Source organism: Lampetra planeri, chromosome 48, assembly GCF_965212315.1.
Source record: "Lampetra planeri chromosome 48, kcLamPlan1.2.h2, whole genome shotgun sequence".
Lineage (NCBI taxonomy): Eukaryota > Metazoa > Chordata > Hyperoartia > Petromyzontiformes > Petromyzontidae > Lampetra > Lampetra planeri.
This window is the reverse complement of record NC_136154.1, coordinates 5,710,813-5,778,897: the sequence shown is the minus strand read 5'-3', so window position 1 is coordinate 5,778,897 and position 68,085 is coordinate 5,710,813. Positions and strand designations below refer to the sequence as shown.

Genomic DNA, 68,085 nt, shown 5'->3' with positions numbered 1-68,085 from the left:
ATATCATGTTATTATATTATTTTATTATAGTATTATATTATTATATTATGTTAATATATTATAATACTATATTATTTTATTATACAATATTTATTTATTATTTTATTTTAATACATTTATGTTTTATTTTTATTATTTCCCTTCTACGTGACTCTACCGAAAGAACCAAGAAGATGAATCCCTGCAGTCACGAAAGCTTTAAATCGAAATTTTACATAGACTTTGATTGCTTCAACCAGAAAAACTGTAATAATAACCCTTAAAATGCTTCAATTGATCAAATTGAGATTCTTACTTTCATTTATACGATTTTTAGATATCGATTGAAGTTTGTTGTCGGCTGTTCTCTGTATGGATAATTGCCTTTGAACTTTCACATGGGGCATATTCTGCCCTGGAGGGGGGGTATGGTCTGGACCAGTCTAGTTTAAACCCCCGGGTATAGTTTAGCCTAGGACACTTTATCCCCCCGGGTATACTCTGGCCTGGGCCAAACTATACCCGCGGGTTTAATCGGGGCAGGGGTTATTTTTAAGTCCTTTATATTAAGTTCACTTGCTTGCTTGCTTGCGCGCTTACGACCGTGCAAATCTTTCGGTCGTTTTAACCCACTTCCCGTGATCCAATCGAGCTGACATTTTGCACACAGACTCGTTGTGCGTGACAATTTATTTTCGAGAAAATTTTTTTCCAAAATTCTCCACTTTTTAGGAAAAAATTTTTTTCACTAACACAATCATATATTTTTCCTAAACATAGAAAATTATTCAAGAAAACAACAAAAATGTACAATATAAACAATCATACAAAAACTGAAAACCTTATAATCCTTATATTCGACTTTCCTTATATTTCATTTAAAATACCAATGTGATAAAAGTGAAACTCTTACTCAAGAAAAACAGAAGTGAATAATAAAATAAAACCGATGCCACGCATATAAAGGATTTATAGTGAAAAACTTTGTTTTTACGGGTTAATTTTTATCCTGTTACACCGGTATCTCCAGGAGGTCGGAGCGACTTGCTCTGTGGTGACACTTTTCCGTGACAGAGGTTTGGTTTTTGTTGTTGTTGTTGGGTTAGAGATCTCGTAAACATCAACATTGTGTCGTTAACCCACCACCACCCACCACCATCGCCTGACACGGCCAATCAGTAAGGGTTTGTCACGTAAACGAAACGTGCCAATTGGTTACCAACTTCAGCACACACAGCGCTTGTGTGTCGGGGAGAGTGAACCCACAACAGCATTTACAATTCGAGTGCTGGTGACGTTTTACAAACAACGGCGACCGGTTTCATCGGGCGATGTGCCAGGATTGTGATCCAACGCCATCTAACCCAGCAGCAGCAGCAGCAACGACGACAACAAAAACCTTCATCACAGACACCGCTGGTCGCAAGAGACTGCGCGTGGCGCTTTGTGTTGCCGTTGCCACGAATCGTCGAAGCGCGTTCACGATCTGTTGTTCTCCTGTAACGCGGTGGTCATTTCGATTTAAAGCTTTCGTGACTGCAGGAATTCATCTTCTTGGTTCTGTCGGTAAAGTCACGTAGAATGGAAATAAAAAAATAATAAAAATACAACAATAAATGGCTGAATTTTTTTATTTTATTATTTAATAATAAAAATGTTATTTAATAATAAAATAAAAAAAATGTAAACAATAAAGTAAGTGTTTTATTTTTATTATTTAATAATAAAATTGTTATTTAATAATAAAATAATAAAAATAAAACAATAAATTAATTGGTCAAATTTTATTATTTACTAATAAAATAATAAAAATGCTATGTAATAATAAAATAAAAATACACCAATTATTTTATTGCTTTATTTTTATTATTTCCATTCTACGTGACTTTACCGAAAGAACCAAGAAGAGGTGGTGGTCGTTGTTGCGTTCCTGAAGAACACCACGTTGTGGAGAAATAATATAAACTATAGGGGGTGAAGCGTGGTCCGCGACAACGCGAGATGATGGGTAAGACAGAGGCCGGACTACGACTGAGGCGCGTGGGTAGCGTCTAGAAGCAGCATCCAGCAGCATCCCAATGCCTCCTCGCGTGATGCCGCTACGCCGAGGCAGCCGCACGGAGAACCGCTTGTTCCTACTCGCGTTGCGACGTAGTTCCGTTCGCTCGCTCGCGTTGCATCCAATCCGCATCCGCGTCACAAACAGCGTGTTCCCCTGCACATCATTCATGGCGTTATATCATCCAATCGGCGTTCAAACTAACACGCGGCGTTGTAGGAGAACCAGACTGTGCCGTTGTCTTCTGCTGTTTAACGCAGAGGCCGCATCGACCGTTCCCAATAGTCGCTGTAGCCACTGCGAGCCCCAAGCTGTCGGCTCCCGGCTCTTAAAACTCCCCCCACCCCCCCCCCCCCCTGGCGTTATCTGTAATCGTTACACACAGCAGCACCTGGTCACAACTGCTCGCTGCGAATCCTAACAACACCAATCCTAGTCGTCATCCCTGCACGTCAAGGATGGTAAAACTATGACCCAACAAAATTACACATCACACTGTCCTACAGAGTTCAATTCACACGCCCCTACAGATTTCAATTCACAAGACCCACAGAATGTTTGGTACTTTCGGTAAAGTCACGTAGGTAGAAATAAAATAAATCACGACGTTTCAAACGCAACACAAGCGCCCGTCTTCAGGCGTTTATCGCGATGTCCGCTCCATTGTGAAGAGAAGCTGTTACCAGCAAGAAGTTATTAAGTTTTGAGAGCATTAAACTACATATTCTAATCCTACACGCTAATCTGAGTTCTTATGCGCTACGGAAGCTCATTAACTTTGCGCTATAATGTACCATACTAATCGAAGTTAATTTCCTTTAACATGCCACACTATTTATCACTTTTACACTAAAATACCCCATTAACACCACTTCGGCTGCCTTTGTTCTCAAAACTTGTTAAACTTGCTGGCAACAGCTTCTCTTCACAAGGGAGCAGACATCGCGATTAACACCTGAAGACGGGCGCTTGTGTTGCGTTTGAAACGTGATTTATTTTTCTTCTTGGTTCTTTCGGTAAAGTCACGTAGAAGGGAAATAATAAAATAATACAAATATAACATAATAAACGAATTCTCACGATGTTTCGGCCACAACGCAAGCAGCCGTCCTCAGGTGAAGACCAGGTCTGTCGGGGAGACAGCGTCTGAATTGTGGCCGAAACGTCGTGAGAATTATTTAATTATGTTTTATTTTTATTATTTTATTATTTCCCTTCTACGTGACTTTACCGAAAGAACCAAGAAGATGAATCCCTGCAGTCACGAAAGCTTTAAATCGTGATTTGTTTTATTTTATTTCTACCTACGTGACTTTACCGAAAGAACCAAAGAGTATGGATTCCTGCAGTCACGAAAGCTTAAAATCAATAAAAACCCTACAGACTTCAATTCACATGACCCTACAGATGTGTCTTGGTCATGTGCCTACCTTTCCTATACTCTGCACTGCTACGGTGTTTATTGTGTTGTGTTTGTTGTTGTGGCGTTCTGACCACGTGCCCCTACTGGACATATGTGGACAATAAAGAGCTTCACAGCTCATCGGATTCCTCCAGAATAAAAATTTAAAACTTAAAAACTCTGATGACGTCACTGCGTGGTGACGTCACGCGTCTCGCCCCCCCCACACCCCCGTTACCCCCACCCCTCCCACCCCCCACTTCCCCCACCGCCCCCACCCCCGATTCCCCCTCCCCCCAACTCCCCACCACCACCACCAACCGCCGCCATTGGCCACTGAGTGACGGTGACGTCACCACGGCGCCTGTGCCAGGCTGGGTGCACTTCGAGGCTGCCGCGTGAAGTGTCGACGACGGCTCGACACTGAGGTGGTGACGTCACGCGAGCGTTGTGTTTAACGATTTAACCACGTGACATTATTACGATATTAGCGTAAAAATATGAACATTAGCTGAAGTGATGTGAATACGTTCGGATTACCTCAAGTAATGTTACATTTACCTGAGGTGACGTTACCTCCCGCGAGGTAAAGTTACCTCACTTGAGGTAAAGTTAACTAACGTGGGTTAAAGTTACCTCATTTGAGATAATGTTACCTTACCTGACGTAATTTTACCTCTGCCTGAGGTAATGTTATCTCGACCTAACGTTATATTACATCGCTTGAGGTAAAGTTACCTCACGTGAGGTAAAGTTACCTCGCCTTCCATTGAATTCCGATTACCTTACCCTGAGGTAATAATCACGCGATAATTGTGTTTAATGATTTAACTACGTGAGAATATTACGATATGGGCATTAGCTGAAGTGATGTGAATACGTTAGGATTACCTCAAGTAATGTTACATTTACCCGAGGTAAATTTTCCTCGCTTCAGGTCAAGTTACCTCTATCTGAGGTAAAGATACCTCACCTGAGGTGAAATTAACTAACCTGGGGTAATGTTTCCTCTCCCTGAGGTAAAGTTACTTTACCTCAGATAGTGTTACCTCGCCAAAGGTAAAATTACGTCACGAGGTAAATTTACCTCGCTTAAGGTAAAGTTACCTCACCCGAGGTGAATTAAACTAACGTGGGGTTCTGTGACCTCTGCCTAAGGTAAAGTTACTTCACCTGAAGTAATTTTACTTCACCTAAGGTAATCTTACCTCGCATGTGGTAAAGTTACCTCATTTGAGATAATGTTACCTCTAACTGAGGTAAATTTACTTCACCTTAGCAAAAGTTACCTCACCTGAAGTAATTTTACTTAGCCTAGGGTAATGTTGCTTCGCATGAGGTGAAGTTACCTCATTTGAGATAATGTTACCTTACCTGAGGTAATTTTACCTCTGCCTAAGGTAAAGTTACCTCACCTGAGATAAAGTTATATCACCTGAGGTAAAGTTATCATACCTGGAGAAATGTTATCTCTACCTCTACCTGAGGTGAAGTTAATTCACCTCAGAAAAGTTAACTCCCTTGAGGTAAAGTTACCTCACCTGAGGTAATGTTACCTCAGGTAAGGTTAAGTTACCTCTACCTGAGGTAAAGTTTCCTCACCTGAGGCAATGTTACCTCCCCTGAGGTAAAGTTACCTCTACCTGAGGTGAAGTTACCTCGCCTGAGGTGAAGTTACCTCATCTGAGGTAATGTTATCTCAGGTGAGGTAAAGTTTCCTCACCTGAGGTAAAGTTACCTCATCTGAGGTAAAGTTTCTTCACCTGAGGTAAAGTTACTTCACCTAAGGTAAAGTTACCTCTACCTGAGGTTAAGTTACCTCTATCTGAGGTAACGTTATCTCACCTGAGGCAATGTTACCTCACCTGAGGTAAAGTTATCTCATATGAGGTAAAGTTACCTCTACCTCAAATGTTACCTCAGCTGAGATGAAGTTATCTTACCTGAGGTGAGGTAAAGTTACCTCTATCTGAAGTAAAGTTATCTCATCTGAGGTAAAGTTACCTCACCTGAGGCAATGTTACCTCACCTGAGGTAAAGTAATCTCTCTCTGACATAAAGTTATATCACCTGAGGTAAAGTTACCATACCTGGGGAAATGTTACCTCTACCTGAAGTAAAGTTAATTCACCTCAGAAAAGTTACCTCATCTGAAGTAATTTTACTTCACCTAAGGTAATGTTGTTACCTCGAATGAGGTAAAGTTACCTCATTTGAGATAATGTTACCTTACCTGAGGCAATTTTACTTCTGCCTAAGGTAAAGTTATCTCGCCTAAGGTAAAGTTACCTCGCCTGAGGAAAAGCTACTTCTACCTGAGGTAAAGTTACCTCACTTGAGCAAACTTTTGCGACTCCGATAATTATAAAACCCCACCCACTCTCCCCACCCCCCACCACTCCGCGCCACTCCCCCCACCCTATCACTCACCACCCCCTCCTCCCCCCCACCCCTCTTCCCCCCCACCCCTCCTCCCCCCCACCCCTCCTCCCCCCCACTCCGCCTCCCCCCCACTCCCCCACCCCCCACTCTCCCACCCCCCATCGCTCCCCCCACCCCCACCTCACTCCCCGCCACTCCCCCCCACCCCTCCTCCCCCCCACCTCTCCTCCCCCCCACCCCTCCTCCCCCCCACTCCCCCAACCGCCATTCCGCCCCCACCCCCTCCTCCCCCCACCCCCCACTCCCCCCCACCACCACCAATCGCCGCTATTGGCCACTGAGTGACGGTGACGTCACCACGGCGCCTGTGCCAGGCTGGGTGCACTTCGAGGCTGCCGCGTGAAGTGTCGACGGCTCGACACTGAGGTGGTGACGTCACGCGAGCGTTGTGTTTAACGATTTAACCACGTGACGATATTACGATATTAGCGTAAAAATATGAACATTAGCTGAAGTGATGTGAATACGTTCGGATTACCTCAAGTAATGTTACATTTACCTGAGGTGATGTTACCTCCCGCGAGGTAAAGTTACCTCATTTGAGATAATGTTACCTTACCTGAGGCAATTTTACCTCTGCCTGAGGTAAAGTTACCTCGACCTAACGTTATATTACATCGCTTGAGGTAAAGTTACCTCAGCTGAGGTAAAGTTACCTCGCCTTCCATTGTATTCCGATTACCTTACCCTGAGGTAATAATCACGCGATAATTGTGTTTAATGATTTAACCACGTGAGAATATAACGATATGAGCATTAGCTGAAGTGATGTGAATACGTTAGGATTACCTCAAGTAATGTTACATTTACCTGAGGTAAATTTAACATTACTTAAGGTCAAGTTACCTCTATCTGAGGTAAAGATACCTCGCCTGAGGTGAAATTAACAAACCTGGGGTAATGTTTCCTCTCCCTGAGGTAAAGTTACTTCACCTCAGATAGTGTTACCTCGCCGAAGGTAAAATTACATCACCTGAGGTACATTTACCTCACTTAAGGTCAAGTTACCTCTATCTGAGGTCAAGATACCTCACCTGAGGTGACATTAACTAACCTGGGGTAATGTTTCCTCTCCCTGAGGTGAAGTTACTTTACCTTAGATAGTGTTACCTCGCCGAAGGTAAAATTACGTCACCCGAGGTAAATTTATCTCACTTAAGGTAAAGTTACCTCACCTGAGATAAATAAAACTAACGTGGGGTTCTGTGATCTCTGCCTAAGGTAAAGTTACTTCACCTGAAGTCATTTTACTTCAGCTAAGGTAATCTTACCTCGCATGTGGTAAAGTTACCCCATTTGAGATAATGTTACCTCTAACTGAGGTAAAGTTACTTTACCTCAGGAAAAGTTACCTCACCTGAAGTAATTTTACTTCACCTAAGGTAATGTTACCTCGCATGAAGTGAAGTTACCTCATCTGAGGTAAAGTTACCTCATCTGAGGTAAAGTTACCTCGCCTGAGATAACTTTATCGTTATTTTACATCACTTGAGGTAAAGTTACATCACCTGAAGTAAAGTTACCTCTACCTAATGTAATGTTACTTCACTTGAGGTAAAGTTACGTCACCTCAGGTAAATTTACATCACCTGAGGTAAAGTTACTTCGCCTGAGGTAAAGTTACCTCTACCTGAGGTAATGGTACCTCTATCTGAGGTAACGTTACCTCACCTGAGGTAAAGTAACCTCAGGTGAAGTAAAGTTACTTCTATCTGAGGTAAATTTACCTCACCTGAGGTAAAGTTATATCACCTGAGGTAATGTTACCTCGCCTGAGGTAAAGTTATCTCCATGTGAGGTAAAGTTATTTCACCTGATGTAGTTACCTCAGGTGAAGTAAAGTGACGTCTATCTGACGTAAGGTTACCTCACCTGAGGTAATGTTACTTTACCTCGGATAGAGGTAACTTTACCTCTACCTGAAGTAAAGTTACCTCCCCTGAGGTAATGTTACCTCATCTGAGGTAAAGTTACCTCACCTGAGGAAAAGCTACTTCACCTGAGGTAAAGTTACCTCTACCTGAGGTAATGTTACCTCACTTGAGCAAACTCTTTGCGACTCCGATAATTATAAACCCCCCCCCACTCCCCCCCCACCCCATCACCCCCCACCCCATCACTCACCCCCACCCCTCCCACTCCCCACTCCCCCCACCCCTCCCACCCCCCACTCCCCCCACCCCTCCCACCCCCCACTCCCCCCACCCCTCCCACCCTCAATTCCACCCTCCCACCACTCACCAACCGCCATTCTGCCCCCACTCACCCCCACCACCTCGACCCCCTCCTCCCCACACCCCCAACCGCCATTCCGCCCCCACTCCGTTTCCCCCCCATTCCCCCCCCTCCTCCCACTCCCCCGAACCGCCATTCCGCCCCACCCCCTCCTCCCCCCACCCCCCACTCCCCCCCACCACCACCAATCGCCGCCATTGGCCACTCAGTGACGGTGACGTCACCACGGCGCCTGTGCCAGGCTGGGTGCACTTCGAGGCTGCCGCGTGAAGTGTCGACGGCTCGACACTGAGGTGGTGACGTCACGCGAGCGTTGTGTTTAACGATTTAACCACGTGACGATATTACGATATTAGCGTAAAAATATGAGCATTAGCTGAAGTGATGTGAATACGTTCGGATTACCTCAGTAATGTTACATTTACCTGAGGTGATGTTACCTCCCGCGAGGTAAAGTTATCTCGCATGAGGTAAAGTTATCTCACCTGAAGTAATTTTACTTTACCTGACGTAATTTTACCTCTGCCTGAGGTAAAGTTACCTCGGCCTAACGCTATATTACATCGCTTGAGGTAAAGCTACTTCACCTGAGGTAAAGTTACCTCGCCTTCCATTGCATTTCGATTATGTAACTCTGAGGTAATAATCACACGATCATTGTGTTTAACGATTACGCTAATATTACGATATGAGAATACGTTAGGATAACCTCAAGTAATGTTACATTTACCTGAGGTAACATAACCTCACCTGAGGTAAGGTTACCTCGACCTGAGCTTACCTCAGGTCGAGGTAAAGCTGGAGCTCGTTCTTCACCTGAGGACGGCTGCTTGCGTTGTGGCCGAAACGTCGTGAGAATTATTTTATTATGTTTTATTTTTATTATTTTATTACTTCCCTTTTACCGAAGTACACACACTTTACCACAACGACAAACATCCCCCGTGTAGCCTCTAACAGGCTGTTAGTGGCACACGAGGGGGTGGGTGGCCAGCACCACGCCCGGCCGCCTTTGTCTCCCCAGTGGCGATGTTCACTACACACCGCTACACCAGGAACTCATTTGAGGCCGAGTCGACCTAGGGGATGAGGTCCAGGACCGGTTCAGATGATCGTCACTGCTGTTGGTGGTGGCCGTGAGCGGGAATGGAACTGGGGTCTCTGACCGGTGACGATCTTCTGAACCGGTCCTGGGCCTCATCCCCTAGGTCGACTCGGCCTCAAATGAGTTCCTGGTGTAGCGGTGTGTAGTGAACATCGCCACTGGGGAGACAAAGGCGGCCGGGCGTGGTGCTGGCCACCCACCCCCTCGTGTGTCGTTCCGGCCTTCATAGGCGCCGCTCGCTCACAGCGCTTGACCCGACAGTCTGTTAAGGCCACACGGGGGATCTTAGTCTCGTATCCCTGTGACTCCGTCTCCGTGACTGCGTCTGACCGTCGTCCACGTCTCGTCCCTCTGTGTCTCTGCGCCTCAGCAGCAGCAGGAGATGGGCGACTTCCGAGACATCAGAGGCTTCTTCACCAAGGCCGAGTGGAGCGATCTGGCCGAGTGCGAGAAGCGGCGCTACAGGAACATCAAGCAGAACCACGCCGTCCTGCTGAACCTCGGTGGGTACGGCAGGCCGAGCCTGTCATATATCTGGAGTCTGCGTGTGTCTCTCCCCGGTGAGATGTTAACTACCTCGCCTGGTCTACAGGAGGTCGTGGGTTCGATCCCGGTCCTCCGCGTTTTCGCTCCACATGTAGAATCAACATCACGCGTTTAACGTATTTGGCTGCTGCTATAAATGTGCACGTGGTAAGCCACTTGGTTGAGCCGTCATTTGTGGCAGCCAGGTCGCTTCTGAAGAAGAAGCCAATAGCTCAGTGGACTTCACCTGGTGAAGTAAAAATAGATTTAGTTTTAGTTTAATGATTTGTTTACCTTTCCTCTACTTTGCACGCCTATCGTGTTTGTGTTTTGTGTTGTTGTAACTTTCTGACCCCGTGCCCCCTATGGGACATCTATGAAAAAGAGCTTCATAGCTCATCCGATTCATAATTCTAGTCACGTAGGTAAAAAATAAAATTAAAATTAATAAAAGTTTTATTAATTTTAATTTTAAAATTTTAAAATTAATAAAAGTACTTTTATAAATTTTTATGAAAATTAATAAAAGTAGTTTTATTAATTTTAAAAAATAAATAAAAGTAGTTTTATTAATTGTCATTTTATTTTTTACCTACGGATTCATAATGTTGGAGAAGAAACCCACAACATTTACAAAAAAAAAAATTTTACTTAAAACTTTCGTGACTGCAGGAATTCATAATCTTTGGATCTTTCGGTAAAGTGGCGTAGATAGAAAAACTAAAATTAAAATGATGTGAATAAAAAAATATTTGAAATTAAAATAATATAAAACCAAAAAGCACTAATGTATAGTTCAAAATACATTAGTCTTCTTGGTTCTTTCGGTAAAGTCACGTAGAAGGGAAAAAATAAAAATACTCCTATCGTGTTTCTGTATTGTGTTGTTGTAACTTTATGACCCCGTGCCCCCTATGGGACATCATAGCTCATCGGATTCCTAATGTTGGAGAGTAAACCCACAACATTTACAAAAATAGTTTATTTATTGTGTGTGATTTGTTTACCTTTCCTATACTTTGCACTCCTATCATACTCTTAGGTTTTTTCGGTAAAGTCACGTAGGTAAAAATAAATGAAAAATAATATAAATAATATAAATACAAAATGTATTTCTATTATTATTTCTATTATTTTTCTTTTTTCTTTTTACCTACGTGACTTTACCGAAAAAACGTAAGCGTATGAATCCTTGCAGTCACGAAAGCTTCAAGTCTAGAATCACTCCTATCGTGTTTATAGAACCGGCCCTAGACCTTTGGGGGCCCTAAGCAAAATTTGGTTGGAGGCCCCTTTGATGTATGATTTTTTTCACTCACTCGCTCGCAGTGACTCTAGGGGGCCCTCTGCTGGCCACGGGGCCCTTTGCAATTGCAAGGGTCGCTTAGTGGCTAGGCCGGCTCTGCGTGTTTACTGTATTGTTTGGTGTTGTTGTAGCAGCCAAACAATATAAATGAACGTAGTGGCGGTACACCGTTGCGCTGTATTAAATAATCAGCACATTTTTGGCAAAATTTTTATTTTACTCACGATTCACGACCACGGTCAGAAGGATATTTCGGGGTGGTGGTGGTGGTGGTGGTGGTGCGTCAAAATCAGTTGTCGTGATGCCCAAGCGGTGAGAAGATGGAACGTTACATGAGCAGCACTGAACACGAAGCTTCGCAGTCTGTTGCCGTACAGCGGCGCCCAGTCTGATGACGATCGGCTGCTCCGTGCTCCAGTGGCAAGATTGGACTCCTCGTGCCCCTAGAGACTCGGTCGGACGGTGCCTCGATACGACTCGTGGTGTCGCCACCGCACGTTCGGAATGGGGGACGCGGCTGCTGAATCTGAGTGCAACTTCTGATGAAGAGTCCTGCAGCTCACTCAAGGGGCAACAGCGACATCGTCGGGACTATGAAAAAATTAACCCGTAAAAACAAATGTTTTTCACTATAAATCCTTTATATGCGTGGCGGCTAGAGTCCTCTCGTCCTCTGGCTTGAGATGGCTGCCACCTATGGGTCAGATGATTGCCTGCCACCATTAAGCAATTGGTAATTAAATATAATATTTTTTTTTCCTAAAAAGTGAAAAGTTATGGAAAAAAAATTTCACGAAAATAAATTGTCACGCACAACGAGTCTGTGTGCAAAATGTCAGCTCGATTGAATCACGGGAAGTGGGTTTAAAAACGACCGAAAGATTTGCACGGTCGTAAGCGAGCAAGCAAGCAAGTGAACTTAATATAAAGGATTTAAAAATAAGAATAGGTTTTACGCTTTATGGGAATGAAACAGGAGGTGTTTAGATGTTCAAACACCAGATAGATTATAGCTTTTGCAAGGAATCAGGTGACTGCATTAACCACTCGAACTTGTGCTGAACACGCAAACAAACACGCTCTGATAATAATTAATCATTGTCTTTGAAACTGATTGGTCTACCCCAGAGACAGCCTTCTTCATGGCCTAGTCTCACCAGTGTCAGACCAGAGAACAACACCAAAAGGCGACCAGCGCAAAGACAATGCAGTGTCAAGAGCATTTCTAGCTCGGGGTGAGCAGCTATATCATGGGAACTTTTTGCCAGTATCAAAGTATGAAAAATAAGAATCGATTTTACCCTTTCTGGCAATAAAACAGGAGGCGTTAAGATGTTCACACACCAAATAGATTATTCCTTTTGCAAGGAATCAAGTTACTGCATTAACCACGCGTACTTGTGGTGAACACGCAAACAAACACGCTCTGATAATAATCACATCGTCAGGACTGTGTTACGAGGACCCGGTGTGTTGCTATGCTGCACCGGTGTACCGCCAATACGTCCAAATAACAATGACCGACTGCCTCCTTCTTGCGCAGGGATGAACCCGGCCCAGCCCGAGTTCATGCGCGCACGCGGCAAGCGCAGGGCGAGGGGGAATGGAGCGGAGTGCGGGCGGTCGAGCGACTCCGACGAGGAGTGGACGGGGAGGAGGAAGAGGAAGGAGGTCGCGATGCACGGAGGACGAAGAGGCAGAGGCAAACGTAAAAGGGCGCTTGCAGACCGTGCAGAGACCCCCTGTAGACTCACACAGAGACCCCCTGTAGACTCACGCAGAGACACCTTGTAGACTCACACAGAGACCCCCTGTAGACTCACACAGAGACCCACTGTAGACTCACACAGAGACCCCCTGTAGACTCACATAGAGACCCCTGTAGACTCACGCAGAGACCCCCTGTAGACTCACACAGAGACCCCCTGTAGACTCACACAGAGACCCCCTGTAGACTCACACAGAGACCCCCTGTAGACTCACACAGAGACCCCCTGTAGACTCACACAGAGACCCCCTGTAGACTCACATAGAGACCCCTGTAGACTCACGCAGAGACCCCCTGTAGACTCACACAGAGACCCCCTGTAGACTCACACAGAGACTCCCTGTAGACTCACACAGAGACCCCATGTAGACTCACACAGAGACCCCCTGTAGACTCACACAGACCCCCTGTTGACTCACACAGAGACCCCCTGTAGACTCACGCAGAGACCCCCTGTAGACTTACACAGAGACCCCTGTAGACTCACACAGAGACCTCCTGTAGACTCACACAGAGACCCCTGTAGACTCACACAGAGACACCCTGTAGACTCACACAGAGACCCCTTGAAGACTCACACAGAGACACCCTGTAGACTCACACAGAGACACCCTGTAGACTCACATAGAGACACCCTGTAGACTCACGCAGAGACCCCCTGTAGACTCACAGAGACCCCCTGTAGACTCACGCAGAGACCCCCTGTAGACTCACACAGAGACCCCCATAGACTCACACAGAGACCCCCTGTAGACTCACGCAGAGACCCCCTGTAGAATCACACAGAGACCCCCTGTAGACCACACAGAGACCCCTGTAGACTCGCTTGATGAAGCTGGTTGTAATCACCAGCGAAACGTCACAGTACCATACTCGAATTGTGAATGTTGTGGGTTTACTGTCCAACACACAACTGGTTAGTGCTGAACTAGTAACTAATTGGCACGTTTTGTTTACCTGACAAACCTTACGGATTGGCTGCGTCGGGTGGTGACGGGTTTAACGACGCATTTATATTAACACCATATAACCCAAAAAAACCTTTATTAATAATATTGGTCGCGAAATCCTACATGTTAAACTGGTTAGCAGTCTGTGCTATGAACCTGGCGACCCGGTTCGATTCCTGCTCACGGTCAACACCAGTGACGATTATCTGAACCGGTCCTGGGCCTCCCCTAGGTCGACTCAGCCTAAAATGAGTACCTGGTGTGGTGTGTAAACATCGCCACTGGGGAGACAAAGGCGGTCGGGCGTGGTGCTGGCCACCCACCCCCTCGTGTGCCGTGCCGGCCTTCATCGGTGCTCACTAACTGCACTTGCCCCTACAGTCTGTAAAGGCTATACGGGAGATCTTTGTCTTTGCATATGTTCATGCGTGTCCGCGTGTGTTCACGTGTGTGCGTGTGTTCACGGGTATCCATGTGTTCACACACATGGACGCGTGCGTTCGTGTGTTCACGTGTGTGCGTGTGTTCACGTGCGTGTGTGTGTTCACGTGCGTGCGTGTGTTCACGCAGGAGGAGGCAAGGGGGCTGCTTCACGCTGGGCCACCGTGGGAGAGTCGCACGCGAGGGCAGCTCCCAGCAAGCGCAAGGTCTCTGTGCACAGCGCACGGCACTCCTCTCGTTACAGCTGCTGCTGTTGTTGTTGTCTTTAGTTTGTTGTCCTTCACCCGCACCTCCCATTAGCGAGGTTGGCTACGTACGGTGACGAAGAAATTCAACGTACATACATACTACTAGACACTGCTATACCAGGGACGTGCGGTCAGGGGAGGCAGGCGAGGCAGAGCCTCACCTGTCATATACTCCAATGAAAATAGCTGTTAGGGGCTGTCCATAAATGACGTCACGTGATTTTTGACGATTTCTGACCCCCCCCCCCCTCGTCACACGGCGTCACAAAAAGCCAGACCCCCCCCCTCAAATATGACGTCACAAAGCTTTGCCACCCCCCCCCCCCAAAACAAACAAAACTTGCTTCAAATCGCTTTAAACTATTGTCATTGTAGTGCGTATTTAATGTAGCGCTGCACTTTGATGTTGTAGGAGAAAACATTTATTGAAAAGTCTATTTAATTAAGTAGAACGTGTTGTCTATATTTATTTAAAGTTGTGCATTTTGATGTGACGTCACATTTCTCAAACCCCCCCCCCCCCTTATCACACATCGTCACAAATGTCTGACCCCCCCCCCCCCCCCAGGTGCGTGACGTCATTTATGGACGGTCCCTTACGAAAAGTAAAAACAAATTCCACTGATTTGTGTTATAAATGTAATATCTGTATAATTTCAATCATTACAGAGAGATAGTAACAGGCACGCGCTTATTGCCCGCGCTCCATCCAGTTTCTGAGGGGTTGCGCAATCAGAGGAGAGGCTGAGCTCGTCGCTGCCTCACCTCTCGTCTCCCTGTATTTGCAGCGGAGCTCCGCAAATTTGGCGATTTTGACTATCAAAATTATTGGAATCGTACAGAAATGACGTAACACAGATCAGTGGAAGAATCTTAATTTTCACTTTATTATTTTGTACTTTTCGTAACAGCTATTTCCATTGGAGTATAACAGGTGAGGCTGTGCCTCCTCTAACTCGCCTCACCACGGGGAGAGAGAAAAAAAATTAACCCGTAAAAACAAAGTTTTTCACTATAAATCCTTTATATGCGTGGCGGCTAGAGTCCTCTCGTCCTCTGGCTTGAGATGGCTGCCACCTATGGGTCAGATGATTGTCTGGCAGCATTAAGCAATTGGTAATTAAATATTAAAACAATTTTCCCTAAAAAGTGTAAAATTTTGGAAACATTTTTTCACGAAAATAAATTGTCACGCACAACGAGTCTGTGTGCAAAATGTCAGCTCGATTGGATCACGGGAAGTGGGTTAAAAAACGACCGAAAGATTTGCACGGTCATAAGCAAGCAAGCAAGCAAGTGAGCTTAATATAAAGGATTTTAAAAAGACGAAGACTTGAAATATACTCCAAATATACATCAGCAGGCGTCAGGATTAGGATAAAACCCATGACCTCCTGCATACCAGGAGAGGTTGTTAACATCTAGTCACCATGCCCCCCCTGCATGGCACTCTGGTACAACGTTTGGGCTTCTTGTTTATTAATTAGTTTAGTTGTGAAGAGGCTTGGCCTGCCATACCCACCGAGGTTCAGCATGACGGCATGGTTCTGCTTGATGTATGGAATCAGATTTACAGAATCAGAATATCAGAATCAGAATATGTATTGTACTGGAGGAATCCGATGAGGTGTCAGGGTCGAGATCGAACACGCGACCTCCTGCGTACCAGGCGAGGGAGTTAACATCTCCTAGCCACTGCTGGTCACCGCACCAACTCCACCCCCCACACCCCCTCCGCCCCCTCACCCCACCGCCCCCTCCGCTCAGACTAAAGCGGAAGCCCTGGAGTACGTGTGGAGCATCTTACAGGGCGTGGAGGATGAGGCGCAGCAGCAGGAGGAGGAGTTCAGGGGATTTGAGCTGAGGGAGGTGCACAAGGCCAGGATGGCGATGTTCAGGCTGGAGCGCAGAGCCACCACCTGCAAGGAGGCCCTGAGGGTGGCGCTCCAGAGGATACGTGGAGGTGCGTAGCCTGCAGCGGTGATTTCTTTTCTCACCGGAACTCCACACTCCCCTCTATTCTCACCGGAACTCCACACTCCCCTCTATTCTCACCAGAACTCCACACTCCCCTCTATTCTCACCGGAACTCCACACTCACCTCTATTCTCACCAGAACTCCACGCTCCCCTCTATTCCCACCAGAACTCCACACTCCCCTCTATTCCCACCAGAACTCCACACTCCCCTCTATTCTCACCGGAACTCCACACTCCCCTCTATTCTCACCAGAACTCCACACTCCCCTCTATTCCCACCAGAACTCCACACTCCCCTCTATTCCCACCAGAACTCCACACTCCCCTCTATTCTCACCAGAACTCCACACTCCCCTCTATTCTCACCAGAACTCCACACTCCCCTCTATTCCCACCAGAACTCCACACTCCCCTCTATTCCCACCGGAACTCCACACTCCCCTCTATTCTCACCAGAACTCCACACTCCCCTCTATTCTCACCAGAACTCCACACTCCCCTCTATTCCCACCAGAACTCCACACTCCCCTCTATTCCCACCGGAACTCCACACTCCCCTCTATTCTCACCAGAACTCCACACTCCCCTCTATTCTCACCAGAACTCCACTCTCCCCTCTATTCCCACCAGAACTCCACACTCCCCTCTATTCTCACCAGAACTCCACACTCCCCTCTATTTCCACCGGAACTCCACACTCCCCTCTATTCCCACCAGAACTCCACACTCCCCTCTATTCTCACTGGAACTCCACACTCCCCTCTATTCTCACCAGAACTCCACACTCCCCTCTATTCTCACCAGAACTCCACACTCCCCTCTATTCCCACCGGAACTCCACACTCCCCTCTATTCTCACCAGAACTCCACACTCCCCTCTATTCTCACCAGAACTCCACACTCCCCTCTATTCCCACCGGAACTCCACACTCCCCTCTATTCTCACCAGAACTCCACACTCCCCTCTATTCCCACCAGAACTCCACACTCCCCTCTATTCCCACCGGAACTCCACACTCCCCTCTATTCTCACCGGAACTCCACACTCCCCTCTATTCTCACCAGAACTCCACACTCCCCTCTATTCCCACCGGAACTCCACACTCCCCTCTATTCTCACCAGAACTCCACACTCCCCTCTATTCTCACCAGAACTCCACACTCCCCTCTATTCTCACCAGAACTCCACACTCCCCTCTATTCCCACCAGAACTCCACACTCCCCTCTATTCTCACCGGAACTCCGCAATCTGCTGTTGCTGCTGATGGAAGTCGCCACTGCTGTTGATGCTACTGCTACATGTGCTCCTGTCAGTGCTGCTGCTGGTACTGATGCAGCCTATGAACTAAACGATGTTTATTTTACCAGGGTAAGCCGCACTGAGCTGTGTAGCTGTTTCTCAGAAGCGACCTGGCTAACACAAATGAGAGCTCAACGAAGTGACTTGTCATCATCATGGTCATTACGTGGACATTTATAGCAGCCAAATACTCTCAACGCGTGACGTTGATTCTAAATGTCGAGGGAAAAAACCGGAGGACCCGGAGAAAAATCTACGCAATCACGGGGAGGTATTCGCCATGATGGTTTGCACAGACAAGGAATTTACTATGGCCGGAAGGTGCATACATTCAACATGTAGGAATAAGTGGTATACAGTCTAACTATACTAAAATTACAAAGTCTAACTAATACTAAGGGGCTAAAGTATGTAAAATTGTGAATAAATGTACAATATAAAATGTAAACTAGCCGTAATATACAATCTAAAAATACAAAAATACAAATAGGGTAACATGTTGTAAACTATACAGTCGGGATGGAACCCACGACCTCCTGTAGACCATGCGAGGGAGTTAACATCTCGCCACGGAGGAGAGAGAGACACGCAGACTCCAAATATACAGCACGCTTCGTCAGGGTCGGGATGGAACCCACGACCTCCCGTATACCAGGAGAGGTAGTCAACATCTCGCCGTGTTTGCTTGCAGGCTCCTCCGTGCCGCCGGCCTCCGCCCAGGCTGTGGCGGTGTCGCGCAGCGCTCGCTACGGCCTGCGCCCGCGCGAGAGGAAAGTCTACACAGAGGTGGAGGAGCCCCAGGACGACGACTTCTTCTGTGAGACCCACTGCTCCCTCTCACTCTCTCTCTCACTTTCTCACTCTCTCTCTCACACTGTCACTTTCTCACACTCTCTCTCACACTGTCACTTTCTCACTCTCTCTCACACTCTCTCTCTCACTTTCTCACACTGTCACTTTCTCTCACTCTCACACTGTCACTTTCTCACACTCTCTCTCACACTGTCACTTTCTCACACTCTCTCTCTCACTGTCACTTTCTCACTCTCTCACACTCTCTCTCTCTCACTTTCTCACACTCTCTCTCACACTGTCACTTTCTCACACTCTCTCTCTCACTGTCACTTTCTCACTCTCTCACACTCTCTCTCTCTCACTTTCTCACACTCTCTCTCACACTGTCACTTTCTCACACTCTCTTAGGGGCCGTCCATTAATGGCGTCACGCGATTTTGGACCCCCCTCCCCCCCATCACACGGCATCACAAAAAGTCAGACCCCCCCCTCAAATGTGACGTCACAAAGCTCATTTAATATGCTTAAAATCGCTTCAAACTATTGTCATTGTAGTGCATATTTAATGTGGCACTGCAGTCTGATGTTGTAGGAGAAAACATTTATTAAAAAGTATTTAATTAAGTAGAACGTGTTGTCTGTGGTTCCTCACACATCGTCACAAATGTCTGACCCCCCCACCCCCCCTAGGTGCATGACGTCATTTATGGACGGCCCCTTACTCTAACTTTCTCACACTCTCTCCTATCTCTCTATTGCTCCCGCGCTCTCACTCGATATATTCCACCTGCTCCCTCTCACTCTCTCTCCACTCTCACTTACCTCCCTGTCTTTTGCTCCCTCACTCAGGGATGCAGGGAGGGAGCAGGGAGGGTGACAGGGTTTACATCTCCGATGAGCGAGCTAAAGAAGTTCACAATGCAGAGAGGGAGGGAGGCATCTGTCTGGAGCGCTCCTCACCCTCTCACAGTGCCACTGCTGCTGCTGTTGTTGCTACTGCGGTTCGCCCTCCTCCCGCTGCTGCTGCTGTGGCTCTCAGTCTGCGAGCTGTGCAGGGATTTCTACTTGGGGGAGTGCTCCGTGCACGGCCCGCCAGAGTTCATCGCGGACGCGGCCGTGGCCCCGGGAGTGGCCAATAGGGCCCGGCTCAGCCTGCCCCAGGGCCTCACCGTCGGCGCCTCCTCCATTGCCGGCGCCGGCCTCGGGGTGTGGAGCAACAGGAAGAAGCTGCCCAAGGGGGTGATGTTTGGGCCGTACCAGGGAGAGGTGTCTGAGGAGAACCCCGTGAGCGAGTACTGCTGGCTGGTGAGCTGCTGCTGCTGCCACTGCCACTGCTGCAGCCTCCTCCTATTCCTACATCATCATCATGTGTGTGGAGAGGAGGCTCGTGAAGGAGATACAGAGAAACCCATAGCTTCACACAGTCACCCACAGACTCACACAGAGACCCAGAGACTGGCACAGAGAGACCCACAGACTCGCACAGAGACCCATAGCCTCACACAGTCACCCAGAGACTGGCACAGAGGAGACCCAGAGACTTTGCACAGAGACCCAGAGGCTCGCATAGAGAGACCCACAGACTTGCACAGAGACCTAGAGACTTGAACAGAGACCCAGAGACTCACAGTGGGACACACAGACTCACACAGAGACCCAGAGACTCGCACAGAGAGACCCAGATACTCACACAGAGGCTCAGAGAATCGCACAGAGAGACCCACAGACTCACAGAGAGACCCAGAGACTCGCACAGAGACCCAGAGAATCGCACAGAGACCCACAGTCTCACACAGAGCCTTAGAGACTCGCACAGAGACCCAGAGAATCGCACAGAGAGACCCACAGACTCACACAGAGACCCTAGAGACTTGCACAGAGACCCAGAGACTCGCACAGAAACCCAAAGAGACTCGCACAGAGACCCAGAGCCCCACACAGTCACCCACAGACTCGCACAGAGACCCCGAGACTCGCACAGAAACCCATAGACTCGTACAGAGACCTAGAGACTCACCCAAATAATTTCAGAGAGACCCCCAGAATCACAGAGTGACCCATAAATTAACGTAATTATAATTTAAACTTGTAACACACAGCAAAGACGGTGGTCACCGCATGGCGCGCGCTTTTAGATGCACTTCTGCGGCCGTCTGGAAGGCTCTTCCTTCCAATATTAGAAGCCACTGGGAGCTATGTACTTTTAAATCTTGTAGATTGAAAACGCATTTCTTTAGAACTGCTTTTAGTGTTTAGTTTGTTGTCCTTCCCCCGCACCTCCGAACAGCACGGTTGACTACGTAGGGCACGAAAGAAGTTCAACTCACAGTCCAACTCACATTAATTATCCGTGAATCTGCTCGTGTGCGTGTGTGTTTCAGATTTACAAAAACAAAAAGGATCGTGAATATGTTGATGCTCAGGATGAATCTAAATCAAACTGGATGAGGTGATTCTTGCCTCAAGGACCACTACACAGAGATCGGAACCACTACACACAGAGACCAGAACCACTACCCAGAGACCAGAACCACTACACAGTGACCAGAACCACCACACACAGAGACCAGAACCACTTCACACAGAGACCAGAACCACTACACACAGAGACCAGAACCACTACACACAGAGACCAGAACCACTTCACACAGAGACCAGAACCACTACACACAGAGACCAGAACCACTACACACAGAGACCAGAACCACTACACACAGTGACCAGAACCACTACACACAGAGACCAGATCCACTACACAGTGACCAGAACCACCACACACAGAGGCCAGAACCACTACACACAGAGACCAGAACCACTACACACAGAGACCAGAACCACTACACACAGAGACCAGACCCACTACAGAGACCAGAACCACCACACACAGAGACCAGAACCACCACACACAGAGACCAGATCCACTACACAGTGACCAGAATCACCACACACAGAGGCCAGAACCACTACACACATAGACCAGAACCACTACACACAGAGACCAGAACCACCACACACAGAGACCAGAACCACCACAGAGACCAGAACCACCACACACAGAGACCAGAACCACTACACACAGAGACCAGAACCACTACACACAGAGACCAGAACCACTACATATAGAGACCAGAACCACTATACACAAAGACCAGAACCACTACACACAGAGACCAGAAGCACCACACACAGAGACCAGATCCACTACACAGTGACCAGAACCACCACACACAGAGGCCAGAACCACTACACACAGAGACCAGAACCACTACACACAGAGACCAGAACCACTACACACATAGACCAGAACCACCACACACAGAGACCAGAACCACTACAGAGACCAGAACCACCACACACAGACCAGAACCACCACACACAGACCAGAACCACCACACACAGAGACCAGAACCACTACAGAGACCAGAACCACTACAGAGACCAGAACCACCACACACAGAGACCAGAACCACTACACACAGAGACCAGATCCACCACACGCAGAGACCAGAACCACTACACACAGAGACCAGAACCACTACAGAGACCAGAACTACTACAGAGACCAGAACCACTACACACAGAGACCAGAACCACCACACACAGAGGCCAGAACCACTACACACAGAGACCAGAACCACAACACACAGAGACCAGAACCACTACACACAGAGACCAGAACCACCACAGAGACCAGAACCACCACACACAGAGACCAGAACCACTACACACAGAGACCAGAACCACTACACACAGAGACCAGAACCACTACATAGAGAGACCAGAACCACTATACACAAAGACCAGAACCACCACACACAGAGACCAGAACCACTACACACAGAGACCAGAACCACTACACACAGAGACCAGAAGCACCACACACAGAGACCAGATCCACTACACAGTGACCAGAACCACCACACACAGAGGCCAGAACCACTACACACAGAGACCAGAACCACTACACACAGAGACCAGAACCACTACACACAGAGACCAGAACCACTACACACATAGACCAGAACCACCAAACACAGAGACCAGAACCACTACAGAGACCAGAACCACCACACACAGACCAGAACCACCACACACAGACCAGAACCACCACACACAGAGACCAGAACCACTACAGAGACCAGAACCACTACAGAGACCAGAACCACCACACACAGAGACCAGAACCACTACACACAGAGACCAGATCCACCACACGCAGAGACCAGAACCACTACACACAGAGACCAGAACCACTACAGAGACCAGAAATACTACAGAGACCAGAACCACTACACACAGAGACCAGAACCACCACACACAGAGGCCAGAACCACTACACACAGAGACCAGAACCACAACACACAGAGACCAGAACCACCACACACAGAGACCAGAACCACAACACACAGAGACCAGAACCACTACACACAGAGACCAGAACCACTACACACAGAGACCAGAACCACCACACACAGAGACCAGAACCACTACACACAGAGACCAGAACCACCACACACAGAGACCAGAACCACCACACACAGAGACCAGAACCACAACACACAGAGACCAGAACCACCACACACAGAGACCAGAACCACTACACACAGAGACCAACCCTGGGCCTCCCCTTGGTCGACTCGGCATCAAATGAGCACCCGGTACGGAGCGTGGTTCCAGCCACACCACCCCCACGTAGCGCCCAGTGCCGGCCCTTAATAGGCGCTCGCTAACGGCGCCCACCCCGCCCCCGCGTCTGCCCGCGCAGGTTCGTCAACTGCGCGAGGAATGAGCAGGAGCAGAACCTGGTGGCCTTCCAGCACCGGGGGCAGATTTACTACCGCACGTTCCGTGCCGTGGGGCCCGGCTCTGAGCTGCTGGTCTGGTACGGCGAGGAGTTCGCCCAGGAGCTGGGCATCGCCTGCGAGGCCGGGCCCTCGCGACGCCGCAGCAGCAACAGCAACGAGATGGCTCCCAGGGCCACCGCCAGAGACCTGCAGCCCGTGCAGCCTCCACCAAGCGAGGAACACTGTGAGCACCGCTCACCAGAGACTAGCCACTGCTCACCAGACTATAGCCACCACTCACCAGAGATGATAGCCACCGCTCACCAGAGATGATAGCCACCACTCACCAGAGATGATAGCCACCACTCACCAGAGATGATAGCCACCACTCACCAGAGATGGTAGCCACCACTCACCAGAGATGATAGCCACCACTCACCAGAGACGATAGCCACCACTCACCAGAGATGATAGCCATCACTCACCAGAGATGATAGCCACCGCTCACCAGAGATGATAGCCACCGCTCACCAGAGATGATAGCCACCACTCACCAGAGATGATAGCCACCACTCATCAGAGATGACAGCCACCACTCATCAGAGATGACACCACCACTCACCAGAGATGATAGCCACCACTCACCAGAGATGATAGCCACCACTCACCAGATATGATAGCCACCACTCACCAGAGATGAAAGCCACCACTAACCAGATATGATAGCCTCCACTCACCAGAGATGATAGCCAGCACTCGCCAAAGATTATTGCCACCACTCACCAGCGATGATAGCCACCACTCACCAGAGATGATAGCCACCACTCACCAGAGATGACAGCCACCACTCGCCATAGACGATAGCCACTGCTCACCAGAGATGATAGGCACCACCCACACTGATAAGGTGCAAATGAGTAACTGGTGTGGTGTGTAGTAGGAGAAATGGCCACTGGAGAGACAAAGGCGGCCATGTGTGGTGCTGGCCACCCTCCCACTCGTGTGCCGTGCTGGCTTTCATAGGTGCCCGATAACAGCACTTGTCCCAAAAGTATATACAGGCTATACGGGGGTTCTTTGTCATTGTGTGTATATATAAATGGAGCCTTCTTCTTAGGTTTTTTCGGTAAAGTCACGTAGGTAAAACATCAAAATGAATGAAAATAAAATAAAATCAAAATTCACGACGTTTCGGAGGCAACACAAGTCTCCGTCATCAGGTGGGACCGTCACAGCCAGATTAGTTGCATCAAGTGAGGCAATGATTCAAGATGTAATCCCTTAAAAGCGAGTTGAGGGGGGGAGGAGAGGGAGGGGGGAGCTCATCAGACTATGGTAGCCAATGAATGGAACGTATCGGGAGGGAGGGGGGGGCGAGGCCAAAAGGGTGGGCGACGGCGTGCAAGCGATTGTGCGCAAGCGGCTAATTACTGCACACGTCAACACAATGGAGCGATTATGCGCAAGCGGCCAACTGCCGCACACGCCAACACAATGGACAGAGAGGGGGAGGGAAGCCTTAATACACATGATAGACAAAAGAACGAAAATGCCCATGTGCTGATACGTTCCATTCATTGGCTACCATAGTCTGATGAGCTCCCCCTCCCTCTCCTCCCCCCCCTCAACTCGCTTTTAAGGGATTACATCTTGAATCATTGCCTCACTTGATGCAGCTAATCTGGCTGTGACGGTCCCACCTGATGACGGAGACTTGTGTTGCCTCCGAAACGTCGTGAATTTTGATTTTATTTTATTTTCATTCATTTTGATGTTTTACCTACGTGACTTTACCGGAAAAAACCTAAGAAGATGATTCCTTGCAGTCACGAAAGCTTCAAATCTAGTATAAATGGAGCCCCCTGCACTACGAACCCGGCCACCTGAGTTCGATTCCCACTCACGGCCAACGTCAGTGGTGAATATTTAGGCCTCCTCTAGGTTGACTCAGCCCCAAATGAGTACCTAGCCTCAACGTGGAAACATCGCCACTGGAGAGATAAAGGCGGCCGGGCCTGGTGTTGGCCACCTACTCCCTCGTGTGCCATGCCGGCCTTCATAGGTACTCGCAAACAGCACTTGCCCAACAGTCTGATATGGCTGTTGGGGACCTTTACCTTTGTATGTACACACACACGTGTGCAAGAGTGTTCATGTCTCGGTGTTGGTGTTTGCGCGTGTGTCTTGTGCCTCTGGGATGATGAAGGTGGAGTGGGTGTGGAGGTCACAAGGCTGCCGTGTCCTGCCTGCAACCGTCAGTTCATCTGCCGCTCTAGTCTACAGCATCACGTGCAGAGGAGACACGCCACTAAGCCCAGTAACAAAAGTCATCAGTGTGACCAATGTCCATACAGCACAGACTACAAGAGTACCTTGAAGATGCACCAGAGAACACACACGGGAGAGAAGCCGTTCAAGTGCACCGTGTGTGAGAAGGCGTTTGCACACACAGCAACTCTTCACACGCACCAGAGAACACACACGGGAGAGAAGCCGTTCAAGTGCACCGTGTGTGAGAAGGAGTTTGCACATTTACAACATCTTCACAGCCACCAGAGAACACACACGGGAGAGAAGCCGTTCAAGTGCACCGTGTGTGAGAAGGAGTTTGCACAGCTATCAGATCTTCACAGGCACCAGAGAACACACACGGGAGAGAAGCCGTTCAAGTGCACCGTGTGTGAGAAGGCGTTTGCAGACCTATCAACTCTTCACAGGCACCAGAGAACACACACGGGAGAGAAGCCGTTCAAGTGCACCGTGTGTGAGAAGGCGTTTGCAGACCTATCAACTCTTCACAGGCACCAGAGAACACACACCGGCCAGAATGCATTTTCTCCTTCCCGTGAAAACAGAAAAGTCAACCATCCTGAGCATAAAGCGCACAGCGCCGAGCTGTGAATTAGTTTTAAACAGGCCACGTGATTAACTGAGGCTGTGCCACCCTTGAAACTGATTTTGAATGTGAACACGGAAACCTACGGATCCTCCTACACCTGCCTCACACTCTGTGGGGGGTGGGAGATTAAACCGACCCGGCCACCCCTCGATTGCAAGTGCGGAGTTCTAGGTCCCAACCACTGCACGTCCCCCCCCCACCCCCATCACCTGGGGGTCCCTGTGTGCGTGAGTGTGCAGAGTCCCTCGTGCAGAGCTGCACTGTTGTTACCCTAGAGGGGGGCACCGCAGGGCGATCCACCTACAGATACCCCAGTCTGCACGTCTCCGGCCGATCTCCATGCGCACCGCGTGCCGTCTCGTAGCCCTGCCCCGTGCGACGTATGTACAGTACGCACAGTACGTACTGTACATACAGTACGTACCCATCCAGCGGTAGACTGAACCGCGGCCGATGACGTAGGTGGCATCCGCTCACAAATCTCCGAACACTCAGTCCCGTAGCCCCGAGCCATCGCTTGCACGATATTCACTTTGCCGCTGAGAGGAAAGCTACGGGGAGGAGGTGGGGGGGGAGTGCTAGGAGAGGACATCTCGGCTGGAGATCTGCGGAGAAGAGCTTCATAGCTCATCGGATTCCTGCGGTCTGAAAAAATATTCTGAGAGGGCGTTGGAAGGGGGGGGTGTAGGTATGAGTGGGGCATCTGCACTTGAATCACCCTGCGTGTTGTTGCTGCCTCCCCCGTTGAAAATGTTCCCAGCGTGAACTTCACCCTTTGCCGTCGCGACGACGACGTTCACGCGCCGTGCGTGAACGTCGTCGACGTGGGAACAACAAAACGCAGTAAAAACTAAAGTAACTTTATCAGTACCGAGGCTCCCACAGGGCCACGCGGGGCAGGGAGTGTGGCACAGTTTTGGCGCCGGCTAGCGCAGAGTGGCGGCGGTCGTGTCGCTACGCTTCTCTGCGGTGAGCAACGACGTCTTTATAACAACAACAGCAGCAGTGCTGCTGCTGCTGCTGCCACTGTTGCGCCACTCTAAATACAATTAACGAGGGCGAGCCGCTCGCTCGTTTCTCGGGATTCTGCATTGAACGGTGACACCCACCCCGTGAACGGTGACACCCACCCCGTGAACTGTGACACAACCCCGTGAACGGTGACACCCACCCCGTGAACGGTGACACCCACCCCGTGAACGGTGACACCCACCCCGTGAACGGTGACACCCACCCCGTGAACGGTGACATCCACCCCGTGAACGGTGACACCCACCGACCCTGCAACTCTGCAGACGTCTCGGGAAAGGGTTGAGAGATTCTCTGCGTCGTCCCGGTTGCTCGCGTGATGTCGCACGGTGGTGGCGCGCGTTGACTCTTACACGTTTAAGAAAGTTGAGCGTTAGTTTGTGATTCTGTTTACAATTATATATATGTACATACTTAAACTAACAAAAATTATTTTGGGATTTTACCAAGTAAGGTCTAACTAGATACGTAGTAGCTCTTTTATCAGACGCGACCACCTGGCCATCACGAATGAAAGCTCAACGAAGTGGCTTATCATTGTGTGGACATTTATAGCGGCCAAATACTCTGATTGCGTGATCTCGATTCTAAATGTCGAGGGAAAAACCGGAGGACCTGGAGAAAAATCCACACGACCACGGGGAGAGAGAGAGAGAGACGCGCAAACTCAAAATATACAGCAGGCGTCAGGGTCAGAATCAAACACACAATCTTCTGTATACCAGGAGAGGTAGTTAACATCTCAACATGCGTTCAGAGTATTTGGCTGCTGTGAATGTCACGTGATGAGCCACTTCGGTGCGCTGCTGTCGTTTGTGATAGCTAGGTCGCTACTACACAGCTCAGTGGGGGCCTTACCTGGAAAAGTAAAATGAATAATAGAAATCTACTGTATTCTTGGTTCTTTTGGTAAAGTCACGTAGAAGGGAAATAATAAAATAATGAAAATTTAAGAATCAAATGAACACGAAGTTTCGATTGCAACACAAGCAATCATCCTCAGGTTATGAAAACCACAGCAACAAATTTATTGCCGTGGTTTTCACACCTGATGATGATTGCTTGTGTTGCAATCGAAACGTCGTGAGAATGATGTTGTTTTATTTTTTATTATTTTACTATTTCCCTTCTACGTGACTCTACCGAAAGAACCAAGAATATGAATCCCTGTAGTGACGAAATCTTCAAATCGAGAAAAAAAATCTCCTCTTCTTGGTTCTTTCGGTAAAGTCACGTAGAAGGGAAGTAATAAAATAAAAATAAAACATAATAAAATAATATAATATAACATTATTATATAAGTCACGTAGAAGGGAAGTAATAAAATAATCAAAATTAAACATAATAAAATAATATAATATAAAAAATTTAAATAATATAACATATTATATTATGTTTTATTTTTATTATTTTGTTATTTCCCTTCTACGTGACTCTACCGAAAGAACCAACAATATGAATCCCTGTAGTGACGAAAGCTTCAAATCGAAAACTAAAATCTCCTGTTGAGAATTACCTCACCGGACCGGTGGAGGCAGCGCTGCCGTCTTGGTCCCAATTGGCAGCGGCGGCATCTCGTTGGTTGTGAATGGCAGCCCAGCTCACACAGCCCGTGCCGGTGCAACAGGCCGTAGTCTACCCGGGGTTCAAGCGGCCGAGGCTACATTGTACCCGGGTGTATTATGGCCTGGGCCAAATTATATCCCTCTCGGCCAAATCATACCCCCATGATAGTTATAGTGTTGAGCGATATACACGTGAATTACTAAATTTTTCCAACATTTTATTTAAAACTGTAAATACATAGACTTTTCATCTTCTTGGTTCTTTCGGTAAAGTCACGTAGAAGGGAAATAATAAAATAATAAAAATAAAACATAATAAGTTATATTATTATAGTATATCATGTTATTATATTATTTTATTATAGTATTATATTATTATATTATGTTAATATATTATAATACTATATTATTTTATTATACAATATTTATTTATTATTTTATTTTAATACATTTATGTTTTATTTTTATTATTTCCCTTCTACGTGACTCTACCGAAAGAACCAAGAAGATGAATCCCTGCAGTCACGAAAGCTTTAAATCGAAATTTTACATAGACTTTGATTGCTTCAACCAGAAAAACTGTAATAATAACCCTTAAAATGCTTCAATTGATCAAATTGAGATTCTTACATTCATTTATACGATTTTTAGATATCGATTGAAGTTCGTTGTCGGCTGTTCTCTGTATGGATAATTGCCTTTGAACTTTCACATGGGGCATATTCTGCCCTGGAGGGGTGGTATGGTCTGGACCAGTCTAGTTTAAACCCCCGGGTATAGTTTAGCCTAGGACACTTTATCCCCCCGGGTATACTCTGGCCTGGGCCAAACTATACCCGCGGGTTTAATCGGGGCAGGGGTTATTTTTAAGTCCTTTATATTAAGTTCACTTGGTTGCTTGCTTGCGCGCTTACGACCGTGCAAATCTTTCGGTCGTTTTTAACCCACTTCCCGTGATCCAATCGAGCTGACATTTTGCACACAGATTCGTTGTGCGTGACAATTTATTTTCGTGAAATTTTTTTTCCAAAATTTCCCACTTTTTAGGAAAAAAAAAATTTCACTAACACAATCATATATTTTTCCTAAACATAGAAAATTATTCAAGAAAACAACAAAAATGTACAATATAAACAATCATACAAAAACTGAAAACCTTATAATCCTTATATTCGACTTTCCTTATATTTAATTTAAAATACCAATGTGATAAAAGTGAAACTCTTACTCAAGAAAAACAGAAGTGAATAATAAAATAAAACCGATGCCACGCATATAAAGGATTTATAGTGAAAAACTTTGTTTTTACGGGTTAATTTTTATCCTGTTACACCGGTATCTCCAGGAGGTCGGAGCGACTTGCTCTGTGGTGACACTTTTCCGTGACAGAGGTTTGGTTTTTGTTGTTGTTGTTGTTGGGTTAGAGATCTCGTAAACATCAACATTGTGTCGTTAACCCACCACCACCCACCACCATCGCCTGACACGGCCAATCAGTAAGGGTTTGTCACGTAAACGAAACGTGCCAATTGGTTACCAACTTCAGCACACACAGCGCTTGTGTGTCGGGGAGAGTGAACCCACAACAGCATTTACAATTCGAGTGCTGGTGACGTTTTACAAACAACGGCGACCGGTTTCATCGGGCGATGTGCCAGGATTGTGATCCAACGCCATCTAACCCAGCAGCAGCAGCAGCAACGACGACAACAAAAACCTTCATCACAGACACCGCTGGTCGCAAGAGACTGCGCGTGGCGCTTTGTGTTGCCGTTGCCACGAATCGTCGAAGCGCGTTCACGATCTGTTGTTCTCCTGTAACGCGGTGGTCATTTCGATTTAAAGCTTTCGTGACTGCAGGAATTCATCTTCTTGGTTCTGTCGGTAAAGTCACGTAGAATGGAAATAAAAAAATAATAAAAATACAACAATAAATGGCTGAATTTTTTTATTTTATTATTTAATAATAAAAATGTTATTTAATAATAAAATAAAAAAAATGTAAACAATAAAGTAAGTGTTTTATTTTTATTATTTAATAATAAAATTGTTATTTAATAATAAAATAATAAAAATAAAACAATAAATTAATTGGTCAAATTTTATTATTTACTAATAAAATAATAAAAATGCTATGTAATAATAAAATAAAAATACACCAATTATTTTATTGCTTTATTTTTATTATTTCCATTCTACGTGACTTTACCGAAAGAACCAAGAAGAGGTGGTGGTCGTTGTTGCGTTCCTGAAGAACACCACGTTGTGGAGAAATAATATAAACTATAGGGGGTGAAGCGTGGTCCGCGACAACACGCGAGATGATGGGTAAGACAGAGGCCGGACTACGACTGAGGCGCGTGGGTAGCGTCTAGAAGCAGCATCCAGCAGCATCCCAATGCCTCCTCGCGTGATGCCGCGACGCCGAGGCAGACGCACGGAGAACCGCTTTTTCCTACTCGCGTTGCGACGTAGTTCCGTTCGCTCGCTCGCGTTGCATCCAATCCGCATCCGCGTCACAAACAGCGTGTTCCCCTGCACATCATTCATGGCGTTATATCATCCAATCGGCGTTCAAACTAACACGCGGCGTTGTAGGAGAACCAGACTGTGCCGTTGTCTTCTGCTGTTTAACGCAGAGGCCGCATCGACCGTTCCCAATAGTCGCTGTAGCCACTGCGAGCCCCAAGCTGTCGGCTCCCGGCTCTTAAAACTCCCCCCACCCCCCCCCCCTGGCGTTATCTGTAATCGTTACACACAGCAGCACCTGGTCACAACTGCTCGCTGCGAATCCTAACAACACCAATCCTAGTCGTCATCCCTGCACGTCAAGGATGGTAAAACTATGACCCAACAAAATTACACATCACACTGTCCTACAGAGTTCAATTCACACGCCCCTACAGATTTCAATTCACAAGACCCACAGAATGTTTGGTACTTTCGGTAAAGTCACGTAGGTAGAAATAAAATAAATCACGACGTTTCAAACGCAACACAAGCGCCCGTCTTCAGGCGTTTATCGCGATGTCCGCTCCATTGTGAAGAGAAGCTGTTACCAGCAAGAAGTTATTAAGTTTTGAGAGCATTAAACTACATATTCTAATCCTACACGCTAATCTGAGTTCTTATGCGCTACGGAAGCTCATTAACTTTGCGCTATAATGTACCATACTAATCGAAGTTAATTTCCTTTAACATGCCACACTATTTATCACTTTTACACTAAAATACCCCATTAACACCACTTCGGCTGCCTTTGTTCTCAAAACTTGTTAAACTTGCTGGCAACAGCTTCTCTTCACAAGGGAGCAGACATCGCGATTAACACCTGAAGACGGGCGCTTGTGTTGCGTTTGAAACGTGATTTATTTTTCTTCTTGGTTCTTTCGGTAAAGTCACGTAGAAGGGAAATAATACAAATATAACATAATAAACGAATTCTCACGATGTTTCGGCCACAACGCAAGCAGCCGTCCTCAGGTGAAGACCAGGTCTGTCGGGGAGACAGCGTCTGAATTGTGGCCGAAACGTCGTGAGAATTATTTAATTATGTTTTATTTTTATTATTTTATTATTTCCCTTCTACGTGACTTTACCGAAAGAACCAAGAAGATGAATCCCTGCAGTCACGAAAGCTTTAAATCGTGATTTGTTTTATTTTATTTCTACCTACGTGACTTTACCGAAAGAACCAAAGAGTATGGATTCCTGCAGTCACGAAAGCTTAAAATCAATAAAAACCCTACAGACTTCAATTCACATGACCCTACAGATGTGTCTTGGTCATGTGCCTACCTTTCCTATACTCTGCACTGCTACGGTGTTTATTGTGTTGTGTTTGTTGTTGTGGCGTTCTGACCACGTGCCCCTACTGGACATATGTGGACAATAAAGAGCTTCACAGCTCATCGGATTCCTCCAGAATAAAAATTTAAAACTTAAAAACTCTGATGACGTCACTGCGTGGTGACGTCACGCGTCTCGCCCCCCCCCCCACACCCCCGTTACCCCCACCCCTCCCACCCCCCACTTCCCCCACCGCCCCCACCCCCGATTCCCCCTCCCCCCAACTCCCCACCACCACCACCAACCGCCGCCATTGGCCACTGAGTGACGGTGACGTCACCACGGCGCCTGTGCCAGGCTGGGTGCACTTCGAGGCTGCCGCGTGAAGTGTGGACGACGGCTCGACACTGAGGTGGTGACGTCACGCGAGCGTTGTGTTTAACGATTTAACCACGTGACGATATTACGATATTAGCGTAAAAATATGAACATTAGCTGAAGTGATGTGAATACGTTCGGATTACCTCAAGTAATGTTACATTTACCTGAGGTGACGTTACCTCCCGCGAGGTAAAGTTACCTCACTTGAGGTAAAGTTAACTAACGTGGGTTAAAGTTACCTCATTTGAGATAATGTTACCTTACCTGACGTAATTTTACCTCTGCCTGAGGTAATGTTATCTCGACCTAACGTTATATTACATCGCTTGAGGTAAAGTTACCTCACGTGAGGTAAAGTTACCTCGCCTTCCATTGAATTCCGATTACCTTACCCTGAGGTAATAATCACGCGATAATTGTGTTTAATGATTTAACTACGTGAGAATATTACGATATGGGCATTAGCTGAAGTGATGTGAATACGTTAGGATTACCTCAAGTAATGTTACATTTACCCGAGGTAAATTTTCCTCGCTTCAGGTCAAGTTACCTCTATCTGAGGTAAAGATACCTCACCTGAGGTGAAATTAACTAACCTGGGGTAATGTTTCCTCTCCCTGAGGTAAAGTTACTTTACCTCAGATAGTGTTACCTCGCCAAAGGTAAAATTACGTCACGAGGTAAATTTACCTCGCTTAAGGTAAAGTTACCTCACCCGAGGTGAATTAAACTAACGTGGGGTTCTGTGACCTCTGCCTAAGGTAAAGTTACTTCACCTGAAGTAATTTTACTTCACCTAAGGTAATCTTACCTCGCATGTGGTAAAGTTACCTCATTTGAGATAATGTTACCTCTAACTGAGGTAAATTTACTTCACCTTAGCAAAAGTTACCTCACCTGAAGTAATTTTACTTAGCCTAGGGTAATGTTGCTTCGCATGAGGTGAAGTTACCTCATTTGAGATAATGTTACCTTACCTGAGGTAATTTTACCTCTGCCTAAGGTAAAGTTACCTCACCTGAGATAAAGTTATATCACCTGAGGTAAAGTTATCATACCTGGAGAAATGTTATCTCTACCTCTACCTGAGGTGAAGTTAATTCACCTCAGAAAAGTTAACTCCCTTGAGGTAAAGTTACCTCACCTGAGGTAATGTTACCTCAGGTAAGGTTAAGTTACCTCTACCTGAGGTAAAGTTTCCTCACCTGAGGCAATGTTACCTCCCCTGAGGTAAAGTTACCTCTACCTGAGGTGAAGTTACCTCGCCTGAGGTGAAGTTACCTCATCTGAGGTAATGTTATCTCAGGTGAGGTAAAGTTTCCTCACCTGAGGTAAAGTTACCTCATCTGAGGTAAAGTTTCTTCACCTGAGGTAAAGTTACTTCACCTAAGGTAAAGTTACCTCTACCTGAGGTTAAGTTACCTCTATCTGAGGTAACGTTATCTCACCTGAGGCAATGTTACCTCACCTGAGGTAAAGTTATCTCATATGAGGTAAAGTTACCTCTACCTCAAATGTTACCTCAGCTGAGATGAAGTTATCTTACCTGAGGTGAGGTAAAGTTACCTCTATCTGAAGTAAAGTTATCTCATCTGAGGTAAAGTTACCTCACCTGAGGCAATGTTACCTCACCTGAGGTAAAGTAATCTCTCTCTGACATAAAGTTATATCACCTGAGGTAAAGTTACCATACCTGGGGAAATGTTACCTCTACCTGAAGTAAAGTTAATTCACCTCAGAAAAGTTACCTCATCTGAAGTAATTTTACTTCACCTAAGGTAATGTTGTTACCTCGAATGAGGTAAAGTTACCTCATTTGAGATAATGTTACCTTACCTGAGGCAATTTTACTTCTGCCTAAGGTAAAGTTATCTCGCCTAAGGTAAAGTTACCTCGCCTGAGGAAAAGCTACTTCTACCTGAGGTAAAGTTACCTCACTTGAGCAAACTTTTGCGACTCCGATAATTATAAAACCCCACCCACTCTCCCCACCCCCCACCACTCCGCGCCACTCCCCCCACCCTATCACTCACCACCCCCTCCTCCCCCCCACCCCTCTTCCCCCCCACCCCTCCTCCCCCCCACCCCTCCTCCCCCCCACTCCGCCTCCCCCCCACTCCCCCACCCCCCACTCTCCCACCCCCCATCGCTCCCCCCACCCCCACCTCACTCCCCGCCACTCCCCCCCACCCCTCCTCCCCCCCACCTCTCCTCCCCCCCACCCCTCCTCCCCCCCACTCCCCCAACCGCCATTCCGCCCCCACCCCCTCCTCCCCCCACCCCCCACTCCCCCCCACCACCACCAATCGCCGCCATTGGCCACTCAGTGACGGTGACGTCACCACGGCGCCTGTGCCAGGCTGGGTGCACTTCGAGGCTGCCGCGTGAAGTGTCGACGGCTCGACACTGAGGTGGTGACGTCACGCGAGCGTTGTGTTTAACGATTTAACCACGTGACGATATTACGATATTAGCGTAAAAATATGAGCATTAGCTGAAGTGATGTGAATACGTTCGGATTACCTCAGTAATGTTACATTTACCTGAGGTGATGTTACCTCCCGCGAGGTAAAGTTATCTCGCATGAGGTAAAGTTATCTCACCTGAAGTAATTTTACTTTACCTGACGTAATTTTACCTCTGCCTGAGGTAAAGTTACCTCGGCCTAACGCTATATTACATCGCTTGAGGTAAAGCTACTTCACCTGAGGTAAAGTTACCTCGCCTTCCATTGCATTTCGATTATGTAACTCTGAGGTAATAATCACACGATCATTGTGTTTAACGATTACGCTAATATTACGATATGAGAATACGTTAGGATAACCTCAAGTAATGTTACATTTACCTGAGGTAACATAACCTCACCTGAGGTAAGGTTACCTCGACCTGAGCTTACCTCAGGTCGAGGTAAAGCTGGAGCTCGTTCTTCACCTGAGGACGGCTGCTTGCGTTGTGGCCGAAACGTCGTGAGAATTATTTTATTATGTTTTATTTTTATTATTTTATTACTTCCCTTTTACCGAAGTACACACACTTTACCACAACGACAAACATCCCCCGTGTAGCCTCTAACAGGCTGCTGGTGGCACACGAGGGGGTGGGTGGCCAGCACCACGCCCGGCCGCCTTTGTCTCCCCAGTGGCGATGTTCACTACACACCGCTACACCAGGAACTCATTTGAGGCCGAGTCGACCTAGGGGATGAGGTCCAGGACCGGTTCAGATGATCGTCACTGCTGTTGGTGGTGGCCGTGAGCGGGAATGGAACTGGGGTCTCTGACCGGTGACGATCTTCTGAACCGGTCCTGGGCCTCATCCCCTAGGTCGACTCAGCCTCAAATGAGTTCCTGGTGTAGCGGTGTGTAGTGAACATCGCCAATGGGGAGACAAAGGCGGCCGGGCGTGGTGCTGGCCACCCACCCCCTCGTGTGTTGTTCCGGCCTTCATAGGCGCCGCTACTCGCTCACAGCGCTTGACCCGACAGTCTGTTAAGGCCACACGGGGGATCTTAGTCTCGTATCCCTGTGACTCTGTCTCCATGTGACTCCATCTCCGTGACTGCGTCTGACCGTCGTCCGCGTCTCGTCCCTCCGTGTCTCTGCGCCTCAGCAGCAGCAGGAGATGGGCGACTTCCGAGACATCAGAGGCTTCTTCACCAAGGCCGAGTGGAGCGATCTGGCCGAGTGCGAGAAGCGGCGCTACAGGAACATCAAGCAGAACCACGCCGTCCTGCTGAACCTCGGTGGGTACGGCAGGCCGAGCCTCTTCACAACTAAACTAATTGTCGCGGTAATTATAATGATGAGACCAAAACGTCGTAGCAGAGTGGCATGCATGGGGCGCCATGGTGGCGAGATGTTAACTCCCTCATGGTCTACAGGAGGTCGTGGGTTCGATGGCGACCCTGACGATGCCTGTCATATATCTGGAGTCTGCGTGTGTCTCTCCCCGGTGAGATGTTAACTACCTCGCATGGTCCACAGGATGTCGTGGGTTCGATGCCGACTCTGACGATGCCTGTCACATATCTGGCGTCTGCGTGTGTCTCTCCCCGGTGAGATGTTAACTACCTCGCCTGGTCTACAGGAGGCCGTGGGTTTGATGCCGTCCCTGACGATGCCTGTCATATATCTGGAGTCTGCGTCTGTATCTCCACGGTGAGATGTTAACTACCTCGCCTGGTCTACAGGAGGTCGTGGGTTCAATGCCGACCCTGACGATGCCTGTCATATATCTGGAGTCTGTGTGTCTCTCCCCGGTGAGATGTTAACTACCTCGCCTGGTCTACAGGAGGTCGTGGTTTCGATGTCAACCCTGACGATGCCTGTCATATATCTGGAGTCTGCATGTGTATCTCCCCGGTGAGATGTTAACTACCTCGCCTGGTCTACAGGAGGTCATGGGTTCGATGGCGACCCTGACGATGCCTGTCATATATCTGGAGTCTGTGTGTGTCTCTCCCCGGTGAGATGTTAACTACCTCGCCTGGTCTACAGGAGGTCGTGGGTTCGATGGCGACCCTGACGATGCCTGTCATATATCTGGAGTCTGCATGTGTCTCTCCCCGGTGAGATGTTAACTACCTTGCCTGGTCTACAGGAGGTCGTGGGTTCGATGGCGACCCTGACGATGCCTGTCATATATCTGGAGTCTGCGTGTGTCTCTCCCCGGTGAGATGTTAACTACCTCTCATGGTCTACAGGAGGTCGTGGGTTCGATCCCGGTCCTCCGTGTTTTCGCTCCACATGTAGAATCAACATCACGCGTTTAACGTATTTGGCTGCTGCTATAAATGTCCACGTGGTAAGCCACTTGGTTGAGCTGTCATTTGTGGCAGCCAGGTCGCTTCTGAAAAAGAAGCCAATAGCTCAGTGGACTTCACCTGGTGAAGTAAAATAGATTTAGTTTTAGTTTCATGATTTGTTTACCTTTCCTCTACTTTGCACTCCTATCGTATTTGTGTTTTGTGTTGTTGTAACTTTCTGACTCCGTGCCCCCTATGGGACATCTGTGAAAAAGAGCTTCATAGCTCATCGGATTCATAATTCTAGTCACGTAGGTAAAAAATAAAATTAATTAAAGTACTTTTATTAATTTTAATTTAAAAAATAAAATTTATAAAAGTACTTTATTAATTTTAAAATTAATAAAAGTACTTTTATTAATTTTATTAATTTTAATTTTATTTTTTACCTACGGATTCATAATGTTGGAGAGGAAACCCACAACATTTACAAAAATAGTTTATTTTGACTTAAAACTTTCGTGACTGCAGGAATTCTTATTCTTTGGTTCTTTCGGTAAAGTGACGTAGATAGAAAAAATAAAATGTAAATAATGTGAATACAAATTTTTGAAAAAAATAACAAAAAGCACTAATGTATAGTTCAAAACTTTTGAGTTATACATTAGTCTTCTTGGTTCTTTTGGTAAAGTCACGTAGAAGGGAAATAATAAAAATATAACATAAAATACAATTATGATGTTTTATTAAATAATACAATTATAAAAATTAAACATAAAATACAATTATTGTTTATTTTATTTTATTATTTCCCTTCTACATGACTTTACCGAAAGAACCAAGAAGATGAATCACTGCAGTCACGAAAGCTTTAAATTGAAATTTGTACATTATTGTTTTTTTTACGGAGCAGTCTAATTAGTGTCTTATTTTTATAACTTTTTTATTCACTCAATTTGCATCATTTGAACTGCCTCTATGGGGAGGGTTTCCACATAACCATGAGATCTTTGAACAAACTCCGAGACAAGAAAGTTCATCTGATCAAGTCACACACATTTCTGAAGAGATGCCGTGATGCTAACGTAATACCGATCTCATTGACACTGATTTCTGCTGCAGTCACATCTTCCAATGCCAGACGAATTTTGTTCAGGGCGAGCTTGGCCCTGATCTCAGAGAGAATTAGACTGCTACGTACTGAACTAGATGTAGACAATTCTAGATTTGAAGCTTTCGTGACTGCAAAGATTCATATTCTTAGGTGTTTTCGGTTAAGTCACGTAAGTAAAACATCAAAATAAAAATAAAATAAAAAATCACGACGTTTCGGAGGCAACACAAGTCTCCGTCATCAGGTGGGACCGTCACAGCCGAATTAGCTGCATCAAGTGAAGCAATGATTCAAGATGTAATCCCTTATAAGCAAGTTGAAGGGAGGTGGAGAGGGGGGGGGGGGAGAGCTTATCAGACTGTGGTAGCCAATGAATGGAAACGGTGATCAAAGACTGCACGTAGTGCTCAACACAATGAATGGAGACGTGTCGGGACGGAAGGTGAGCGGTGATCAAAGACTGCACGTAGTGCTCAACACAATGCATGGAGACGTGTCGGGACGGAGGGTGAGCGGTGATCAAAGACATCACGTAGTGCTCAACACAATGAATGGAAACGTGTCGGGACGGAGGGTGAGCGGTGATCAAAGAACAATGAAGAGATTACTGTTAAACACTGTGAATTGAGACATGTACATCGGGCCCTCAGGATGAACGGATACTCTGACCGTACTATCCGCCAAGCGGTTTCTCCCACCACACAAAAGAAACAGCCACATGAAACTCCGACCAAAACTATCACGTTACCATACATAGCAGGCGTGACCAAAAAGATCTCCAAAATTATAAACAAACATAAGATCCAAGTCCGATTCAGTACAGTGCATAAAATCCGTGATCTGATTCCATCTGTGAAGGATGTCGTTCCTGACTTACAGTATCCTGGAGTCTACAAATTGAGTTGCATTTGTGGTGATTGCTACATTGGAGAAACAAAACGTCATGTTGCTGATCGTGTCCGCGAGCACAAGTCAGATCTGAAACACGGCAGAACTGATTCTTCGGCCGTTGCCGATCATTGCTACAACTCGGCGGGCTCTCATGAAATTGTCTTTTCCGAGACCAAGGTTCTCTGCAAACCTCCTGGCTACCATCAAAGGTTTGTACACGAAGCCATACAAATATACAAACACAGACATAATTTCAACCGTGATGATGGGTACAAACTTAGTAATCACTGGAAAGATGTTATTAACCACGCAAAAAAGACTTAATTACACTTTTTGGACCATCTTATCTGACAGGCACTATTTTAATTTACTTCACCGAGTGTTAACATCCCCAGTGTTTAACAGTAATCTCTTCATTGTTCTTTGATCACCGCTCACCCTCCGTCCCGACACGTCTCCATTCATTGTGTTGAGCACTACGTGCAGTCTTTGATCACCGCTCACCTTCCGTCCCGACACGTCTCCATTCATTGTGTTGAGCACTACGTGCAGTCTTTGATCACCGCTCCTCCTCCCTCCCGACACGTGTCCATTCATTGTGTTGAGCACTACGTGCAGTCTTTGATCACCGCTCCTCCTCCCTCCCGATACGTTTCCATTCATTGGCTACCACAGTCTGATAAGCTCTCCACCCCCCCCCCTCTCCACCTCCCTTCAACTTGCTTATAAGGGATTACATCTTGAATCATTGCTTCACTTGATGCAGCTAATTCGGCTGTGACGGTCCCACCTGATGACGGAGACTTGTGTTGCCTCCGAAACGTCGTGATTTTTTATTTTATTTTTATTTTATTTTTATTTTGATGTTTTACTTACGTGACTTAACCGAAAAAACCTAAGAATATAGATGTAGACAAGACACTCTTGACATCACACTTAACATTGATGGAAAAAAATGTCGACATCTGATTGGGAACATGTAGATAACATGACCGCTTCATCAGCCACTACAATATCAGCTAAATGTAAAGATCTGATTTTCAAGTTCAACCTCCTTTCCAAGAAGAAACCAGATGCACACATTCAAAAGTTAGACGTTGACAAGGTTGTTATTAATCTGAGTAATAGCCCAATGTTTGATGGTCTAAAGTCGGTTTTGGCTAAAGGTTTGAACTTTGCAGTCACCCCGAAACACATTCCAGTGGATGGCATTATTGCCTAGGTCGATGTCGCTCTTAAGGGTTTGGGGCACATCGCTGCAGACGTTACAAGATCTGAAATTGCTACAACCCTCAAAAGCGCTAAGATACCAGTCAGCAACATCAGTGAGGATGAACTTTTTGTGGTTTTTGATTATTTTTATTCACTTTATTTTTATTTTTCTATCTACGTGACTTTACCGAAAGAACCAAAGAATATTTACAAAAATAGTTTATTTTTTGTGTGAGTGATTTGTTTACCTTTCCTAGATTTTGCACTCCTATCGTGTTTACTGTATTGCTTGGTGTTGTTGTAGCAGCCAAATAATATAAATGAACGTAGTGGCGGTACACCGTTGCGCTGTATTAAATAATCTGCACATTTTTGGCAATCATTATTTATTTTCCTCGCGATTCGAGACCACGGTCAGAAGGATATTTCAGGGTGGTGGTGGTGGTGCGTCAAAATCAGTTGTCGTGATGCTGAAGCGGTGGGAAGATGGAACGTTACATGAGCAGCACTGAACACGAAGCTTTGCAGTCTGTTGCCGTACAGCGGCGCCCAGTCTGATGACGATCGGCTGCTCCATGCTCCAGTGGCAAGATTGGACTCCTCGTGCCCCTGTGTTACAAGGACCCGGTGTGTTGCTTTGCTGCATCGGTGTACCGCCAATACGTCCAAATAACAATGACCGACTGCCTCCTTCTTGCGCAGGGATGAACCCGGCCCAGCCCGAGTTCATGCGCGCACGCGGCAAGCGCAGGGCGAGGGGGAATGGAGCGGAGTGCGGGCGGTCGAGCGACTCCGACGAGGAGTGGACGGGGAGGAGGAAGAGGAAGGAGGTGGCGATGCACGGAGGACGAAGAGGCAAACGTAAAAGGGCGCTTGCAGACCGTGCAGAGACCCCCTGTAGACTCATGCAGAGACCCCCTGTAGACTCACGCAGAGACCCCCTGTAGACTCACAGAGACTCCCTGTTGACTCACAGAGACCCCCTGTAGACTCACACAGAGACCGCTGTAGACTCACACAGAGGCCCCCTGTAGACTCACACAGAGACCCCCTGTAGACTCACACAGAGACCCCCTGTAGACTCACACAGAGACCCCTGTAGACTCACGCAGAGACCCCTTGCAGACTCACGCAGAGACCCCCTGTAGACTCACACAGACCCCCTGTAGATTCACACAGAGACCCCCTCTAGACTCACACAGAGACCCCCTCTAGACTCACACAGAGACGCCCTGTAGACTCACACAGAGACCCCCTGTAGACTCACGCAGAGACCCCCTGTAGACTCACACAGAGACCCCCTGTAGACTCACGCAGAGACCCCCTGTAGACTCACACAGAGACCCCCTGTAGACTCACACAGAGACCCCCTGTAGACTCACACAGAGACCCCCTGTAGACTCACACAGAGACCCCCTGTAGACTCACACAGAGACCCCCTGTAGACTCACATAGAGACCCCTGTAGACTCACGCAGAGACCCCCTGTAGACTCACACAGAGACCCCCTGTAGACTCACACAGAGACTCCCTGTAGACTCACACAGAGACCCCATGTAGACTCACACACACAGAGACCCCCTCTAGACTCACTCAGAGACCCCCTGTAGACTCACACAGAGACCCCCTGTAGACTCACACAGAGACCCCCTGTAGACTCACACAGACCCCCTGTTGACTCACACAGAGACCCCCTGTAGACTCACGCAGAGACCCCCTGTAGACTTACACAGAGACCCCTGTAGACTCACACAGAGACCTCCTGTAGACTCACACAGAGACCCCTGTAGACTCACACAGAGACACCCTGTAGACTCACACAGAGACCCCTTGAAGACTCACACAGAGACACCCTGTAGACTCACACAGAGACACCCTGTAGACTCACATAGAGACACCCTGTAGACTCACGCAGAGACCCCCTGTAGACTCACACAGAGACCCCCTGTAGACTCACGCAGAGACCCCCTGTAGACTCACACAGAGACCCCTGTAGACTCACACAGAGACCCCCATAGACTCACACAGAGACCCCCATAGACTCGCACAGAGACCCCCTGTAGACTCACACAGAGACCCCCTGTAGAATCACACAGAGACCCCCTGTAGACCACACAGAGACCCCTGTAGACTCGCTTGATGAAGCTGGTTGTAATCACCAGCGAAACGTCACAGTACCATACTCGAATTGTGAATGTTGTGGGTTTACTGTCCAACACACAACTGGTTAGTGCTGAACTAGTAACTAATTGGCACGTTTTGTTTACCTGACAAACCTTACGGATTGGCTGCGTCGGGTGGTGACGGGTTTAACGACGCATTTATATTAACGCCATATAACCCAAAAAAACCTTTATTAATAATATTGGTCGCGAAATCCTACATGTTAAACTGGTTAGCAGTCTGTGCTATGAACCTGGCGACCCGGTTCGATTCCTGCTCACGGTCAACACCAGTGACGATTATCTGAACCGGTCCTGGGCCTCCCCTAGGTCGACTCAGCCTAAAATGAGTACCTGGTGTGGTGTGTAAACATCGCCACTGGGGAGACAAAGGCGGTCGGGCGTGGTGCTGGCCACCCACCCCCTCGTGTGCCGTGCCGGCCTTCATCGGTGCTCACTAACTGCACTTGCCCCTACAGTCTGTAAAGGCTATACGGGAGATCTTTGTCTTTGCATATGTTCATGCGTGTCCGCGTGTGTTCACGTGTGTGCGTGTGTTCACGGGTATCCATGTGTTCACACACATGGACGCGTGCGTTCGTGTGTTCACGTGTGTGCGTGTGTTCACGTGCGTGTGTGTGTTCACGTGCGTGCGTGTGTTCACGCAGGAGGAGGCAAGGGGGCTGCTTCACGCTGGGCCACCGTGGGAGAGTCGCACGCGAGGGCAGCTCCCAGCAAGCGCAAGGTCTCTGTGCACAGCGCACGGCACTCCTCTCGTTACAGCTGCTGCTGTTGTTGTTGTCTTTAGTTTGTTGTCCTTCACCCGCACCTCCCATTAGCGAGGTTGGCTACGTACGGTGACGAAGAAATTCAACGTACATACATACTACTAGACACTGCTATACCAGGGACGTGCGGTCAGGGGAGGCAGGCGAGGCAGAGCCTCACCTGTCATATACTCCAATGAAAATAGCTGTTAGGGGCTGTCCATAAATGACGTCACGTGATTTTTGACGATTTCTGACCCCCCCCCCCCCTCGTCACACGGCGTCACAAAAAGCCAGACCCCCCCCCTCAAATATGACGTCACAAAGCTTTGCCACCCCCCCCCCCCCAAAACAAACAAAACTTGCTTCAAATCGCTTTAAACTATTGTCATTGTAGTGCGTATTTAATGTAGCGCTGCACTTTGATGTTGTAGGAGAAAACATTTATTGAAAAGTCTATTTAATTAAGTAGAACGTGTTGTCTATATTTATTTAAAGTTGTGCATTTTGATGTGACGTCACATTTCTCAAACCCCCCCCCCCCCTTATCACACATCGTCACAAATGTCTGACCCCCCCCCCCAGGTGCGTGACGTCATTTATGGACGGCCCCTTACGAAAAGTAAAAACAAATTCCACTGATTTGTGTTATAAATGTAATATCTGTATAATTTCAATCATTACAGAGAGATAGTAACAGGCACGCGCTTATTGCCCGCGCTCCATCCAGTTTCTGAGGGGTTGCGCAATCAGAGGAGAGGCTGAGCTCGTCGCTGCCTCACCTCTCGTCTCCCTGTATTTGCAGCGGAGCTCCGCAAATTTGGCGATTTTGACTATCAAAATTATTGGAATCGTACAGAAATGACGTAACACAGATCAGTGGAAGAATCTTAATTTTCACTTTATTATTTTGTACTTTTCGTAACAGCTATTTCCATTGGAGTATAACAGGTGAGGCTGTGCCTCCTCTAACTCGCCTCACCACGGGGAGAGAGAAAAAAAATTAACCCGTAAAAACAAAGTTTTTCACTATAAATCCTTTATATGCGTGGCGGCTAGAGTCCTCTCGTCCTCTGGCTTGAGATGGCTGCCACCTATGGGTCAGATGATTGTCTGGCAGCATTAAGCAATTGGTAATTAAATATTAAAACAATTTTCCCTAAAAAGTGTAAAATTTTGGAAACATTTTTTCACGAAAATAAATTGTCACGCACAACGAGTCTGTGTGCAAAATGTCAGCTCGATTGGATCACGGGAAGTGGGTTAAAAAACGACCGAAAGATTTGCACGGTCATAAGCAAGCAAGCAAGCAAGTGAACTTAATATAAAGGATTTTAAAAAGACGAAGACTTGAAATATACTCCAAATATACATCAGCAGGCGTCAGGATTAGGATAAAACCCATGACCTCCTGCATACCAGGAGAGGTTGTTAACATCTCCTAGTCACCATGCCCCCCCTGCATGGCACTCTGGTACAACGTTTGGGCTTCTTGTTTATTAATTAGTTTAGTTGTGAAGAGGCTTGGCCTGCCATACCCACCGAGGTTCAGCATGACGGCATGGTTCTGCTTGATGTATGGAATCAGATTTACAGAATCAGAATATCAGAATCAGAATATGTATTGTACTGGAGGAATCCGATGAGGTGTCAGGGTCGAGATCGAACACGCGACCTCCTGCGTACCAGGCAAGGGAGTTAACATCTCCTAGCCACTGTTGGTCACCGCACCAACTCCGCCCCCCACACCCCTTCCGCCCCCTCACCCCACCGCCCCCTCCGCTCAGACTAAAGCGGAAGCCCTGGAGTACGTGTGGAGCATCTTACAGGGCGTGGAGGATGAGGCGCAGCAGCAGGAGGAGGAGTTCGGGATTTGAGCTGAGGGAGGTGCACAAGGCCAGGATGGCGATGTTCAGGCTGGAGCGCAGAGCCACCACCTGCAAGGAGGCCCTGAGGGTGGCGCTCCAGAGGATACGTGGAGGTGCGTAGCCTCACACTCCCCTCTATTCCCACCAGAACTCCACACTCCCCTCTATTCTCACTGGAACTCCACACTCCCCTCTATTCCCACCAGAACTCCACACTCCCCTCTATTCTCACCAGAACTCCACACTCCCCTCTATTCCCACCAGAACTCCACACTCCCCTCTATTCTCACCAGAACTCCACACTCCCCTCTATTCCCACCGGAACTCCACACTCCCCTCTATTCTCACCGGAACTCCACACTCCCCTCTATTCCCACCAGAACTCCACACTCCCCTCTATTCTCACCAGAACTCCACACTCCCCTCTATTCCCACCAGAACTCCACACTCCCCTCTATTCCCACCGGAACTCCACACTCCCCTCTATTCTCACCGGAACTCCACACTCCCCTCTATTCTCACCAGAACTCCACACTCCCCTCTATTCTCACCGGAACTCCACACTCCCCTCTATTCTCACCAGAACTCCACACTCCCCTCTATTCTCACCGGAACTCCACACTCCCCTCTATTCCCACCAGAACTCCACACTCCCCTCTATTCTCACCAGAACTCCACACTCCCCTCTATTCCCACCAGAACTCCACACTCCCCTCTATTCTCACCGGAACTCCACACTCCCCTCTATTCCCACCAGAACTCCACACTCCCCTCTATTCTCACCAGAACTCCACACTCCCCTCTATTCCCACCGGAACTCCACACTCCCCTCTATTCTCACCAGAACTCCACACTCCCCTCTATTCTCACCAGAACTCCACACTCCCCTCTATTCTCACCAGAACTCCACACTCCCCTCTATTCCCACCAGAACTCCACACTCCCCTCTATTCTCACCGGAACTCCACACTCCCCTCTATTCTCACCGGAACTCCACACTCCCCTCTATTCTCACCAGAACTCCACACTCCCCTCTATTCTCACCGGAACTCCACACTCCCCTCTATTCTCACCAGAACTCCACACTCCCCTCTATTCTCACCGGAACTCCACACTCCCCTCTATTCTCACCAGAACTCCACACTCCCCTCTATTCCCACCGGAACTCCACACTCCCCTCTATTCTCACCAGAACTCCACACTCCCCTCTATTCTCACCGGAACTCCACACTCCCCTCTATTCTCACCAGAACTCCACACTCCCCTCTATTCTCACCAGAACTCCACACTCCCCTCTATTCCCACCGGAACTCCACACTCCCCTCTATTCTCACCAGAACTCCACACTCCCCTCTATTCTCACCAGAACTCCACACTCCCCTCTATTCTCACCAGAACTCCACACTCCCCTCTATTCCCACCAGAACTCCACACTCCCCTCTATTCTCACCGGAACTCCGCAATCTGTTGTTGCTGCTGATGGAAGTCGCCACTGCTGTTGATGCTACTGCTACATGTGCTCCTGTCAGTGCTGCTGCTGGTACTGATGCAGCCTATGAACTAAACGATGTTTATTTTACCAGGGTAAGCCACACTGAGCTGTGTAGCTGTTTCTCAGAAGCGACCTGGCTAACACAAATGAGAGCTCAACGAAGTGACTTGTCATCATCATCGTCATTACGTGGACATTTATAGCTGCCAAATACTCTCAACGCGTGACGTTGATTCTAAATGTCGAGGGAAAAAACCGGAGGACCCGGAGAAAAATCTACGCAATCACGGGGAGGTATTCGCCATGATGGTTTGCACAGACAAGGAATTTACTATGGCCGGAAGGTGCATACATTCAACATGTAGGAATAAGTGGTATACAGTCTAACTATACTAAAATTACAAAGTCTAACTAATACTAAGGGGCTAAAGTATGTAAAATTGTGAATAAATGTACAATATAAAATGTAAACTAGCCGTAATATACAATCTAAAAATACAAAAATACAAATAGGGTAACATGTTGTAAACTATACAGTCGGGATGGAACCCACGACCTCCTGTAGACCATGCGAGGGAGTTAACATCTCGCCACGGAGGAGAGAGAGACACGCAGACTCCAAATATACAGCACGCTTCGTCAGGGTCGGGATGGAACCCACGACCTCCCGTATACCAGGAGAGGTAGTCAACATCTCGCCGTGTTTGCTTGCAGGCTCCTCCGTGCCGCCGGCCTCTGCCCAGGCTGTGGCGGTGTCGCGCAGCGCTCGCTCTCGCTACGGCCTGCGCCCGCGCGAGAGGAAAGTCTACACAGAGGTGGAGGAGCCTCAGGACGACGACTTCTTCTGTGAGACCCCCTGCTCCCTCTCACTCTCTCTCTCTCACTTTCTCACTCTCTCTCACTTTCTCACACTCTCTCACACTGTCACTTTCTCACACTCTCTTAGGGGCCGTCCATTAATGGCGTCACGCGATTTTGGACCCCCCTCCCCCCCATCACACGGCATCACAAAACGTCAGACCCCCCCCTCAAATGTGACGTCACAAAGCTCATTTAATATGCTTAAAATCGCTTCAAACTTTTGTCATTGTAGTGCATATTTAATGTGGCCCTGCAGTCTGATGTTGTAGGAGAAAACATTTATTAAAAAGTATTTAATTAAGTAGAATGTGTTGTCTGTGGTTCCTCACACATCGTCACAAATGTCTGACCCCCCCACCCCCCCTAGGTGCATGACGTCATTTATGGACGGCCCCTTACTCTAACTTTCTCACACTCTCTCCTATCTCTCTATTGCTCCCGCGCTCTCACTCGATATATTCCACCTGCTCCCTCTCACTCTCTCTCCCTTTCCCTCCCTCTCACATGCTCCCTTTCTCGCACTCTCACTTACCTCCCTGTCTTTTGCTCCCTCACTCAGGGATGCAGGGAGGGAGCAGGGAGGGTGACAGGGTTTACATCTCCGATGAGCGAGCTAAAGAAGTTCACAATGCAGAGAAGGGAGGGAGGCATCTGTCTGGAGCGCTCCTCACCCTCTCTCTCTCACAGTGCCACTGCTGCTGCTGCTGTTGCAACTGCGGTTCGCCCTCCTCCCGCTGCTGCTGCTGTGGCTCTCAGTCTGCGAGCTGTGCAGGGATTTCTACCTGGGGGAGTGCTCCGTGCACGGCCCGCCAGAGTTCATCGCGGACGCGGCCGTGGCCCCGGGAGTGGCCAATAGGGCCCGGCTCAGCCTGCCCCAGGGCCTCACCGTCGGCGCCTCCTCCATTGCCGGCGCCGGCCTCGGGGTGTGGAGCAACAGGAAGAAGCTGCCCAAGGGGGTGATGTTTGGGCCGTACCAGGGAGAGGTGTCTGAGGAGAACCCCGTGAGCGAGTACTGCTGGCTGGTGAGCTGCTGCTGCTGGCACTGCCACTGCTGCAGCCTCCTCCTGTTCCTACATCATCATCGTGTGTGTGTGTGGAGAGGAGGCTCGTGAAGGAGATACAGAGAAACCCATAGCTTCACACAGTCACCCACAGACTCACACAGAGACCCAGAGACTGGCACAGAGAGACCCACAGACTCTCACAGAGACCCATAGCCTCACACATTCACCCAGAGACTGGCACAGAGGAGACCCAGAGACTTTGCACAGAGACCCAGAGGCTCGCATAGAGAGACCCACAGACTTGCACAGAGACCTAGAGACTTGAACAGAGACCCAGAGACTCGCAGTGGGACACACAGACTCACACAGAGACCCAGAGACTCGCACAGAGAGACCCAGATACTCACACAGAGGCTCAGAGAATCGCACAGAGAGACCCACAGACTCACAGAGAGACCCAGAGACTCGCACAGAGACCCAGAGAATCGCACAGAGACCCACAGTCTCACACAGAGCCTTAGAGACTCGCACAGAGACCCAGAGAATCGCACAGAGAGACCCACAGACTCACACAGAGACCCTAGAGACTTGCACAGAGACCCAGAGACTCGCACAGAAACCCAAAGAGACTCGCACAGAGACCCAGAGCCCCACACAGTCACCCACAGACTCGCACAGAGACCCCGAGACTCGCACAGAAACCCATAGACTCGTACAGAGACCTAGAGACTCACCCAAATAATTTCAGAGAGACCCCCAGAATCACAGAGTGACCCATAAATTAACGTAATTATAATTTAAACTTGTAACACACAGCAAAGACGGTGGTCACCGCATGGCGCGCGCTTTTAGATGCACTTCTGCGGCCGTCTGGAAGGCTCTTCCTTCCAATATTAGAAGCCACTGGGAGCTATGTACTTTTAAATCTTGTAGATTGAAAACGCATTTCTTTAGAACTGCTTTTAGTGTTTAGTTTGTTGTCCTTCCCCCGCACCTCCGAACAGCACGGTTGACTACGTAGGGCACGAAAGAAGTTCAACTCACAGTCCAACTCACATTAATTATCCGTGAATCTGCTCGTGTGCGTGTGTGTTTCAGATTTACAAAAACAAAAAGGATCGTGAATATGTTGATGCTCAGGATGAATCTAAATCAAACTGGATGAGGTGATTCTTGACTTAAGGACCACTACACAGAGATCGGAACCACTACACACAGAGACCAGAACCACTACCCAGAGACCAGAACCACTACACACAGTGACCAGAACCACCACACACAGAGACCAGAACCACTTCACACAGAGACCAGAACCACTACACACAGAGACCAGAACCACTACACACAGAGACCAGAACCACTTCACACAGAGACCAGAACCACTACACACAGAGACCAGAACCACTACACACAGAGACCAGAACCACTACACACAGTGACCAGAACCACTACACACAGAGACCAGATCCACTACACAGTGACCAGAACCACCACACACAGAGGCCAGAACCACTACACACAGAGACCAGAACCACTACACACAGAGACCAGAACCACTACCCAGAGACCAGAACCACTACACACAGTGACCAGAACCACCACAGAGACCAGAACCACTTCACACAGAGACCAGAACCACTACACACAGAGACCAGAACCACTACACACAGAGACCAGAACCACTTCACACAGAGACCAGAACCACTACACACAGAGACCAGAACCACTACACACAGAGACCAGAACCACTACACACAGTGACCAGAACCACTACACACAGAGACCAGATCCACTACACAGTGACCAGAACCACCACACACAGAGGCCAGAACCACTACACACAGAGACCAGAACCACTACACACAGAGACCAGAACCACTACACACAGAGACCAGAACCACTACAGAGACCAGAACCACCACACACAGAGACCAGAACCACCACACACAGAGACCAGATCCACTACACAGTGACCAGAATCACCACACACAGAGGCCAGAACCACTACACACATAGACCAGAACCACTACACACAGAGACCAGAACCACCACACACAGAGACCAGAACCACAACAGAGACCAGAACCACCACACACAGAGACCAGAACCACTACACACAGAGACCAGAACCACTACACACAGAGACCAGAACCACTACATATAGAGACCAGAACCACTATACACAAAGACCAGAACCACCACACACAGAGACCAGAACCATTACACACAGAGACCAGAACCACTACACACAGAGACCAGAAGCACCACACACAGAGACCAGATCCACTACACAGTGACCAGAACCACCACACACAGAGGCCAGAACCACTACACACAGAGACCAGAACCACTACACACAGAGACCAGAACCACTACACACAGAGACCAGAACCACCACACACAGAGACCAGAACCACTACAGAGACCAGAACCACCACACACAGACCAGAACCACCACACACAGACCAGAACCACCACACACAGAGACCAGAACCACTACAGAGACCAGAACCACTACAGAGACCAGAACCACCACACACAGAGACCAGAACCACTACACACAGAGACCAGATCCACCACACGCAGAGACCAGAACCACTACACACGGAGACCAGAACCACTACAGAGACCAGAACCACTACACACAGAGACCAGAACCACCACACACAGAGGCCAGAACCACTACACACAGAGACCAGAACCACAACACACAGAGACCAGAACCACCACACACAGAGACCAGAACCACAACACACAGAGACCAGAACCACTACACACAGAGACCAGAACCACTACATATAGAGACCAGAACCACTATACACAAAGACCAGAACCACCACACACAGAGACCAGAACCACTACACACAGAGACCAGAACCACTACACACAGAGACCAGAAGCACCACACACAGAGACCAGATCCACTACACAGTGACCAGAACCACCACACACAGAGGCCAGAACCACTACACACAGAGACCAGAACCACTTCACACAGAGACCAGAACCACAACACACAGAGACCAGAACCACCACACACAGAGACCAGAACCACAACACACAGAGACCAGAACCACTACACACAGAGACCAGAACCACTACATATAGAGACCAGAACCACTATACACAAAGACCAGAACCACCACACACAGAGACCAGAACCACTACACACAGAGACCAGAACCACTACACACAGAGACCAGAAGCACCACACACAGAGACCAGATCCACTACACAGTGACCAGAACCACCACACACAGAGACCAGAACCACTACACACAGAGACCAGAACCACTTCACACAGAGACCAGAACCACTACACACAGAGACCAGAACCACTACACACAGAGACCAGAACCACTACACACAGTGACCAGAACCACTACACACAGAGACCAGATCCACTACACAGTGACCAGAACCACCACACACAGAGGCCAGAACCACTACACACAGAAACCAGAACCACTACACACAGAGACCAGAACCACTACACACAGAGACCAGAACCACTACAGAGACCAGAACCACCACACACAGAGACCAGATCCACTACACAGTGACCAGAATCACCACACACAGAGGCCAGAACCACTACACACATAGACCAGAACCACTACACACAGAGACCAGAACCACCACACACAGAGACCAGAACCACAACAGAGACCAGAACCACCACACACAGAGACCAGAACCACTACACACAGAGACCAGAACCACTACACACAGAGACCAGAACCACTACATATAGAGACCAGAACCACTATACACAAAGACCAGAACCACCACACACAGAGACCAGAACCACTACACACAGAGACCAGAACCACTACACACAGAGACCAGAAGCACCACACACAGAGACCAGATCCACTACACAGTGACCAGAACCACCACACACAGAGGCCAGAACCACTACACACAGAGACCAGAACCACTACACACAGAGACCAGAACCACTACACACAGAGACCAGAACCACCACACACAGAGACCAGAACCACTACAGAGACCAGAACCACCACACACAGACCAGAACCACCACACACAGACCAGAACCACCACACACAGACCAGAACCACCACACACAGAGACCAGAACCACTACAGAGACCAGAACCACTACAGAGACCAGAACCACCACACACAGAGACCAGAACCACTACACACAGAGACCAGATCCACCACACGCAGAGACCAGAACCACTACACACAGAGACCAGAACCACTACAGAGACCAGAACCACTACACACAGAGACCAGAACCACCACACACAGAGGCCAGAACCACTACACACAGAGACCAGAACCACAACACACAGAGACCAGAACCACCACACACAGAGACCAGAACCACAACACACAGAGACCAGAACCACTACACACAGAGACCAGAACCACTACATATAGAGACCAGAACCACTATACACAAAGACCAGAACCACCACACACAGAGACCAGAACCACTACACACAGAGACCAGAACCACTACACACAGAGACCAGAACCACTACACACAGTGACCAGAACCACTACACACAGAGACCAGATCCACTACACAGTGACCAGAACCACCACACACAGAGGCCAGAACCACTACACACAGAAACCAGAACCACTACACACAGAGACCAGAACCACTACACAAAGAGACCAGAACCACTACAGAGACCAGAACCACCACACACAGAGACCAGATCCACTACACAGTGACCAGAATCACCACACACAGAGGCCAGAACCACTACACACATAGACCAGAACCACTACACACAGAGACCAGAACCACCACACACAGAGACCAGAACCACAACAGAGACCAGAACCACCACACACAGAGACCAGAACCACTACACACAGAGACCAGAACCACTACACACAGAGACCAGAACCACTACATATAGAGACCAGAACCACTATACACAAAGACCAGAACCACCACACACAGAGACCAGAACCACTACACACAGAGACCAGAACCACTACACACAGAGACCAGAAGCACCACACACAGAGACCAGATCCACTACACAGTGACCAGAACCACCACACACAGAGGCCAGAACCACTACACACAGAGACCAGAACCACTACACACAGAGACCAGAACCACTACACACAGAGACCAGAACCACCACACACAGAGACCAGAACCACTACAGAGACCAGAACCACCACACACAGACCAGAACCACCACACACAGACCAGAACCACCACACACAGACCAGAACCACCACACACAGAGACCAGAACCACTACAGAGACCAGAACCACTACAGAGACCAGAACCACCACACACAGAGACCAGAACCACTACACACAGAGACCAGATCCACCACACGCAGAGACCAGAACCACTACACACAGAGACCAGAACCACTACAGAGACCAGAACCACTACACACAGAGACCAGAACCACCACACACAGAGGCCAGAACCACTACACACAGAGACCAGAACCACAACACACAGAGACCAGAACCACCACACACAGAGACCAGAACCACAACACACAGAGACCAGAACCACTACACACAGAGACCAGAACCACTACATATAGAGACCAGAACCACTATACACAAAGACCAGAACCACCACACACAGAGACCAGAACCACTACACACAGAGACCAGAACCACTACACACAGAGACCAGAAGCACCACACACAGAGACCAGATCCACTACACAGTGACCAGAACCACCACACACAGAGGCCAGAACCACTACACACAGAGACCAGAACCACTACACACAGAGACCAGAACCACTACACACAGAGACCAGAACCACCACACACAGAGACCAGAACCACCACACACAGACCAGAACCACCACACACAGACCAGAACCACCACACACAGAGACCAGAACCACTACAGAGACCAGAACCACTACAGAGACCAGAACCACCACACACAGAGACCAGAACCACTACACACAGAGACCAGATCCACCACACGCAGAGACCAGAACCACTACACACAGAGACCAGAACCACTACAGAGACCAGAACCACTACAGAGACCAGAACCACTACACACAGAGACCAGAACCACCACACACAGAGGCCAGAACCACTACACACAGAGACCAGAACCACAACACACAAGAGACCAGAACCACCACACACAGAGACCAGAACCACAACACACAGAGACCAGAACCACTACACACAGAGACCAGAACCACTACACACAGAGACCAGAACCACCACACACAGAGACCAGAACCACTACACACAGAGACCAGAACCACCACACACAGAGACCAGAACCACCACACACAGAGACCAGAACCACAACACACAGAGACCAGAACCACCACACACAGAGACCAGAACCACCACACACAGAGACCAGAACCACAACAGAGACCAGAACCACCACACACAGAGACCAGAACCACTACACACAGAGACCAGAACCACTACACACAGAGACCAGAACCACTACATATAGAGACCAGAACCACTATACACAAAGACCAGAACCACCACACACAGAGACCAGAACCACTACACACAGAGACCAGAACCACTACACACAGAGACCAGAAGCACCACACACAGAGACCAGATCCACTACACAGTGACCAGAACCACCACACACAGAGGCCAGAACCACTACACACAGAGACCAGAACCACTACACACAGAGACCAGAACCACTACACACAGAGACCAGAACCACCACACACAGAGACCAGAACCACTACAGAGACCAGAACCACCACACACAGACCAGAACCACCACACACAGACCAGAACCACCACACACAGACCAGAACCACCACACACAGAGACCAGAACCACTACAGAGACCAGAACCACTACAGAGACCAGAACCACCACACACAGAGACCAGAACCACTACACACAGAGACCAGATCCACCACACGCAGAGACCAGAACCACTACACACAGAGACCAGAACCACTACAGAGACCAGAACCACTACACACAGAGACCAGAACCACCACACACAGAGGCCAGAACCACTACACACAGAGACCAGAACCACAACACACAGAGACCAGAACCACCACACACAGAGACCAGAACCACAACACACAGAGACCAGAACCACTACACACAGAGACCAGAACCACTACATATAGAGACCAGAACCACTATACACAAAGACCAGAACCACCACACACAGAGACCAGAACCACTACACACAGAGACCAGAACCACTACACACAGAGACCAGAAGCACCACACACAGAGACCAGATCCACTACACAGTGACCAGAACCACCACACACAGAGGCCAGAACCACTACACACAGAGACCAGAACCACTACACACAGAGACCAGAACCACTACACACAGAGACCAGAACCACCACACACAGAGACCAGAACCACCACACACAGACCAGAACCACCACACACAGACCAGAACCACCACACACAGAGACCAGAACCACTACAGAGACCAGAACCACTACAGAGACCAGAACCACCACACACAGAGACCAGAACCACTACACACAGAGACCAGATCCACCACACGCAGAGACCAGAACCACTACACACAGAGACCAGAACCACTACAGAGACCAGAACCACTACAGAGACCAGAACCACTACACACAGAGACCAGAACCACCACACACAGAGGCCAGAACCACCACACACAGAGGCCAGAACCACTACACACAGAGACCAGAACCACAACACACAAGAGACCAGAACCACCACACACAGAGACCAGAACCACAACACACAGAGACCAGAACCACTACACACAGAGACCAGAACCACTACACACAGAGACCAGAACCACCACACACAGAGACCAGAACCACTACACACAGAGACCAGAACCACCACACACAGAGACCAGAACCACCACACACAGAGACCAGAACCACAACACACAGAGACCAGAACCACCACACACAGAGACCAGAACCACCACACACAGAGACCAGAACCACTACACACAGAGACCAACCCTGGGCCTCCCCTTGGTCGACTCGGCATCAAATGAGCACCCGGTACGGAGCGTGGTTCCAGCCACACCACCCCCACGTAGCGCCCAGTGCCGGCCCTTAATAGGCGCTCGCTAAAGGCGCCCACCCCGCCCCCGCGTCTGCCCGCGCAGGTTCGTCAACTGCGCGAGGAATGAGCAGGAGCAGAACCTGGTGGCCTTCCAGCACCGGGGGCAGATTTACTACCGCACGTTCCGTGCCGTGGGGCCCGGCTCTGAGCTGCTGGTCTGGTACGGCGAGGAGTTCGCCCAGGAGCTGGGCATCGCCTGCGAGGCCGGGCCCTCGCGACGCCGCAGCAGCAACAGCAACGAGATGGCTCCCAGGGCCACCGCCAGAGACCTGCAGCCCGTGCAGCCTCCACCAAGCGAGGAACACTGTGAGCACCGCTCACCAGAGACTAGCCACTGCTCACCAGACTATAGCCACCACTCACCAGAGATGATAGCCACCGCTCACCAGAGATGATAGCCACCACTCACCAGAGATGATAGCCACCACTCACCAGAGATGATAGCCACCACTCACCAGAGATGGTAGCCACCACTCACCAGAGATGATAGCCACCACTCACCAGAGACGATAGCCACCACTCACCAGAGATGATAGCCATCACTCACCAGAGATGATAGCCACCGCTCACCAGAGATGATAGCCACCGCTCACCAGAGATGATAGCCACCACTCACCAGAGATGATAGCCACCACTCATCAGAGATGACAGCCACCACTCATCAGAGATGACACCACCACTCACCAGAGATGATAGCCACCACTCACCAGAGATGATAGCCACCACTCACCAGATATGATAGCCACCACTCACCAGAGATGAAAGCCACCACTAACCAGATATGATAGCCTCCACTCACCAGAGATGATAGCCAGCACTCGCCAAAGATTATTGCCACCACTCACCAGAGATGACAGCCACCACTCGCCATAGACGATAGCCACTGCTCACCAGAGATGATAGGCACCACCCACACTGATAAGGTGCAAATGAGTAACTGGTGTGGTGTGTAGTAGGAGAAATGGCCACTGGAGAGACAAAGGCGGCCATGTGTGGTGCTGGCCACCCTCCCACTCGTGTGCCGTGCTGGCTTTCATAGGTGCCCGATAACAGCACTTGTCCCAAAAGTATATACAGGCTATACGGGGGTTCTTTGTCATTGTGTGTATATATAAATGGAGCCTTCTTCTTAGGTTTTTTCGGTAAAGTCACGTAGGTAAAACATCAAAATGAATGAAAATAAAATAAAATCTAAATTCACGACGTTTCGGAGGCAACACAAGTCTCCGTCATCAGGTGGGACCGTCACAGCCAGATTAGCTGCATCAAGTGAGGCAATGATTCAAGATGTAATCCCTTAAAAGCGAGTTGAGGGGGGGAGGAGAGGGAGGGGGGAGCTCATCAGACTATGGTAGCCAATGAATGGAACGTATCGGGAGGGAGGGGGGGGGCGAGGCCAAAAGGGTGGGCGACGGCGTGCAAGCGATTGTGCGCAAGCGGCTAATTACTGCACACGTCAACACAATGGAGCGATTATGCGCAAGCGGCCAACTGCCGCACACGCCAACACAATGGACAGAGAGGGGGAGGGAAGCCTTAATACACATGATAGACAAAAGAACGAAAATGCCCATGTGCTGATACGTTCCATTCATTGGCTACCATAGTCTGATGAGCTCCCCCCTCCCTCTCCTCCCCCCCCTCAATCATTGCCTCACTTGATGCAGCTAATCTGGCTGTGACGGTCCCACCTGATGACGGAGACTTGTGTTGCCTCCGAAACGTCGTGAATTTTGATTTTATTTTCATTCATTTTGATGTTTTACCTACGTGACTTTACCGGAAAAAACCTAAGAAGATGATTCCTTGCAGTCACGAAAGCTTCAAATCTAGTATAAATGGAGCCCCCTGCACTACGAACCCGGCCACCTGAGTTCGATTCCCACTCACGGCCAACGTCAGTGGTGAATATTTAGGCCTCCTCTAGGTTGACTCAGCCCCAAATGAGTACCTAGCCTCAACGTGGAAACATCGCCACTGGAGAGATAAAGGCGGCCGGGCCTGGTGTTGGCCACCTACTCCCTCGTGTGCCATGCCGGCCTTCATAGGTTCTCGCAAACAGCACTTGCCCAACAGTCTGATATGGCTGTTGGGGACCTTTACCTTTGTATGTACACACACACGTGTGCAAGAGTGTTCATGTCTCGGTGTTGGTGTTTGCGCGTGTGTCTTGTGCCTCTGGGATGATGAAGGTGGAGTGGGTGTGGAGGTCACAAGGCTGCCGTGTCCTGCCTGCAACCGTCAGTTCATCTGCCGCTCTAGTCTACAGCATCACGTGCAGAGGAGACACGCCACTAAGCCCAGTAACAAAAGTCATCAGTGTGACCAATGTCCATACAGCACAGACTACAAGGGTAACTTGAAGATACACCAGAGAACACACACGGGAGAGAAGCCGTTCAAGTGCACCGTGTGTGAGAAGGCGTTTTCACAATTAGGAACTCTTCACAAACACCAGAGAACACACACGGGAGAGAAGCCGTTCAAGTGCACCGTGTGTGAGAAGGCGTTTGGACAACTACCACATCTTCAAACGCACCAGAGAACACACACGGGAGAGAAGCCGTTCAAGTGCACCGTGTGTGAGAAGGCGTTTGGACAACTACCACATCTTCACAACCACCAGAGAACACACACGGGAGAGAAGCCGTTCAAGTGCACCGTGTGTGAGAAGGCGTTTGCACATTTACAACATCTTCACAGCCACCAGAGAACACACACGGGAGAGAAGCCGTTCAAGTGCACCGTGTGTGAGAAGGCGTTTGCACATTTACAACATCTTCACAGCCACCAGAGAACACACACGGGAGAGAAGCCGTTCAAGTGCACCGTGTGTGAGAAGGCGTTTGCAGACCCATCACATTTTCACAGGCACCAGAGAACACACACCGGCCAGAATGCATTTTCTCATTCCCGTGGAAACAGAAAAGTCAGCCATCCTGAGCAAAAAGCGCACAACGCCGAGCTGTAAATTAGTTTTAAACAACAGGTCACGTGACTAGCCGAGGCTGTGCCACTCATGAAACTGATTTTGAATGTGAACACGGAAACCTACGGATCCTCCTACACCTGCCTCACACTCTGTGGGGGGTGGGAGATTAAACCGACCCGGCCACCCCTCGATTGCAAGTGCGGAGTTCTAGGTCCTAACCACTGCACGTCCCCCCCACCCCCATCACCTGGGGGTCCCTGTGTGTGTGAGTGTGCAGAGTCCCCCGTGCAGAGCTGCACTGTTGTTACCCTAGAGGGGGGCACCGCAGGGCGATCCACCTACAGACACCCCAGTCTGCACATCTCCCGCCGGTCTCCATGCGCACCGCGTGCCATCTCGTAGCCCTGCCCCGTGCGACGTACGTACAGTACGTACAGTACGTACCCATCCAGCGGTAGACTGAACCGCGGCCGATGACGAAGGTGGCATCCGCTCACAAATCTCCGAACACTCAGTCCAGAGGTCGCAACCGGGTACCCGATACCCGTACCCTACCCGATACCCGGCCGGGTACGGGTAGCCGTTTGCGACGCTGGTGCGGCCGGGTACGGGTAGCCGTTTGCGACGCTGGTGAGGCCGGGTACGGGTAAGGAATCAAAACCCGTTTGCGACCTCTGACTCAGTACCGTAGCCCCGATCCATCGCTTGCGCGATATTTACTTTGCTGCTGAGAGGAAAGCTACGAGGAGGAGGTGGGGTGGGTGTTGCAAGGAGAGGACATCTGTGGAACGGCTGGAGATCTGCGGAGAAGAGCTTCATAGCTCATCGGATTCCTGCGGTCTGAAAAAATATTCTGGGATGGCGTTGGAGGGGGGGGGGGGTGTAGGTTTGAGTGGGGCATCTGCACTTGGATCACCCTGCGTGTTGTTGCTGCCTCCCCCGTTGAAAATGTTCCCAGCGTGAACTTCACCCTTTGCCGTCGCGACGACGCCGCGCGCCGTGCGTGAACGTCGTCGTCGGAACAAAACGTAGTAAAAACTAAAGTAACTTTATCGGTACCGAGGCTCCCACAGGGCCACGCGGGGCAGGGAGTGTGGCACAGTTTTGGCGCCGGCTAGCGCAGAGTGGCGGCGGTCGTGTCGCTACGCTTCTCTCCGGTGAGCAAACGACGTCTTTATAACAACAGCAATGCTGCTGCTGCTGCCACTGCTGCGCCTCTCTAAATAGAATTAACGAGGGTGAGTGGCTCGCTCGTTTCGCGGGATTCTGCAGTGAACGGTGGCACCCACCCCGTGAACGGTGACACCCACCCCGTGAACGGTGACTCCCACCCTGTGAACGATGACACCCAGCCCGTGAACGGTGACACCCACCCCGTGAACGGTGACACCCACCCCGTGAACGGTGACACCCACCACGTGAACGGTGACACCCACCCCGTGAATGGTGACACCCACCCCGTGAACGGTGACACCCACCCCGTGAACGGTGACAACCACCCCGTGAATGGTGACATCGTGTGAACGGTGACACCCCGTGAACGGTGACACCCACCCCGTGAACGGTGACACCCCATGGGTGGAAAAAACCCGATTTTTCCAGCGGCAGGCATCGGGTTTTTTCTTTAATACAATTAAACCCGATTTCGGGGAATTAAAACCTGGTTTAATGAATACAAAACTCTGATAGGCTTCGGCTGCTTCCTCGTCGGTGCTGCTATCGTACTCGGGGTCGTCGGGCACGGGGTAGTCGTAGAATGCGGTGGGCAGGTTGGTCTTGATGAACACGAGCTTCTCCATAATCGTGGGCGCCAGTGAGTTCCTTAGCTTGGAATGGATGAAGCCCATCGTTGAGAAGTGCGGTTCTTCAATTAGAACCAATTAAACCGGATTTCTCCCAATCTTAGATGATCGGGTTTAATATAAAAAGACAATTAAACCCGATTCTAAAAAACCCGACTGTGCCACCCTTGTGACACCCACCCCGTGAACGGTGACACCCACCCCGTGAACGGTGACACCCACCCCGTGAACGGTGACACCCACCCCGTGAACGGTGACACCCACCCCGTGAATGGTGACACCCACCCCGTGAACGGTGACACCCACCCCGTGAATGGTGACACCCACCCCGTGAACGGTGACACCCACCGACCCTGCAACTCTGCAGACGTCTCGGACGCGGGAAAGGGTTGAGAGATTCTCTGCGTCGTCCCGGTTGCTCGCGTGATGTCTCACGGTGGTGGCGCGCGTTGACTCTTACACGTTTAAGAAAGTTGAGCATTAGTTTGTGATTCTGTTTAAAATTATATATGTACATACTTAAACTATCAAAAATGTTCTTGGGATTTTGCCAAGTAAGGTCCAACTGGATACGTAGTAGCTCTTTTATCAGACGCGACCACCTGGCCATCACAAATGAAAGCTCAACGAAGTGGCTTCTCATTGTGTGGACATTTATAGCGGCCAAATGCTCTGATTGCGTGATCTCGATTCTAAATGTCGAGGGAAAACCGGAGGACCTGGAGAAAAATCCACGCGACCATGGGGAGAGAGAGAGACGCGCAAACCCAAAATATACAGCAGGCGTCAGGGTCGGAATCAAACACACGATCTCCTGTATACCAGGAGAGGTAGTTAACATCTCAACATGCGTTCAGAGTGTTTGGCTGCTGTGAATGTCACGTGATGAGCCACTTCGGTGCGCTGCTGTCATTTGTGATAGCCAGGTCGCTACTACACAGCTCAGTGGGGGCCTTACCTGGAAAAGTAAAGTGAAGTAAAAAATAAATCTACTATATTCTTGGTTCTTTCGGTAAAGTCACGTAGAAGGGAAATAATAAAAATAAAACATAATAAATTATATTATTTTATGTCATTTGATTATAGCATTATTTTATTATATAGCAGTATTATATTAATATATGATTTAATTGTATTATTACATTTAAAATTTTTAATATATTTTTTTATCATGTTTTATTTTCATTATTTTATTATTTCCCTTCTACGTGGCTTTACCGAAAGAACCAAGAAGATGAATCCCTGCAGTCACGAAAGCTTTAAATCGAAACAGAAAAACTGTAATAATAACCCTAAAAATGCTTCAATTGATCATATTGAGATTCTTACTTCCATTTATACGCTTTTTAGATATCGATTGAAGTTCGTTGTCGGCTGTTCTCTGTATGGATAATTGCCTTTGAACTTTCACATGGGGCATATTCTGGCTTGGAGGGGTATGGTCTGGACCAGTCTAGTTTAAACCCCCGGGGGGTATAGTTTAGCCTAGGACACTTTATCCCCCCGGGTATACTCTGGCCTGGGCCAAACTATACCCGGGTTTAATCGGGGCAGGGGTTATTTTTAAATCCTTTATATTAAGTTCACTTGCTTGCTTGCTTACGACCGTGAAAATCTTTCGGTCGTTTTTTAACCCACTTCCCGTGATCCAATCGAGCTGACATTTTGCACACAGACTAGTTGTGCGTGACAATTAATGTTCTTGAATTTTTTTTTCCAAAATGTTACACTTTTTAGGGAATTTTTTTTTCATATTTAATTAAAAATACCAATGTGATAAAAATGAAACTCTTACTCAAGAAAAACAGAAATGAATAATAAAATAAAACCGATGCCACGCATATGAATGATTTATAGTAAAAAACTTTGTTTTTACGGGTTAATTTTTTTTAGCCTGTTACACCGGTATCTCCAGGAGGTCGGAGCGACTTGCTCTGTGGTGACACTTTGCCGTGACAGAGGTTTGGTTTTTGTTGTTGTTGTTGTTGAGTTAGAGATCTCGTAAACATCAACATTGTGTCATTAACCCACCACCCACCACCATCGCCTGACACGGCCAATCAGTCAGGGTTTGTCACGTAAACGAAACGTGCCAATTGGTTACCAACTTCAGCACACACAGCGCTTGTGTGTCGGGGAGAGTGAACCCACAACAGCATTTACAATTCGAGTACCGGTGACGTTTCGCCGGTGATTACAAACAACGGCGACCGGTTTCATCGGGCGATGTGCCAGGATTGTGATCCAACGCCATCTAACCCAGCAGCAGCAGCAGCGACGAAAACAAAAACCTTCATCACAGACACCGCTGGTCGCAAGAGACTGCGTGTGGCGCTTTGTGTTGCCGTTGCCATGAATCGTCGAAGCGCGTTCACGATCTGTTGTTCTTCTGTAACGAGGTGGTCATTTCGATTTAAAGCTTTCGTGACTGCAGGGATTCATCTTCTTGGTTCTTTCGGTAAAGTCACGTAGAAGGGAAATAATACAATAATAAAAATAAAACAATAAAGTAATTGTTTGATGTTTTTATTATTTAATAATATAATAAAATGTTGTTTTATAATAAAATAATAAAAATAAACCATTATTTTATTGGTTTATTTTTATTATTTTATTATTTCCATTCTACGTGACTTTACGGAAAGAACCAAGAAGAGGTTTGTCGTTGTTGCGTTCCTGAAGAAGAACACCGCGTTGTGGAGAAATAATATAAACTATAGGGGGTGAAGCGTGGTCCGCGATAACATGCGAGATGATGGGTAAGACAGAGGCCGGACTACGACTGAGGCGCGTGGGTAGCGTCTAGAAGCAGCATCCAGCAGCATTCCAATGCCTCCTTCCGTGATGCCGCTACGCCGAGGCAGCCGCACGGAGAACCGCTTGTTCCTACTCGCGTTGCGACGTAGTTCCGTTCGCTCGGTCGCGTTGCATCCAATCCGCATCCGCGTTACAAACAGCGTGTTCCCCTACAAATCATTCATGGCGTTATATCATCCAATCGGCGTTCAAACTAACACGCGGCGTTGTAGGAGAACCAGACTGTGCCGTTGTCTTCTGCTGTTTAACGCAGAGGCCGCATCGACCGTTCCAATAGTCACTGTAGCCACTGCGAGCCCCAAGCTGTCGGCTCTCGGCTCTTAAACTCCCCCCCCCCCCCCCCCCGGCGCTATCTGTAGTCGTTACACACAGCAGCACCTGGTCACAACTGCTCGCTGCTAATCCTAACAACACCAATCCTAGTCGTCATCCCTGCACGTCAAGGATGGTAAAACTATGACCCTACAAAATTACACATCACACTGTCCTACAGACTTCAATTCACACGATCCTACAGAGATCAATTCACAAAACCCTACAGAGTTCAATCCACACGCCCCTACAGATGTGTCTTGGTCATGTGCCTACCTTTCATATACTCTGCACTGCTACGGTGTTTATTGTGTTGTTTGTTGTTGTGGCGTTCTGACCCCGTGCCCCTACTGGACATCTGTGGAAAACAAAGAGCTTCACAGCTCATCGGATTCCTCCAGAATAAAAATTTTAATTTTAAACTCTTGATGACGTCACTGCGTGGTGACGTCACGCGTCTCACCCCCCCCACCCTCCATTCCCCCCTCCCACCACTCACCAACCGCCATTCCGCCCCCACCCCCTATTCAAGATCAGTCGCTGCTTCCTTGAAATTCATAGTAGGATCCTGTAAGCGCTTCTTAACACGATCAATTTTTCCAAGAATGACATTCCAGAAATGTAATAAAACTATGAAGTTAAAATTGAATACGCATGCCTGTAACTGTTCTGCATCACTTCTAGTTTCAGGCATCATAGTTACGTCCTTCGATAATTTGTCTAGCAGTCCTACTAGTTCATCCAGTCCTTCATAGATAGCTTTGACAGCTTCTGATCGTGCACTCCAGCGTGTTTCAGGCCGTCGTAGTTTCCGCCACCAAAAAACAGGCCAGTGACTAAGGCTGAAAGACTGCGCCTGGCTGTTGTTTGGGACGCTCTTCCATGTAAATTCTTAATAGGTGCGCGTACCAAAATGTAATTACATGACATGTAGGCTGTGTGTGGCGGGATATATCAACTTTTAGGTTGAGGTGTAGATTTGTGCAGTAGTTTCAGGCTGCCGCGCCCGCCGCAATAAGTTATAATGTAACGTTGTAAGCCTCATTTTGGTGCCCCTTTACCTTGGCGCCCGGGGACATATGTACCCCCCTGCCCCCCCTAAGCTACGCCTCTGAGTAGAAGGGGCTGATTTCTGCTGCTCCTGTGTGAGCCCGAATGAGACATTTATGGGCCAACATTTTTACATTTTTATTTGTACAAACGTTTGGACACACGATGGGGGCCCAACTCACGCCAATGGCGTCAAGGGATCTCTCTCTCTCTCTCTAAACGTCCACCGAGTGAAGCGGGTAAATGACCGGGGCGGCCGTTCGGGATTCCAAACCGTGGAAACCCCCGCAAGAAACGCGCTGCCGAAAGCTGCGTCGCCACGGTGCCTGTGCCAGGCTAGGTGCCTGTGCCAGGCTAGGTGCACGGTGAGGCTGTCACGTGGGCTGTGGAAGGCTCGCAGTTGGCAGGTGACGGAGACAGGCACAGGTGCCATGGGATGACTCCTGTGCCAGGCTAGGTGCAGGAGATCACGGGACAGACCCAGGTGCTATGGGATGACTGTTCTGCCAGGCTCGGTACAGGTGGCCACAGGAAAGACCCAGGTGCCATGGGATGACTGCTGTGTCAGGCCAGGTGCAGGTCACGGAACAGACCCAGGTGTAGTGGGGTCGACTGCTGTGCCAGGCTAGGTGCAGATTACAGGACAGTCCCTGGTGCCATCGGTTGACTTGTGCCAGGCTAGGTGCAGGTCACCGGACAGTCCCAGGTGTCATGGGTTGACTTCTGTGCCAAGCTAGGTGCAGGTCACCGGACAGATGACTCGACATATGCACGAGCTGTAATCCCCAGTGGCACCTTGCTGCATTTTATCCGCCCGGCGGTCAGCTCGTTGTTGTGAGCAGCGTCGCTCCTCTGCCCTCCGCTGTTGTTGGGGTCGACTGCCTCCAAATGCCCCGTAGCAGCATCTTTCACGAGCCTCCTCCTCCTCCAGTGGCCGATCTTGGCACTGGCAATTCCACTCAGCTCCACAAACGCCTGTAACCACATCAGACCATCTTTACCCTAGCTCATGCTGCGTCCATTAAGCCACCTCTATCTGGCCAAAACAGAAGCTGCTTGCACAAGGACAAAGATCCCCCAGACACTATGAGACCTCCTTTACCAGTGGCAAAATATACAAGGCATCATGTTTGCAATAACCACAACACAAGCAGTCAAATTGCAAACAAAAATAAACTGATAATGATATGCACTGTCCTTGAAGTTGATTGGTCCACACCCGAGACAGCTTTTATTAGAGCCTAGTCTCCATTGGTGTTGGACCATTGGTCTCGGGTGTGGACCAATCAACTTCAAGGACAGTGCATATCATTATCATTATCAGAGTTGTTTATTTTTGTTTGCAATTTGACTGCTTGTGTTGTGGTTATTGCAAACATGATGCCTTGTATAAAGGTGTCAGTTTTTGTACCAGTTGAAAGGGTAAAAACCTATCACTATATCCCCCAAAGCCTCAACAGAATGTTGGGGCAAGTGTTGTTAGCGAGCACCTTTGAAGGCCAGTGGCGATGTTCACTACACTCCGCACCAAGTACCTTGTTTGAGGCCGAGTCGACCTAGGAGAGGCTCAAGACCAGTTCAGATAATCGCTGTCACTGTTGTTGGCCGTGAGCGGAAATCGAACTCAGGTGGCTGGGTTCGTAGCACAGCACTTTAACCGCTACAACTACCGCTCCCCATAACCACACCAGGTACAGATAGGTTCCAGAGGTCTGTCTCTAAGTCAATGTGTTCTTAAGTCCAACTTTGCGCCTGTCGATTCCAAACATGGTTGCATGGCATGTACACTAAACACGGGGAGTGGCTTTTAAAGTTGTATAATCTCCTGTAGATGTGGATGCCACTGGTTCTTCATGTTCTGCAGATGTGGATGCCACTGGTTCTTCATGTTCTGCAGATGTGGATGCCACTGGTTCTTCATGTTATGCAGATGTAGATGCCACTGGTTCTTCATGTTCTGCAGATGTAGATGCCACTGGTTCTTCACTTTCTGCAGATGT

At 48.6% G+C, this 68,085-nt stretch overlaps 3 protein-coding genes across 3 annotated transcripts; all 3 read left to right on the top strand.

Annotated features, from left to right (window-relative positions):
* Window positions 1–8,336: 8,336 nt before the first annotated feature.
* On the top strand, window positions 8,337–28,484 carry LOC144733635 (histone-lysine N-methyltransferase PRDM7-like). Its single transcript, XM_078615661.1, has 10 exons — window positions 8,337–8,410; window positions 9,593–9,725; window positions 12,597–12,761; window positions 14,342–14,418; window positions 16,228–16,423; window positions 18,432–18,557; window positions 19,575–19,840; window positions 20,917–20,984; window positions 23,301–23,563; window positions 25,526–28,484. Exons 2-10 carry the CDS (start codon window positions 9,605–9,607, stop codon window positions 26,218–26,220), a joined length of 1,977 nt encoding a protein of 658 aa, XP_078471787.1. The 5' UTR covers window positions 8,337–8,410; window positions 9,593–9,604; the 3' UTR covers window positions 26,221–28,484.
* Window positions 28,485–35,319: 6,835 nt separating this feature from the next.
* Window positions 35,320–45,849, top strand: LOC144733888 (uncharacterized). The gene is made up of 5 exons (XM_078615895.1): window positions 35,320–35,393; window positions 36,595–36,727; window positions 41,649–41,807; window positions 43,776–43,852; window positions 45,662–45,849. Exons 2-5 carry the CDS (start codon window positions 36,607–36,609, stop codon window positions 45,749–45,751), a joined length of 447 nt encoding a protein of 148 aa, XP_078472021.1. The 5' UTR covers window positions 35,320–35,393; window positions 36,595–36,606; the 3' UTR covers window positions 45,752–45,849.
* On the top strand, window positions 45,777–62,299 carry LOC144733908 (histone-lysine N-methyltransferase PRDM9-like). Its single transcript, XM_078615913.1, has 7 exons — window positions 45,777–45,855; window positions 47,913–48,080; window positions 48,852–49,117; window positions 50,198–50,265; window positions 57,216–57,478; window positions 59,365–59,670; window positions 62,274–62,299. The coding sequence occupies exons 1-7, from the start codon at window positions 45,777–45,779 to the stop codon at window positions 62,297–62,299; spliced, it is 1,176 nt and encodes a 391-aa protein (XP_078472039.1).
* The last annotated feature ends 5,786 nt before the right edge of the window (window positions 62,300–68,085 follow it).

Bases quoted from the DNA above. Each gene is read 5' to 3' on its own strand.
- LOC144733888 (XM_078615895.1), top strand. From the start codon at position 36,607: ATGGGCGACTTCCGAGACATCAGAGGCTTCTTCACCAAGGCCGAGTGG. The intron at 36,728-41,648 runs GTGGGTACGGCA...CTTCTTGCGCAG, and splicing joins CGCCGTCCTGCTGAACCTCG to GGATGAACCCGGCCCAGCCC. The intron at 41,808-43,775 runs GTAAAAGGGCGC...GTGTTCACGCAG, and splicing joins CGGAGGACGAAGAGGCAAAC to GAGGAGGCAAGGGGGCTGCT.
- LOC144733635 (XM_078615661.1), top strand. From the start codon at position 9,605: ATGGGCGACTTCCGAGACATCAGAGGCTTCTTCACCAAGGCCGAGTGG. The intron at 9,726-12,596 runs GTGGGTACGGCA...CTTCTTGCGCAG, and splicing joins CGCCGTCCTGCTGAACCTCG to GGATGAACCCGGCCCAGCCC. The intron at 14,419-16,227 runs GTCTCTGTGCAC...CCCTCCGCTCAG, and splicing joins CAGCTCCCAGCAAGCGCAAG to ACTAAAGCGGAAGCCCTGGA.
- LOC144733908 (XM_078615913.1), top strand. From the start codon at position 45,777: ATGGCGATGTTCAGGCTGGAGCGCAGAGCCACCACCTGCAAGGAGGCC. The intron at 48,081-48,851 runs GTGAGACCCCCT...TGTGGCTCTCAG, and splicing joins TCAGGACGACGACTTCTTCT to TCTGCGAGCTGTGCAGGGAT. The intron at 50,266-57,215 runs GTGATTCTTGAC...CTGCCCGCGCAG, and splicing joins TCTAAATCAAACTGGATGAG to GTTCGTCAACTGCGCGAGGA.